Source organism: Cricetulus griseus, chromosome 2, assembly GCF_003668045.3.
Source record: "Cricetulus griseus strain 17A/GY chromosome 2, alternate assembly CriGri-PICRH-1.0, whole genome shotgun sequence".
In the NCBI taxonomy this organism is placed as follows: Eukaryota; Metazoa; Chordata; class Mammalia; order Rodentia; family Cricetidae; genus Cricetulus; species Cricetulus griseus.
This window is the reverse complement of record NC_048595.1, coordinates 218,610,019-218,675,930: the sequence shown is the minus strand read 5'-3', so window position 1 is coordinate 218,675,930 and position 65,912 is coordinate 218,610,019. Positions and strand designations below refer to the sequence as shown.

Sequence of the window (65,912 nt, the reverse complement as noted above, 5' to 3'; positions counted from 1 at the left end):
CTGAAACCTAACAGTGGATGCCAGTAGCTACAGGGTGATATGTACTTTTCAAAGTCTTCACCTAGCTTTGTAGGAGTGGTCATAGAGTGTAGGAATACACAGGAGGTCTAATATACAATAAATGTGTTTGTGTTGATTTATGGTGTGCAGTCATGACACTAACATTGTGGTTTGTGGTGGTAGGGTGTAATGTTCAAGAGAACCTAAAATCTAGCAGTGTATGTGGGGATCCAGTGATGTCAGGATGTAAAGTGGTGCCCAGTAACTGGCATTTTATTTGGGTACAGTGATGAGACAGAGTCCTGTATGGTCTAATAAGTAGCAGTTAAATGTGGGTGACATTAGGAATCCAGACCTAGGAATTCATGTAGTGGGTATGTGAGGGTTCGTTTAGCATAGTCTGTTGTCTAGCAGTCATCGTGTGGGAAAACTTGCATGGCCATATAATTGGAAGTGTATTGGAGGCTGTGTGTGTGTGTGTGTGTGTGTGTGTGTGTGTGTGTGTGTGTGTGTGTGTGTGTGTGTGTGTGTATGCTTGTGTATGTGTTGTGAGAGTAGATCATCAAGCTCAGACATCTGGCAGTATAAGTTGATGTCATGTGTATAGTGTCCCACAGTGCATTATACCTAGTTTTGGATGTCAGCAAAGGTGGATGCTAGGAGTGTTTTAACCAAGTAGTAAATGTGTGCACTTGACAGGAGGTGGGAGTGTCCTGATATCTTTCACCATATCTCCCTTGTCATTGTGATTACAGTGATGTCTAGTGGTGTCTAGATCCTAAAATTTTGTGTGGAGCAGCAGAAGGGAAGCTGGAAACCTAGTCCTAATACCAAAAGTTATGTGGTGTGGATGAAGGTGTACTTTCTGCACTTAAACTGACATTGTATTTAAGGTGGTAACAGAGGGAGGGGCATGCATAGCACATGAAAGTATCTAGGTGTTAGGCTCTGCTGTTCTTCCCACGAGACTGTACCATATAATAAAGCATATTATCGTATTCAGCTCCTCTCCATCCCACACAGAGGTATCAGCCCTCATCATGCCACACACCACACCTCTACCTCCACATGGTCACACAATATACAGTGCTATGCACCATGACCAGTTAAAATCCTTATGCTCCATAATACACTATGCAACATAGTCTGGACTGCTCATCCTTAGCCAACATAATGTGGAAGTAGTACACCTTTGCAGGACATGTCCTAAGTCCCATTTCCATCAACAAGACCTGACACCTAGAGGTGAATATGGGTGGCATCAATGGTGCGCATCAAGGCCTCACACCTACAATTGTAGAAGAGGGATAGTGAACTGTGTCCAGCATCCCCTCTTGTAAACTTGTACGTATGAGACCTTGATACACATACCATTGATGATAACTATATTCATTTCTAGTTATCAGGCCTGCTTGACACCCACTCTCTGGCTGCTACAGGCTCAGATACACTGAACCTGTTTCCATCACACATGCACTGCAAGGCTGTACTAGGGAATAGTCATGCTTGACCTATGAAATATCAGTGGGCACTCAGTATCAATGAGGTGCAGTCTGTGTCCAGTGGGACCTAAGAAGTGGCTCTGCAGGTGGAATGGGGTATGGTTTCTAATAGGATTTGAAACAGTTTATATGGAGGGCTTCATAGTTGGTGTCCAGCAAGGCCTGACATGGAGAAAATTACATGGGGCTGTTGGGGAGCTGCTTCTAATATCACCAAATGTATTTGGGGAGGTGATAGGGGACACCATAACAACAGGTGACAATTACTAGCAAGGATGTTTGAGTAGAGCAGCTGGAAAGGTACATGGGTCTGTAAGGTCTGGACTCCTGTTGGTGTGTGGTGTTGGGAAGGGCCATCCTGAACTGATATTTAGTAATGTATGTAGAGTTAAATATATATGAGTGTGTGTGAGGTAAAGGAAAGTATCAAGTAAGGCCTGAGTCCTAAATGTATGTGTGGTTTGTGGGCTGCAGGTGTCTATCTAGCAGTTAGGGGAAGGTGTAGTGTACAACAGAGGCTGGGTGGGAACTATCCATTGCAGGGGAGCAGGAGGGTGACATGTTCTGCATGGGTAGACATCCAGTACTGTGTGTGGAACAGGCATGGGGAGTGTGTAGCTGTAGTCTTTCTGGGCTCCAGGAGCAGCAGCATGGAGACTTACCAGCTCCAGCAAGTCCTATGTCTTTCCAATGCTCAATCTCCCTCTTATACTGGGCTGAGGTATTTGAGAGCCAAAAGCACAGAAGAAGATAGAGCTGGAAGTGGTCCCCGGTTCTGGACAGTGATCACTCTGCTTCTAGTCCATATCTTCATGCAGTAATCTTGAGCTTCAAATGGGTGTAAAACAGAGGGAAGCAGAGCCCATCAGCCTGTCTGCCTAGCATTCCATTCATGCTACCTACATAGAACCATCATCTTATTGTCTTCTGTGGTGTGACAATGTCCAAGCTTCCTCTAGATGTCGTAGGTTGTCATTTTCCCCAGCCATTCTCCAGCTTCCGTATTTTCTTGTCTCGTGGCATCAGAGCTCATGTGACCACAATTTATCTTCTCTGTTGTTTCTGGTCTTCCTCCATATGAAGCAGAACTTAACTCAGGTCTGTTCTGTAACTCTTACATGGACATTGCAGTGTTGGATCTGGAGTATGCTGTAATGAGATTGTATTCATTTTTCTAACAGGTTCCTTATTGTTTGATTTTGCAAACTTGTCCTGTCATCCTTTAGGATAGACCATTTTCTCTGCCTTGATTTCCTGGGTGCTTCTGACAAAAATCAGCTTACATGATTTAGGTTGGCCTGTTGCTGGGATTTGTTTCCATGTGTCCAGTCTCTGTTCTTCCCCTGTCAAACTTTTTGGATATCTGAGGATTTTCATGATGTTATAGAAGCAGAAGTGCAGAGTCTGCCATCTCTTCTTTGATTAGACCCAGTTGGTTTTTGCATTTGGTGCTTGGGAATCATATGGGCCTTTTTCTGAGTCTAACTGAAGAAAGATCTGTCACCTCAACAACACTGACTTCTGCTGAGAAACAGGATTCTGAGAGTTTATATTCCTTTGGATTCCTCAGACAATGTAAGTGTCTTGAATGACAATTAGTGTAAATTCTGTTAGAATTGCCCTTCAATACTTCAGTATTTGTTCTTTTGTACATAGTCTCTCTCCAACACCAGTGAGAAACAATACAAGTGGATGACATCAAGTATATCATCTCCATGTTACTGGTGGCCTGGGAAACAGTGTCCACGGACACAGTGCTTCTCTTGCATTCCAGTCTAGATGTCATGTAGGGATGTCCACTGGCTTCAAGATGCACTGCTGAGACATGTTTTTATCATTCGAGGTAGGTTTCCTGGGTCTTCTGTGAGGACAGAAAGGCATAAGTAACCTTTTTGCACTGATAAAATTGATGCAGCTTCACAGTGTGGTGGAGACTCCACATAACATATCCACTGGGAAACTTTCAGGAAAGGGGATCCAGTTGTCATCCCCACATCTTGAGAACTGGCCAGGGGTAGTCTGTGGCTGCATGCAGGAACAGAAGCCCTTGCATTGCTGTCCACAGTATGTCCTGTGTGAGAGCCTCAGGACCCCAGGAAATTACCTGATAGTTTTTCAGCACTGGCATCAGCACTGAGTGTGCATATTCTCTGGCCAGGAATCCCCTGGGTATGTGTTTCTGGATGTGGCTGAGGACCTACAAGAGATGGAATATTATAGACCAATGCAAAAGCTGGGTGAGATTTCCACTTTCCCCAAACAGAAGACCTGTGATCATGGCTGGTTTACTTTTATTGTAATTCAGGGACTAATGAGGCAGGTATAATAATGCCCATTGTCTTCCAATATGACATTCCGTAGGCCAATATCATTATGGTCTCTTCTGGGTTGTCTGATTTCAGGCAATAATTTCTCATGGTTGCCCTGGTGCTTTGCAGGAATCAGGCTCTAAGAGTCAAGCAGGAAATGTATTTTCCCAGCAACATGTCTAAACATAGGCACTCTGTGTCTTGCACCCCAACTCACGTCCTCTTGTCTAAATTAGACAATATACATACATGGTGAAAATGAGCCTCCACAAAAGATCCTGTCCAAAAGACCCTGTAAATATTAGGGGAGAAAAGATAGGCAATAAGAGATCTGGAGTTGACCTATGAGATCAGTGTGACCCACCCATACCAAATTTGTCTTCTTGGCAGTGTCAATAGGCCAGTGGGTGTAATTTAAGCAGTGTCCCAATCAATCACATTGTGTCCAAAAGAGCATCTCAAGGACTCATCTCTGTCCTCTGTGAAGAGGATACCTGTAGACAGTTTTGGGAAGATGTTTATGAATGTCCTGGTATAAGTAGCTGGTACTGATTGCACACCCCCTGCTCCATTCAGCAGACAGACAGTGAAGGAGGTAGGTGCTAGCAGTGCGGGACCTCAGCTGAGTTCTGTTCTCTCGGAAGAAAAGGATAAATGCAGGTGCATGCCTCTCATAGAAAAGACACACAGAGTTCCCGTCAGGCTCAAGGCAAATGTTATAAACAGAAATAAACATCACATCTCTTCATACTGAGATTTGCCTTCTTAATCACCAGCACCTGGGTCTAGAGTCAGTGATTTTCTTAGGTTTTGTGTCCTGGGTTTGACTAAGCAGGCAACTGCACCAAAGTTTTGTTTTCCTAGGGGCTGGCTTCAGCCAAGTCCATCAGGACAGAACCCAGCCTTAGTCATCAGCCAGTGATGGACAGCACCTTTACCCTCATAAGCAAGAAGCTCTGTAGCTCTGTGCTAGTTTTCCTTGCAGGGCTGTGTCCACCCTCCTGTTTGTGGTTCCTCACCCCAGGATAGAGTAAATAACCAGACATTTTCAGTGTGACTGTCCTACCATACAGGTGTAAGAAGATGTTCACCCTCTCTTCACAAACTTTTCCTTCATAATATTTAGGGGATAGAGGGTCATAGGGCAAAGATGCTCTGTTGCCACAAGTTATGCCAAGATCCCTCTCAATGCCCGGCTCTGTTGTGTCTCATTCTGATGTTGCCCCTCTGTGCCATGAACTCATTGACTGTTTTCCTTGGAATTGAAAAATGCAGGTTTTGGTAGTTTCCAGCTTATTTTTCAGTAGACCAGTGTCAATGAAAGACCAGATCACAGAATCCCCTCTCATACCACAGGCCTAGATTGGTGGTCACAGTGCTGCCTTTAGCCTAATGATGCCGAGAGATTAATCCTGACTTTCAGTACTTCTGAATGGACATTCTTCATTGTAGACAGCAGTGATCTGCCTGGAGTGTGTCTATAACATCACCAAACACATCTTTCATAGGAGGACACCCAAGCAGATAGCCTGGTGGAATACCCTAACTCTATGGTCAAAGGTTCTGTCTAGGTCTGACCTCCAAAGTTGAATCTAAATAAAAAGTAGGTCAAAGACATTGGAATAGTTCATGTGTCTATGCTGCTGAAAGACAAATGAGCAATACCCACCTTCCAAAGCGGAGCAATATCCCAGCTTTCCATCCACAGTGGTACCCATTGCTTTCCAGCTTGCTGTCACATTCCTGTTAAGAGAGAAATATGCTTCTTACAAATGTCCCACAGAAAGGGGCCCTTCACCAACAGCTTCATGCAGTGGGACTGTGACTTCTGTGATGTTTGGATGCAGGCAGGCTGCAAACAGGACAGGTTGGAAGGGAGCAAGAGGGAGGAGGAAGGTCACCTCTCCCCCAGTGTGACAAAACATCTCCCTTGGACCTGATCTTGAAGATAAAGAAAGACAAATGAGTATTGCTGTGGAAAATCCATGGAGACAGTCCCATCAGGACTTATAATTCAGGGGCATATTGGAGATGAATTTTGGTACAAGGTTTTACTCTGAGAAGAATGCTATGGAAGGCCTTGTTAACTGTGGCTTTCTATGGAGAATCCTGTGGTAATGGCTTACCTCCTCCTGTGCTGGACTTCTCTCCTGGGTACCTACTGCCATCTTGACTTCCTGTAGGGCTCCCACTTTGTCTCAGTCACACCAGGAAAATTCGTATAACATGTCTCAACCTTCATACTGACTTATCACTTCAGAAGATAGTGACATATGCAAGACACAGTATTAAGAACTTTGAAATATACAGTTCAGATTCTTGACTCTTATTTCCTTCTGGGCCATCCATTTTTAAGTGGTCCTCCCCTCACACACTTCACTAGCCTTTGGAGTTTTTCTTCCCCCAAAATATTTAATGCCCTCTTATCCATTCCTATTTTAACTAATTCTTGCTGCTACTGCAACGTCTGCTTCTCATCCTCTGTTTTCTACCTCCAGCTAAATCATTTGTGATGGTAGCATAGGATATTAGAAAATATACAGATTAAGAAACACAGGAGTGCATCTTGGCCTCCCCATGTAGCTGCGTGTGTGTTTCTGCAATGTTCCCCACTTCCATTGGTTCTACTTCCTCCTGAGAAAAATGGCTTCTCTTGGAGGCTGGCACACAGCAGCATAGTAGTCTCAGACAATTTTCAATTGTCTTCTTAGCCCTCTTCCAACCTCGGGATAGACGGCTGGCAGAGGCTGCCTTTACATCTTTAGGAGGAACATCTTCAATGCTGTTCTTAGTTGTAGCCGGAAGTGAAGATATCTGGATTTCATCCATATCTTCAGGAGAGACAACATCAAAGTTGTTTGTGGATGTTTCCTGAAGTGACGATCTCTGGATTTCAGGGTTGTCTTCAGGAGGGACATCGCCAAAGCTGTTTTGGGATGTTTCCTGAAGGGAAGATCTCTGTATTTCAGGCATGTCTTTAGTAGGGACATCATCAGTGCTATTCTTTGATGTTGCCTGAAGGGAAGATCTCTGTATTTCAGGCATGTCTTTAGTAGGGACATCATCAATGCTGTTCTTTGATGTTGCCTGAAGGGAAGATATCTGGTTTTCAGGTATACCTTCATGAGGGATATCTTCAAAGATGTTCCTTGATGTTTCCTGAAGGCAAGATCCCTGGATGTCAAGTATGTCTTCAGAAGGGACATCGTCAAAGCTGGCCTTGGATGTCGCCTGAAGAGAATCTCTCTGGATATCATATGTGCCAGTGGTGGTCACAATGTGAGGGACCTCCCTGTAACTCCCTGAACTCTGAGTGTATGAGCTATTGTTGGTGGTGTTCACTTCCTGAGATGCCTCGCTGGACAAATAGCTTGCAGAAGAAATGCTTTCAGAGGACAGGGAACTTGAGGATGAGCAATTGCAAATCATGCTATCCAGTGCCAAACATCTGCTCTTGATATAATTAATCTTATGGGCAAATTTGGGGCCTGGGGGTGGACGTTTGTTTCCCTTCTGCTGGTAGCAGAAGGTGGCAGGCATGCTCAGGCTTCTCATCCTCTTCTTCCTTGATCCCTTCTTATCATGCACCTGGTACTCCTCCAGCAAGGTGGGAAGAGCAAGCTCACTCAGTACCCTCCGAAAAGGAACACTAGTGAGAGCATCTGCTGGGGACATAGCATCGAGGGCCCGGAAGAACTTCGCAGCATATTTAGAGTGGTCGCGGGGTGACTTGTGGTTTAAAATTAGGTATTTGGCCATGATATTATTGAATTTTTTCTCACGTAGACAAGCACTTATGTCCTTGGGGTCATAACCCAGTTTCCACATAGCCACCATAATGCTGGGATTCGGGTAGTTACAGAGTACCTCTAAGTATGGAGTGGTTTTCCAAAATTCTTCCTTCTCCTTGAGCCACTGGTGCTGCCTAATGTCATATATCTTGGGCCTCTGCTCAGGCTTCACGGTGAACAACTGCACAATGATGTTTGCTACATTTTCTGAAAGTGTGTTAGGGAGGTGGTACTTGGGATCCAGCATTTCCTCCTTCATGTCTGAATAGGTATTGGCTTTGAATGGAAAGGACACCGTCACCATTGCATATAAAACCACTCCCATGCTCCAGATGTCAGCTGCCTTTGCATCGTATTCTTTGTCAGAGAACAACTCTGGAGCACAGTATTCAAGGGTGCCACAGAACCCTTTGGTACCCTGGCCAGAGGTGACTCGGGTGGCCAGGCCGAAGTTGCACAGCTTGATGTTACCTTTGTCATCAAGCAGGATATTGTCTAGCTTGATGTCTCTGTGCGCAATGTTATTCTTGTGGCAGTGCTGAACTGCACACACTAGCTGTGTAAAAATGTGCTGGGCCTGCTCCTCCTGCAGACGACCCATGCTCTCAATATGGCTCACCAGATCTCCTTGAGCAGCATGTTCCAACACCAAGTAGGTGTAGTCTTTGGTGTTGATGATATGGAACAGCTTGATAATATATGGGTGGTTCAATGTTTTAAAGATATCGATTTCGGTTTTTATACCGAAGTCATTCTCTGTTCCATTTTGCAGGACCTTGATGGCAACTTGCTCCTCTGTGTGACGTTGGTAGCCAAGCTTCACCTCAGCAAAGTTCCCTTTGCCAAGGGTCCTGAGGATGACATAGTGATCTGAAATTGACTCCTCTTCAGGAGGCACTGGCCTTCAGGTCCAGCTGCATTTTCACCTCCTCACTGGTCTCGTTCGTGAGTTTCTTCGTACTATCCATGACAACACCAACTGGGAAAACCAGATTAAAAACAAAGAGAAGTAGGTCTTGGGGAAAGTTTACAGCTTTCAGTTTCTACATAGAGAAGGGTAGAGATATGAGGCAAACTTACTATGAACTTCTGGGTCACTCACACAAAAAATATTAAGGTAAACTCCCCCCCAAAAATCTGGAAAACATACTGAAGATAAGAACTGAATCTAAGGAAATAGACAATATTGAACATTGCAGAGGCATAAAAGCTTGTTTATTGAAAAGGGAAAACAAAACAGACACAGCCTTACCAAAAGTGATTAAGTAGGAAGAAACACAGTTTAAATGTATACAAAAAGTATGGTGCTGTTAGAGCAAAATGGATGGAATGTGAAGAATCATTTGGATGTGTTTATTTGACAAAAAACAGGGTGCCCCATCTTGATATGGAGATGATATCTTATCTATTCTGCAAATATTTTTGAAGATGAATATGCATTAACCAATCTATGCAAACCAAATCTTTTCATAACCATTCTTTGGAATATATTTTTCTTCCTTGCTTTCTTCTAAGTTCTCAGTAACCTAAACAGTGGAAATCATATAACCATAAACACTTGAAATACTTTCTTAATGAAAGCATAGAGTAGATATAGTAACAGAAAATCAACATTCCTGAAAAAAAAATAACTGAATCAGAGTTAATAGAAAGAATCATGGTACACAATTTAACAGATGCTTTCCTTTGCTGAAATAAAAGCAATTTTCTAATAAAAAAGATTTCCATTAAAAAAATTCTAAGGTAATCCTTTAACAGCCATCAAATTTACCCATTTTTCCTGTTCCCAAATTGTATGTTTTACTCTGACATAATTTGGTGACTATGATGATATCATATTTGTCAACACAATAGTGAAAAGTGGTCTTGAAATAATGTGGAAAATCATTCTGTATTAGTTAATAGTCATTTTCTTTTATGAAAACTCAATTCATGAAACATTTCTCAAAATCCATGATATATATCTTTATTTAAACAATATTTACATTTACAACATAGTTTGAATTTTTATTCTTTCAATAGGTTTTACAATGACATACAACAAGAGTAAATACTGGTTCCACTGCCAGCTGCCCCATAGACTGTCCAGGCCTCCCAAGTAACTCCTGTGTTCAGGAGGCTTGGATTGGTCTTATGCAGACACCTATCCTTTTATTGCAATTTTTGCTGTAGTGATTAAGCTACAAAAAAGACTGATACCTGGCTTGTATTTGTATTGGGCCTTTTGCCTCTAATGCAGGGGGTACTTAGCAGAAGCTTAATCCTGCTATATGTGGACTTTCTGTGCAAGAGAAAATACCTGGCAGATACAGGCAGAGCAATGTATTCTGTGAGGGTGTCCGTTACAGAAGAGGAGACAGCTAGTAGGACTTGTATTTGTTTGCCAGAGGGGTGCTTTGGTTGAATGGAAGAATGTCCTGCAGTAAGGAACTGACACCTCATTCTGAATGAGTGTGTGTGTGTGAGTGTGTATGTGTTCGTGTGTAAGAGAGAGAGTGAGACAGAGAGACAGAGACAGAGAAAGAGAGACACACAGAGAGACAGACAGACAGAGGATTTTCATGTACATTTATACCTAGCAGGACCAGAGAATATGCTGTGTGTGTGTGTGTGTGTGTGTGTGTGTGTGTGTGTGTGTGTGTGTGTGTGTGTGTTTGAGCACTAACCTGCTTGTAGACACTTTGGTTGTTTGCTAGGGTTATCCCACATATCATGTCACCTCCCCTGTGTGTATGTGTATATGTGTGTCAGTGGCTATAAAGGAGGAGATTCTGAGCAGTACCTGACTCCAAACTCTGCATGGGGAATTTTGGCTTTACAGCTGGGGACATCATGAAGGACATGACACCTTGCCCTCTGTAATGGGATTTGGCTGTAAGGGAATGGGACATGTATCAGGACCTTGCAACATGATCTGGTGTGTAAGTATGGGGCGAGGGGGGCTTTGACTATTGTTGACAGGATACCTACTGGACCCGACACCCACCTTCTCTCTCTTACACTTAGGCTCTTCTGTTACTACCTCCTCTTGCTATCCCTATTCCTCCCACTTTCTCTCCCCTATGTTTGTGTGTATATAATTTGGCTATTCAGGATTTGGAAGTCAGCAGGTCCTGATATCTAGTTGTGTGCATGTGGATAGGCTTGGGCTGATACTTACCAAAGTGTGTGTGTGTGTGTGTGTGTGAGAGAGAGAGAGAGAGAGAGAGAGAGAGAGAGAGAGAGAGAGAGAGAGAGAGAGAGAGGAGGGAGGGTAAGAGACTTTGCATTTGAAGGGGAAAAGTCAGGACCTGACACACCGTATATGGTCCTACATTTTTCTGCAGAGACAGAGAAGACTTTGGTTGTTCTGTGCCTTTTGTGCAGGGACATCCTAGACAGAACATATCTCCTCATACTTCTCTTCCAGGATTGTGAAAATAGGTGGTTTGGGAAGGTCTGTTTTGTGTTTTCACAGTTTCTATTCTGTCCTGAGTCAGAGGGTCATCAGGCAATATCAGTGCACTATAACAAGATTGATGACTACTTTGAATGACATCGTAGAGCTTTTTATCTTTTTTGGTTTTTCGAGACAGGGTTTCTCTGTGTAGATTTGGAGCCTATCCTGGCACTCGCTCTGGAGACCAGGCTGGCCTCGAACTCACAGAGGTCCGCCCGAGTGCTGGGATTAAAGGCGTGCACCACTAACGCCCGGCCCATTGTAGAGCTTTAATCCAGTAGCTGATGGAAGAAGAAGCAGAGATTCACAGCCAAGCACTGAGCTGAAGTCCTGGAATCCAGTTGTATAAAGGGAGGAGTGATGAGCAAAGGGGGGAAGACTGTGATGGGGAAACCCACAGAAACAACAAGTTGGAGCTCACAGACCCAAGTATGACAGCAGGGGAATCATCATAGGACTGAACCAGGCCGCAGAACTTGGGTGTCAGATGGGGGCCTTGGGCAGTCTATGGGACTTCTGGCAGTGAAAGCAGAATTTATCCTAGTGCATGCAGGAATGGTCTTGGGTAGTCCATTCCCTATGGAGGGATACTCTCTCAACCTAGGTCCTGCCCCAAATGATGTGACAGACTTGATTATGCCCCAATCAAGATTCACCCACCCTGGGATGTGGATGGGGATTGGTGGTGTGCATGGGAAGATAAGAGGGAGAGAGCACTGGGATTGGTTTGTAAAACAATATTGTGTATAATAAGCAAAATATATTTTAAAATGTTTTCAATGATGAAATGCCAAGAGGAATAAAAGCCTGGCATGATATATTCATGTGTGCATTCTACCTGCCTTTTAAAAAATAATTGACACTAATCTCCAACTATTCAATAAAGGAAAGGAAAGAGAACTTTCTAATATCTTCTACAAAGCCTACAGGAGTCTTCTGCCAGGCATGGTGACATGAGCTTTTCATCCTTGATCCCACACTTTGGAAAAAAAAAAAACACTGACATCCATCCCTCATTTCCTCTGACTTCCCTAATGTCTGATGTGCACAGGTAAATAACTCAGAGCAAAATAAATAAACAGAAAAAGTACCCTGACTAAAAAATAAGCAGAGACCATAAAACCAACATTTTATGCACCTAACCATGACAATCCTTACTGAAATCACTTGAAATTTTCAGGAATTTGAAGAGAACATAAACTATGCCAAGTTCATACTCAAGAAGGGTTCATGACTGAAAAACACAAGGATAATTCCAATATAAAAATTGCCAAATAAAACATATTATTTGAAGGAACAGGACAATGGATGCACAGGCCTTGAATCCTAGAACTCTGTAGGCAGTGGTACGTGTAAGTTCTAGGCCAGATTGGTTTACAGTGAAAGTTCCATAAGAAAGGCTCCAAAGCTTACAGAGAAACTGTGTCTCAACAAACAAAACAAAAGAAAACAAACAAACAAACAAAAACAATAAAATAAAACCAACTGAAGTATATGAATACAATATAGGGATTAAAAACCCTTAGCCTAAAGAATGTAATTCAGTTATTTTCCAGAAAATAGTTGCAAATGAAGGTGACTTTGTTATCGGTGACAAGCCAGTCTCAGAATGTAAATTTTGAGTGAATGAGACTAAAGGTGGTGACAATGCCTTTAATCCCAGTATTGGAAGGCAGAGTTAGGCAGATCTCTGTGGGTTTAAGGACAGACTGGTCTAATGAGCAAATGTAAGGACAGGCTCCAAAGCTACACAAACAAACCTGGTTTCAAAACAAAACAAAACAAAAAAACAGAATAATTTTTAGGGAATATGAGGATAAGGTATAGAATAGCAGTCTCATTGGAATGATCCACAATATTCTGAGATGTGTCCTGGTTGTCTCAGCCACCACAGACTCTTTAGACAAAAGAAAGAGAGAACTGGGTGGTTTAGAATCTAGGCTCAGGTTGCTGATGAGTCAGCCAATAGGAACAATGTCCAGGGCACCAATCCACACTCCAAGGTGTTTTTGAAAAAGGAAGCGTTCTGGGTACCAAGAAAACCAAACTGGTCTGGAAGACAGCAGCCAATGAGCCTGTACCTGGTGTTGCTTGAGTTGAACAGAAACTCTCCTTCCAATTTGCGGCTTCAAACACTGTCTGTGCGCACTGCCACTGGCACTGGTGTCAGCAAAGTGAACGCTCTGCCTTCACTCCCAAGACTGGCACCAACTGTCTCTTGACCACCCAGCTCGTGCTGTGTGTGCTGTGTGTGCATCCTGATCTGTAACCTGATTGGTGACAGGTGCACAACTGAGCCAATCAGATTGAGATGCCAATCGAGACTCTCTCATTGGTCAGGTTGAAGTCACGTGACTTGTGTCTGCTCTAAAGTGATCTGGCAGGTGCCTGCCCACCTGGACTTCATTTGGGGATCTTGTGAAAGCAGGCATGGAGCTGAAGGCTTTGCTGTCTCTGTTCCTTTTAAGCACAGCCCAGCCATGAAGCATCCCTCTACACTTCTTCCCTTCCAGGGTCTCATATATGTGGTGAAAATAGACTTGGTTTCTGAAGGTCTGATTGGTGTTTGGACTGTTTCTAATCTATTCTGAGTGATACAGTCATTAGGAAATATCTGTTCAGTGGTGACTTGTGATCACCCATACATGGAACATCAACAGGACCTAAGAAATCTGTCTTCAAAGTATTAATAGTCAAGAACAAAAAGCCAGGATCTCATTTCTCAAGACCCTCAAGTGCATGCTGAACTTTCCCTCAGAACTCCCCTCTCTATCTTAACACTGGTTCTTAGGTCTGTGTTAAAACCTTTATTTTGTAAAGTCAAAAAGTAAATCATTAGCTAGTAATGGCTTATTATGTCTACACTTGTCATCAATACCCTGAAATTAATATAAAACATAATATAAAACATAACCATTATTTTCTTCATCAACTTTCCCTTTCCTTGTACTGCTTTTGTGATGGGTGATTCTCATTCAAAAATTTCTATTTCTCAGTTGTAGCAACTTCCAAAATTTATTTTATTTTATATTTTCTTATGCTTTAGGGGAACATTCAATCATTTGGTGAACTAGTCCTCAAAATCCTGGATGCAGTTTTTACTTTTCCCCAGTATTCCTGTTTAAACTGCAACAAGTTCTTTAAAGATAGTTTGGTTTGGTTTTATGTGTGTGTTTTATGAAAACTTCACACATAAATACTGCATCTCATCTCTCCTGCCAACTTCCTTCCATCCTGTGTCTCAGCTTATCCCATGTAACCCTGAATCATGTATCCTTTAATGAATTAATGCATGTATCTGTGTGGTTTTTGCTCATACATAGACCCATGTATTTCTAACCTAGTGAGTATATTTAGCTTGGTTCTTTTGTATAGATGTGCAGAGCAGACCACTGGGGACTGAACAACCTAAGGGGGAGCTTGTCTCTGGAGGAGACTGATTCTTCCTTTCTCCACAGGTATTGATTAGCTGTATCACTTCTGGTGGTATTGCATGTGCAATTGACCCTGTCTGCATTTGCATGTGTACTGCTGTTGTCATATTTGTCTTGCATTTGTAACTGCATTACTGAGGAGATGAGCTAACCTGTTCCATAAAAGACACAATTGCATATTCATCAGTCAGCTTTAGCATGGCATAATCACTTCTTGGCATTTTGACCAATTGTGGGTCTCTGTAATAATCTGGTATTTAAAGGAAGGTGCTTTGGTGAGGGCCAGCCACAGTACTCATTGGTGGGTACAAGGATGTACATTTGGAATACGGTTAGTTATTATATTGGTTTAAGAAAATGGGAATAGAGGCAGGGTTGGTGGTGGCACACACCTTTAATCCCAGCATTCAGGAGGCAGAGAAGATGGACCTCTGTGAGTTTGAGTCCAACCTGGTGTAAAAGAGCTATTTCCAGGGGAACTTCCAAAGCCACAGATAAGCCCTGCCTAGAAACACGCCCCCCAAAAGAAATGAAAAGAAAGAAAATGTATGTAGTAGTTTTCTTCTACTCTCTAGTCTATGACCTCTCCAGCCAAGGGTAGTCTAGGTTACAATACCTAACATGTATTTCCTTAGGCAGATATTTAGTGAGAAAAGGAGCTTCTAATTTAATATGGGGTTTTAATATTTTGCAGATATATGCTCAGCAGATCTACCATTGAAGATGAATGGATACTTCTTTACACTTCTCACTCGATAAAACAATAATGGGATACCATTCTGGGCACATGGGACAGTTCAAAGCAACAACAAAACCAACAGCCAGAGCTGGTTGCTGAGCATACAAGTAGCCATGTGTTCAATTCTGAGGAACCCATGAAACAGGGTTAGTGGCATATGCCTGTAATCCCAGCTTGTCAGGAGCCAGCTCTGGTCAGATATAAAAAGTCCTTCTTTACAGAGGCTGTCGGACACCTGCCCTGGCTTGAGAGCAATTAACATTCATTCCTCTCCCCATTTCCTCTTTCTCTATTTCCTTCTTTCTCTTTAAAAACCCCTTATTATCAATAAAATTTAGACCTTGACAAGGACACTGCTTGGTCTGGCTTCTTCTTTCTCCCCCATTATTTTCAGGCCTGGTCCACCTCTGACCCAAGAATTGCTAGAGCCCCACTGGGCGGGGCACCAGCTCTCATGGGGGTTAGAAAGAACACATGTTTAAGGCCATCCTCAGGTACATAGAGAGTTTGGGGTAAGCCTGTGCTACCCAAATGAATGTAATTATTCAAATATGTAATATCACAGAGGTTGACTGGGTCAGATGGGTATGAATACCCTTCTCTGAGCTGTGAAAGCATGGCCATGACACAGCTCCTACCTTTCATGGCTATGATACCAGCTTAGATTTCACAATATCTAGGAGTGGGAATAGCTGGATAGTGGTCCATTAAGTGAGTTTTTCATGTGGTGATTGCTGGTTTCAGCATGCAGAGTCCTTATACCTGAAGCATGCACGATGCAGCCATGCCACCTTTGCCAGCTGTCAGTGAGGGGTGATCACCTGCAAAAATGGATCCAGGGACACAAATGTGTCCTGGAGAAGAGCAATCCTGATGCAGGGCGAGAGCCAGAGGATTAGAGAGGCACCACAACCTAGAAAGGTTCCCTAAGCAGAAGGCACAGGCCCAGGAGAGGACTGGCAGTGAGTGACAGGCAGGTGGGAGAAGGCACAGGCCCAAGAAAGTGTTGACACAGAGTGGGTACTGAGAACAAACTATGGGGCAGAAAAGGAGAGGAGTTGGGAACAGGAACAGGGTCAGGTTGTCCAAGATGGTGTATAGGGGGAAGTCAGGATATCAATAGTGATTGCTGTGTGTATATTTAGAACCTTGTATTTAATGCCTCCTCAATAAGTTTGTATACTAGACTAATGAACATTATTAAACAATGGTTATTTTTTAGAAATTAATGCTTAAAATTACTGAAACAGGAATGATCATCACTGACAATCTTGTTCTTACTGAGAATGATATAGAATGTATCATTGGCATCCATGACTGAGAATCAGTTTTAATTTTGTATTTGTGACTGGACATGCACTTGTATGCACTTAATTCCCTGTACCAACATCAAAGCAAAGTTTGGCAATTATTGGGACTGATGCTCTGTATCTGATGAGGAGCCTAAATCAGTAGCTACCATTTGATGAAGATGCTTAACATTCTTGCATTAGTAGTTATGAGCTCATGAAACTGCTCACAGGAAACTGTTACATGCTCCCAGGGATCATCTATGGCAATAAGTCCCCATCCCTATTCACTGTATTCCTCCAATGTGGTAATCCTCTTAGTTTCCTGGATTCCTTCTAACACGATGAGGTCCCAGCATTTTAATTTTCTTTTCTTTATTTCCCATTATGTGCATATGAATATTCTTTTATATGTTTTTACATTGTGATTACAGATTCCCCCACCCACCTCCACCCAGTCTACTCCTCCACTACTTTTCTTCAGAAAATGTAGGTCCCCCATGGATATCAACCAGCTCTGGTATACTAAGTGACATTAAAACTAGGCACCTGCTATCCTCCTAAGGCTGGACAAGGTAAGCTGGTAGGAGGAAAGGGTCTCCAAAATCAGGCAACAGAGTCTCACAACAAAACCAAGCTATACAATTATAACATGTGCAGAGTTCTTAGGTCAGTCCCATGCATGCTCCTTTATTGTCAGTTCAGTTTCTGTGAGCTACTATGAACCCAGATTAGTTGATTTCAGTGGTTTTCTTTAATTGTCCTTTACTGCACTGGCTTGTACAATCCTTCCTCTCCCTGTTGTGCAGGATTCCCCAAGCTCAGCCTAATGTCTGGCTGTGGGTCTCTGCATCTGTTTCCATCAGTTGCTGGATATAGACCCTGTGATGGCTATTGGTCTAGGCACTAATGTATGAGCATAGCATAGTATCATTAGGAATCAATTCATTGCCCTTTTCTGCCAGTTGTGTTTGGTTCTATCCTAGGTCTCTGATCTATCCAGCCTCTGTGTCCTTTCCCTCCAGGCAGTATCAGGGGTAGGCTACATTTCATGGTGCAGATCTCAAGCTGGACCAGTCTTTGGTTGGCCACTCCCACATTTTCTGCACTGCCTCTCTCATCACATCTTTACATTTACAGACTGTGTATCACAAATTATCTTAATCAATGAACATTCTCCTGAAATCCAAATATTCTCCAATCTCATCTCCTCATCCATTAGTTTATGAATTCCCACTTAAATGAACTTTTAGTCAATCACTGCTTCCTATACCCATGGTGCCCAGTATGTTAAAGAGAAGTGCCATGAGCTTCTCTAAGTTAACTCAGCTATGCAGATGAATTTGATACTCACCAATTATTGCATCAAAGGCTGAACTGACAGTCCCTCTGGGGCAGTTTTCTAGTCACATCATTTTTGTGCTTTCATATCAGTATGAAAATGACCAGATATCCCTGTTTATGTCAGTTTTACAGTAGAAAATGAGTTTTTATCACAGAGCACAGGAATACCCCCAGCCCTCTAAGACTTTTCCCTGTCCTTCAAGTCTTCATTGACCCCACACTCACTGTCTTTCTGAAAATACAGATCCATGGAAGAGTACAAATACAACCTACATATTTGTGCCATCTATAATGGGCCTTTCCACAATATAGAATTGTTGCTGACTGCATCAAAATATGAAGTTTGCCCCGGTGAGCTGTGGCTTAGTTGGTTACAAGTACCAGCTATTCTTCCTGAGAACCAGGTTAAAATCCCAGCACTCTTACACAATTGTCTATAACTCCAGTCAGTGAATCTGCTGTGCTCTGCTATCCTGTGAGTAAGTACAGACACATGTGCTACAGCTACCTACAAGCAGTCCATAAACACCATAGTCAAAACTCATAGTCAAAACACCACTACACAAGATAAATCAATTAATAGGTTTCTTAAAGGGGTTTTTCAGAGTTGAGGGATGTATGTATATCATTGACAGAGAGAAAAACTAACCCATGAATAGGCATGTACTTATCCGAAGTGAACACTGGTATTCCATATTGGAAGTAACAATCCAGAAATTCTTTCTTTTCAATTTAAGATAATTACAATTTCCTGTGCACTGTCAGTAATTGTATTATTCATGTAACTGGTATTTTCATCTATTTCACTCCAATCAATCTGTTTAGTAAATTTCTCTAACTAAAGTCTTCCTAAATATTTATCTAATTGGGGCACGTAACACTAGGGTTTTCAAAAAGTAAAATTACTTTCCCTGAGGCATCATGAGTTTATTGTATCATGTTTGAGTTAAAAAAATATATTGTCATTATTTTGAATACTTGGTATTAAATTTTGTTTTCAATGACTCTTAACAGTGAACCATTATTATGGGATTGGTAATTGGGGAGGCACAATGTTGTGCTATAACTTTTCATGTTCCTTCTGTCTTTGTAATTGAGCGAGGTTGCCTGAATTTAGTTTGTTGGTTAATTCTCATCAACACACTTGATTTCGGTGTTTTGCTTGTACTTTGAGTTTGTGGCTTGACTGTTCTTGGCTTAGGTGTGTGATGCATGAAGCTAAGTTCTAGAGAGACATAGAGCTGTCTTGAAGATGGAATGGGATAGCAGAGGAGATGCTGAATGAGAGGTTGAGGAAGTAGGATGACATGGTTGAGACTTTCGATTGCTGATAGACAGCATTTCAAAAATCAACCTACATGTTATGATAAAAGTCCACCACTGAAGTAAATCAGCATAGGATTTCAACCAGGAGCCTAGGCAGTAAACATGGAGGAGAGCAGCTTATTAGCTTGTTCTTCCTGGATCACTAACTTCACTTTCTTTTACAACTTGGTCTCAGGACCAACTTCAAGGGAAGGATGTGGGATGGAATCCCACATCAGTCATTAATCAAGAAAAGGGAACTTACAACTTGTCCCCAGCTGCAAATTCACAAGCCTAGTTTCAGATGTTTAGCACATTGGCCATCTTTGTTGTGAACCATCTTTCTAGGTAAATAGACAGATGAGGAAAAGATTATATTGATTGAGGATACAGATCCAGAAAGTCAGATGCTGCAAGTGCTTTACTTCTTCTAATTTTGGTGCCCAATCTTCAGATGTGAGTATAAAACATGAAGGAACTGTCAGGGAAAGCTTGTCTAGCAGGACTTGACAGGCATCCTTTTTAAAAATTAATTCCATTTAAATTAAAGACCATCTTATTTTACATCCCAGTTTTCTTTCCCTCCTGTCCTCTCATTCCCCCCACTATCTGTCCATCCCGTAACCCATCCACTCTTCAGGAAGATCTTTGTTGATCCCATGAGAGATCAACAAAGTCTGTCACATCATTCAGAGTCGGTCCTAGGACGTACTACCCTACTACATGTATGTAGGCTGAGAGAGTATCCCAACGCCCCAAATCTTTGAGCTCTCCAAAGCCCCTTCATGCACTATGGATAAATATTTGGTTCCACTGCCAGAGGCCCCATATACTGCCCAAGATCTCCAACTGACACCCACATTCAGGGGGACTGGTTTGGTCTTCTATAAACCACATCATCTGATCTGACACACTTCTTCCATTACCATCCTCTCAGGTTGATCCTCAGCTATGGGACACCCAAAACCCCTCTATAGCCAAAGATCATACCCCTCTCATCATTTGACTACAAAACCTCTCCACATATATAACCAAGGCTCAATACCCACTTTCACTCTAAAGTCTCAGAGGACTTAAACCTCTCATCTCTGAAACCCTAGGAAAGAATCTTCTGAGCACCACTTCTTCCCCTTTTTAACACCCCATACTTGCAGGAAAAAAAAACCAATAACAATGGAGTCTACTGCTTGGTTCAGGATCTCCAACTTGTCAACTCAGAAGTAGTTTCCCTTCATCCTGTAGTACCCAATCCGTAAACTCTCCTCTCCATCATCCTTTCAAAAACTTCTCATTTACCTTCTTTTCTATTCCTCTGGACCCCCAGTCACAGAATATCTTTGTCTTTGCTTGGACTGACCCCCCCCACACACACATACATTTCTGACCAACTCACTTGAACAGTCCTATTTCCAAAGAAAGTAACAGGGCTGATGAGACAGTTAGAGCTGTGACTCTCAGGGTCCTAGGTCCCCATCACATGCCACAAGGCACTCTCATTTTACAACCCATGCCTCCATAACCATCTCCAGATACTCAACAAGTTTTGTCCTTTCTGCACCAGATCTTTCCCCCTCATAGTCATGCTTTGTCCCACTTTCTTAAAGCCTACTTGCATCCTACCTCTGAGGATCTTGCCCATCTAAAGACTATCACTGTTTCTTGTAAAATTTGTCAATTCTAATCCTACCTCTGAGCATCAGAGTCTCCCTTTCCCCACTCATCAAGCAGGGGTTCCCTCCCTGGATCAGACTCCACTCAACTTCTCACACATGCCCACTTACACCTTGGTTGGTGTTCCTTTTCCCTAAATTATGGGTGGTACCTGGTAAAAGCCCATGTCAATTTCCATCACTGAATTTATAGCAAAATAGCATGGCAAACAATAATCTAGGTCATACCCCTTCTGACAGCCCTGGGCATAACTGCATTTATATCACTAGAGCAGCAGGACTGACTTCCTACCCAAATATATACCATAGGCTTTCTGTGCAATTCATCCCAGATTTCCAACAGGTAGTTCAAACTATCCTCACCCTTCAATCTATTCAGAATGCTGTTTCTATGTTAACCATCAGGTATAGTAAAAGATAAGATTCAACAACTTAAAAGACCTTGAAAAACATAAGAAACAGCTTTGATGCCTCTGGCCATTGGATCATTGATAGTCCAATTTGGAACTAGTTGGTCCCTTTCTTAACCCCTCTTTAATCTCTTTTCTTAATCCTAAAAGTGGCACCCTGCCTTATAAACATCTTGTCTCCATTACTTCAACAAAAAGTTCAAGGATTTCTAATCAGACATTCAACCAGTTGCTGCTGCAGGATTACCAGTCCATAGCTAAGGAACCAGAGGTCTGCAACACCTGGATGTATCCAGATGAAGAAAATAAAGATTGCCCCATGAAACTCCATATCCCTGTTCAACAGGAAGTAGTCTAATGATAATTCTGCCCCATTTCCAAGTCCCAGTTGTTTTATTAATAAACAAAAAGGGAGAATGTAGGAATAGAAGGATCAGCCAAAGAAACACACCCTGAGCCGAGCCAAAGAAACATATTTTGGCCCTGCGACCACACCCAAATAAATGCACCCTGACCTTGAAACTTGGCTCAAAGAAACACACTTTATCCCTAGAATCAGAACCAATGAAAGAAATAGCCCTGGCCCTAAAATTACACCCAAAAGACTAAAAAGGACCAGTGAAAGAAACATACTTTTGCCCTGAAACTAGAGCGAAACCTGAATCCAAACCTGTGCAGAAAACTAACCAATTTCTGAGCAGGAGATCTAGCCAGTCTGAGCTGAGGGATTGAAATCTCACCAATCCCCACTCCGGAAAACTCCCTGGAAAAATCGCTGCCCCTATGAAGCCCTATATAAAACCTATGCCAGTTCAGTTTGTGGTTGCCTCTCTGTCAGAGGGCAGCCACTCTCCTGGATTTTTCCCTCCCAATAAATCTCTTGAATGATGGTTGCCTTAGACCTTCCTTCACCATAATGGAGGTGAGAAGAGAAGTAACTTTTCCCAGAAGTCAGAGAAGAGCTGAGCTAGCCAAGGGAGCCAAGCAAGGCTGTACCACTTTTGCCAGGGAAACCTTTCCCTAGCCAAGAGGAGTTGTTACACTCAGCCAAGTGGAGTTGTTACACTCCTGGAGGACCTGAGCTCAAACGTTAACAGCTTCACCTGGGAAGCCCTTTACTGCACAAGCAAAGCTATTACACTGGGGAAGACTTTCCCTGGATCAGGGGTGTAAGCTGCTACACTTACTGTGACCTGTGATATTCTTTGGACTGTGATTGTGATTGTCAGAATAATTTTCCATCCTAGCTGTAACACTCAGTATTCCATAGCTCCTGAGTGCCACAATCCCTGTCTATCCAATCTGAGCCACTGCAATGCTTACAAGATTTCCTTCTTATATCACATGTTGGAAAAAGAGTACTGACCTCCACCCACGAGTTTTCCTCTGACTTGCCAAAATGTGTGCTATGGCACAGACAGATAAATAACACAGAGCAAAATAAATAGAACAAAATAACCCTAAAATGTAAAGATGACAGAGATTATAAACCAATAGTTTATGCACCTAAATATGACAGTCATAATTGGAATCATTTGAAATTTTCAGCAAGTTCAAAAGAACATAAACAAGGTCATGTTCATGATCAAGATGAATTCATGACTGAAGAACAGAAGGTAAATTCTAATATAAAAATTGGCAAATAAAACATATGCAGAGAAGGGCTTTAGTAGTGGGGACACACACCATTAATCCCAGTACTCAGTCAGTAGAGGCAGTTGGATCTCTGTGAGTTAGAGGCCAGACTGGTCTACAGAGCAAGTTCCACAGGAAAGACTCCACAGCTCACAGAAAAATCCTGTCTCAAAAACAAAACAAAACAAAACAAAACAAAACCTCAAAAACCCCCAAAATGAAACCAAAACCAAAAAAGGAACGAAAACAAAGAAACAAAGCCAAAAAACCCAAAAGACAAAACACACAAACAAACAAAAAATATGAAGAAGTTTCAGGGTAAAAAACCCATAGCTCCAAGAATGTAATTCAGTTATTTTCCAGAAAACAGTTGCAAAGGAAGATGATTTTGTTACATGTGACATGTCAGTATCAAAATGTATACTTCGAGGGAACCTGACTGGCCATGGTGATGAATGCCTTTAATCCGAGTACTTGGAAGGCAGAGGCAGGCAGGTCTCCATGGATTTGAGGACAGCGTGGTGCACAAAGTGAATGTCAGGACAAGCTCCAAAGCTACACAAAGAAACCCGGTCTCAAAAACCAAAAAGAAAAAAAAAAAAACATTCAGGGAACATAAGATAGGTCACTGAGGTCAAGGAATAGAACTGCAGTCTCCCTGGGATGGTCCACAATGTTCTGAGAAGGGGCCGTGGTGTCTCAGCCACCACAGACTCTTTAGATAAACAAGTGATCCACAGAGAACTGGGTGGTTTAGTATCCAGGCTCCGGTTCCTGAGGAGTCAGCCAGTAGGAACAATGGCTAGTAGCCCAATCCACACTCCAAAGTGTTTTTGACAAAGAGAGAATTCTGGGTCCCATGAAAACAAAATAGCCTTGGAAAACAGCAGCCAATGAGGCTGTACCTGTTGTTGCTTTGGTTGATGAGAAAATCCTCTTCCAATCTGCGGGTTCAAGCACTTACTGTGCACACTGCCACTGGAACTGGTGTCAGCCAAGTGAACTCTCTGCCTTCACTCCCACGACTGGCACCAACTGTCTCTTGACTGCTCAACTCGTGTTATGTGTCCATCCTGATCTGTAACCTGATTGGTGACAGGTACAGAACCGAGCCTATCAGATTGAGATAACTATCGAGACTCTCTCATTGGTCAGGTTGAAGTCATGTGACTCGTGTCAGCTCTTTAGTGATGTGGCAAATGTCTGCCCACCTGGACTGCAGATGGGGGTCCACTGAGAGCAGGCTTAGAGCAGATGGCTTTGCTTGCTCGGTGCATTTTGTGCACAGCCCAGTCAGTATGTATCTCCCCAAACTTCTTCCCTTTCAGGATCCCATTTAAGTCGTGAAAATAGACTTGGTTTCTGATGGTCTGATTGGTGCTTAGACTGATTCTAGTCTGTCTAGAGTGAAACACTCATCAGGCAATGTCTGTGCACTGGTGACTTGTGATCACCCAGAACTGGAACATCAACAGGACCTCAGAAATTTCTGCCTTCAAAGTACTAATAGAAACAAAAAGGCAGTCTCTCATGTCTCAAGACCCTCAAGTGCATACTGACCTTTCCCTTAGAGCCCAGTCTCTATCTTAATGGCAGTGCTTAGGTCTGTGTTATAACCTTTACGCTGTAAACTAAAAAAATACATCATTAGCTAGTCAATGCTTATCATACTTACACTGGTCATCAATACCCTGAAATTAACAAAAATACAAATCATAAACAAACCAAACCTTTATTTTCCTCATCAACTTTCCACTTGCTTGCACTGCTTTTGTGACGGGTCATTCTAATTCAAAAATTTCTATTTTCAGTTGTATCAACTTGCAAAATTTATTTTATTTGTATGTTTTCTTTATGAAAACACTGTCAATGACTTGGAGGACTAGTTCCCAAATTCCTGGGTGCAGTTTTCACATTCCCCAGGATTCCTGTGCAAACTGCAGCTAGTTCTTTGAAGATCTATTGCTTTTCCTGTGTTTTTTAAAAAATTCACACATGGAGACCACATCTAAATCTCTCCTGCCAACTTCCCTCCGTCTTGTGCCTCAGCTTGTCCATTGTAACCCCCCCACACACATATGACTTCTTTAATGAGTTACATGCATGTATATGTATGGTTTGTTCATATATATATATTATGTATGTATGTATGTATGTATGTATGTATGTATGTATGTATGTATGCATGCATGCATTTCTAATTCACTGAATATGTTAGATTTGCCCATCTGTACTTCTGTCAAACATGGACCACTGAGGACTGTACAAATTGGGAGAAACTGATTTTCTTTTTCTCTCATCAGATGTTGACCACCTGTAACTCTACTTGTATGGCTGTCCCACGTGGAATTGTACCACATATTTGTATTAGCTGATTTTGTCATGTTTGTCTTGTGTATGCAGACACATTATTGAGAGTTGCAGCTTACCTGTCCCACAAATGACACAATTGTAGATTCATGAGTCTGTATTTAGCACAGCATGGTCACTTCTCTGTATTTTGATGAGTTGTCAGTCCTTACAATAGTCTCATATTTAAAAAATAATCTTCTTTGAGTTAGGTCAATTGCTATACCTGTCTGTGGGCACAAGGATATGTGTTTTGGATATATAGTTACATATTAAATTGGTTTAAGAAAATGGAAGCATTAGATCTTTTCCACTCTCTGGTTCATGCCTTTTCTGGCCAAGGTTAGCTATCTAGGTTTACAATATCAGACATGTATTCCCTTAGACAGGTGATGGTTTGCCCAAGATAAAAGTGCCACTAATGCAACATTGCAGTTATCTTGTATGTCTATTCATTGTTCATGAAGAGAAAAAACGTGGTTCCTGAAGAGACTGTATTGCAAAACTGGAGAGGAGCCCACTGTGGTGAGTTGAGCATGCCCTGTGGCCATAGTACCTGAGCATGTATTCGATTCCTAGAATCTGTTTGGATACAGGAGCGCATGTATGAGATATTTCTTTCAATCTTTCCATTTTATTATGCCGTGTTACTGATAACCAAATGTCTAGCTGTTTTCGTAAACTGTAAATGTCCTAAATTACCAACTAAACTGTGCTAAGAATATGTTGTCATTCAACCACTATTCTAATGCATAGTTAAGTAGCACAAATGTGCTCCCACTTTTTGTAAAATTGTGATTATCTTATAAAAATAGCCTTTTAGTGTTTTAGATTATTTCTATTATTCCTTTTAATGCTCACAAGCTTTATATTGAATAGAAAATATGCTATTTATTTCTATATTTAGGAAGCTGTGAGACCTACTTACTCTATCTTCCCTCTCTCTTTGTACTATCAGTTGCTTTAAAAATAATAAAAAATAAAAGTATTAATTAAAAATAAAACAAGACCCCAGAGCATTAAAACAAAAAGTGAACAAATGAAAAAAGCAAACAAACAAAAAACCCACGTTACTCCTCTACATGCCCTGACTCTCCATCCCTTCTTCATTGGTCTTAGTGACAATGGGAGATTCTGCATATCATGAGGCATACCCTTTTTCCCAAAACAATTTTACTTTCAAATGATCATTGTGTAATGTGTTTTTGATCAGCTTCAAGGCCTCTGGCTTCTGGTACACTCTCAATACTGGACCCTCAACAATACACTCACGTGTATCCTGCTGTTACAATGAGTCATGGAGGTGCAGCAATTGACCTAAAGAAACAGTCTCTTCACTTGCTCTAGCAGATCATAGTTGGGGGTAGATGTTGGAAAGTGTCAACTCAAAGCCTTGAATGTGTTTTGGGATGGTAGCTGAGTTGGTCATTCAGGCCCCCAGGAACCACCACCTCCTATCAGGTGAGGGGCAGAGCCAGCTCTCCCACTCCTATAATGAAGGGTTGGGCCAGATTTCCAAGTCTGGGGCAGGGCAGTTCTAAGACACCCAGGCCCAAGATGCTGCTGGTAGGCATGTCTGTGTCTGTGATCCTGCTGCAGCTGGCATCTGTGTTGATGTCCATTTCTTGTGTTACCCAGGGGGCCATACAAACCATATGCTGAACCATATGTTGAAATTTGAGGGTTCTGCGAGTTGGCCCTGCCCCTCACTGACCAGGGAGAGCTATGATCTCTTCACTGGAGAGCTGATCCCTTCCCTTGCCAACCCTGGCCTAGGTGACTCCCAGTGACCCTGGCACAGGACAGATACCCCCACTCCTCATACCAGTTGCTTTTGGCAAATGCAAAACTTTACATTATCACCTCTTACATTTAGAGTTTAGAGGCCATTCTTGAGTTTTGATTTTCCAGCTAATACTGACTGTCACATATATCTTGTCATATGAAAGGTAGTAAGCCTGCATTGCTTTTCCTTACCATTTTGTTTCTTCTGTCTACCCTTTTTTGATCAGTTGTCATCACCTCATAGAAGTCATAACAGTCATTTATTTTTTATTTGTGGTATTGAGTGTTGAATTCAGAACTTTGTGGAAGGTAGTCAAGCACTCTATAAATGAGCTACAGGGTGGATTGTCCATTTTCCTTTTTTAAATATGCTTAGAATCTTATGTTTTAAACTTGTTCTTTAAAATACACACAAACATATATGGGTCTCATTGATAAAATGTGTATGGGAAGTATGCAGTAACAGTAAGAACTTCTTGGAAGTATCTGGTAACACTTCTCTCGGCTACCCCAGATGGTTAAGATTTCTGTGTTAATATTTTTTCCAGTTTGGGGAATAAATATTCTGATAAAAGCAACACAATGAGTCACTCATACAATTAATACACATTTCTTATAATTTGGGAGTGGGAAGTCCATGATGAAGATTGCTGGTCATTTTCTAGTTTGAATTTGCTCATCTTTCACCATGTTCACATGGAAGAAAGTGTGAGAGATGGTGGTGGGGTTAATTTTCACTAGGAGAAAAAACTTATTCAACCCTATGACCTTAATACCTCCTACAGGCACTGTCTTCTGACTGTATAACAAAGCATAAATTGTGCTGGGTAAACAAATGGTCTATATAATTGTGCACATATGTCTGTACTTCTGTTCATTTACAAAGAAGACTGAGGGAAGAGCCTCACTGAATAGTGAAACCATTACAGTTATTGATTTGGAAAAGTGTGTCTTATTACATGAGATATATTCTATCTGTGATAAATAATTTGTCTTCTGAGAACTATATTCTCAGTAATTAAAACTCAGGGGAAGCATTGGATGAAGGTGGGAACAAATTGTTACTGTTGTAGCCACTTTATATTTACATCCTGAGACACTTATATTCATACTCATGGACTTGGGGATATGTAATAAGAATAAGATTGGTATTATATTGTGGGAAATTACTTACACCGAAAACCCAGAGTAGTCTCTGCAACCTTTCGAGACCCTACCAGAACCCTGAAAAGAGGATGAGAGCCTCCTTCCCAGGTCCTTTATCCCATCCCTTCTGCATTTGGGCATGGTCAACACTACACTTACTTGGGATTACTACCTTCAGTATTGGCTACGTAGGGTTCTAAAAGAAGTTAAAGCAGAACTTACTGTTTTCAATGGCAAATAACACACATCTGGTAAGAAAGACTGGCTTTACTTTGCCTAAGAGATCCAACTATTTTAAAACAGTGGAAATATTGACAGGTTCTTAATCCCTCAGTTATTTCAATCTATAAATATAAGCAATTTATTAAAATAAAAACATTTAACTGGAAATAAAGGCATGTTTTTATTGATTTTTTTTGAAAATTTGATTTTGGTAAGTGAAATCTATCTAGAAAATTGTCCAATTACTTTAGATTTTCGAATTTTGTGGAGCATAGGTTTTCAAAGTATGACCTGAGGATTCTCTAGATTTTCCCAATGTCAGTTGTTATATCCCCCTTTTCATTTCTGATTTAGTTAATTATCATGCTGTCTCTTTCTGCCTTTTGGTTAATTTGCATAGAGGTTTGTCTATCTTGTTGATATTCTCGAAGAACCAATTCTGTTTCATTGATTCTTTGTAATGTTTTCCTAATTTCTACTTTGTTGATTTCAGCCCTCAGTTTGATTATTTCCTGGCATCTACTTTGGTGGTGAGTTTACTCCTTTTTGTTCTAGAGCGTTCAGTTGTTCTGTCAATTCTCTAGTGTGACTATTCTCCAATTTCTTCATGTGGGCACTTAGTGATATGAACTTTGCTTTTAGCACTGCTTTCAAAGTATCCCATAAGTTTGGGTATGATGTACCCTCATTCTCATTAAAGTCTAGGAAGAGTCTAATTTCTTCTTTTATTTTTTCCTCAACCCAGAAATGGTGCAATTGTTCATAATTCAATTTCCATGAGTTTATAGGTTTTCTGAAATTTGTGTTGTTGTTGAATTCTAATTTTAAAGCATGGTGGTCTGATAAGATACATGCAGTTATTTTAATTTTTTTTGTACCTGTTGAGGTTTGCTATGTTGCTAAGTATGTGGTTAATTTTAGAGAAGGTTCCATGTGGCACTGAGAAGAAGGAATATTTTGTTTTTGGATGAAATGTTATATAGATTTCTGTTAATCCCAATTGTGTCATAACTTCTGTTAGATCCTTTGTTTCTTTGTTAAGTTTCTGTCTGGTGGTCCTGTCTAGTGGTGAGACTGGGGTGATGAAATCTCCTACCATAAGTGTGTGAAGTTTTATGTGTGGTTTTTAGCTTTAGTAATGTTTCTTTTACAAATGTGGGTGCTTTTTATTTGGAGCATAGATGTTCAGGATTGAGACTTCCTCTTGATGGACTTTTCCTTTGATGAGTATGAAATGCACTTCTTCATCTCTTTTGATTGATTGTAGTTTGAAGTCCAATTTGTTAGATATTAGGATTGCTACACCAGCTTGTATTTTGTGTCCATTTGATTGGAAAATCTTTTCCCAACCCTTTACTTTGAGGTAATATCTGTCTTTGAAGTTAGGGTATGTTTCTTGTATAGAAAAGAAGGGTGGATTTTGTCTGTGTATTCCGTCTGTTAGCCTGATCTTTTTTATAGGCAGGTTAAGATCACTGACATTGAGGGATATTAATGTCCATTGATTTTTTTGTTCTTGTTTGTTTTGGATTTATTATTGGTGGTGTTATTGTGTGGAATTTCCCCTTATTTTTGGTGTTTGGTAAAGTGAGATTATTTATTGCCTATGTTTTTTTTTGAGTGTAGTTATCTTAGTTGGGTTGGAGTTTTCCTTCCAATACTTCATTTAGGGCTGGATTTGTGGATATGTATTGTTTAAATCTGGTTTTGTCATGGAATATCTTGTTTTCTCCATCTATAATGATTGAAAGTTTTGCTGGGGACAGTAGTCTGGCTTGGCATTCATGTTCCCTTAGAGTTTGTAGGACATCTATCTGGGACCTTCTTGCTTTCAAAGTTTCCATTGAGAAGTCTGGAGTAATTCTGATAAGTCTGCCTTTATATGTTACTTGGACTTTTTCCTTTGCTGCTCTTAGTATTTTTTCTTTATTCTGTAAATTTGGTGTTTTGATTATTATGTGGCTAGGGGAGTTCTTTTTGTGTTCCAGTCTATTTGTTGTTCTGTAAGCTTCTTGCACTTTCATAGGCATATACTTCTTTAGGTTGGGGGAGTTTTCTTCTATGATTTTGTTGAATATGTTTTCAGTAACTTTGAGCTGTATTTCTTCACCTTCTTCTATACCTATTGTTCTTTGGTTTGGCCTTTTCATGGTGTCCCATATTTCCTGAATATTTTGTGTTAAGAATTTGTTGGCTTTGAGATTTTCTTTGGTCTATGACTGTATATCCTCTAGCGAGTCTTCAACAACTGAGATTCCCTCTTCCATCTCTTGTATTCTATTGGTTATACTCACATCTGTAGTTTCTGATCATTTATTCAGCCTTTTTGTTTCCTTCATTCCCTAATTCTGTGTTTTCTTTATTGTTTCTATTTCAGCTTTCATGCCTTGAACTGTTTTGATTGCTTCCTTCACTTGTTTACTGTTTTTTTCTTGGCTTTCTTTAGATTCATTTTGAGAATTATTTATTTCTTGAATTTTTGTCCCTTTTTCTATTTCTTTAAGAGATTTTTCTCATTTCCTCTTTAAGGGTCTCTATCTTCTTCATAAATTAGACTTTTAGGTTCATCTCTTCTTCCTCTGTGTTGTGCTTTTCATATCTTGCTAGTGTGGAGTCCCTAGGTTCTGGTGGTGTCATATTGGTCTTTCTGTTGTTGAGTGTGTTCTTATTCTGTCATCTTCCCATCTTTTCTTCCAGTGGATGCAGGTGGGGGTCTCTCTATCGCTTCTTGTCATGCAGTGGTGTACTTTGGCCAAGACTTCAGTGTCTAAAGCTATGGATGGTCTGGCCTCTGCTGGTATTCTCCTCACTCAACAGAGGTTAGGGCAAAGGGAGAAGCAAGAGTGAGTTGTTTCCGGACTCAGGGAGGTCATCCTTCTCTGGGCAGGTCCACTCTATGCCCGGAGCAGGCCCAGAAAGATCCAAGGAAGGAGTGATTGTGAGAGTCTGTATGTGCAGAGGGTATACTCAGCATAGGTCAGGGTAGAGGGGGTACTCATAATTTCCATCTTTAATAAACTCTATAACATGTATATTAAGCCACTTAGGAGGAGCTCCATGTTTATGAATTAATAATTTGTACACTAATTTGTTCAGTTGAAATCTGTGCTTCAGTGGTATTCTGCTGTGTCAGAGGACTGTAATATACAAAATGACTCCATTCTTCCTTCGTCTTGTGTCTAGACTTTGGGTAGTGCTACGAAAATGAAAATGTCCTTTTTACAAATCTTCCAAGAAGAATGAGCATAGAGGAAAAAAGGTTAAGTTACCTGTGTTGAAATACTATAATGAAAATGAATGAATAGAAGTGGAAAACTTAGTTGCCTCTGTCAAGTGTCCTTCTGATCAATGTGGTGCTGCAGTTTTCATGGCTAGGCAAATTGAGAGACATTACCATGACAAGTGTTGTCTGACTTGCTGCTTCAACAAACCAGAAGATAAGTAGTTGGGTATGAGTTAATAAAAAGACAAGAAATGGGTGGGGGAGGTAGAATTGTTAATTATAACTATAAATGGTATATATTTAGAAGAATTGGTTGTACTGCATATATAGTATAAATACATGCAAATGATTAAAATGGATATTTTATTCTCTATATTTTTGTTTTCTGTGCTTTGAATCAACCGTGTCCTGTGATATGATTCTTCGTATTTCCTGTTACAAAGCTTCGTTTCTTAACAGAAATATTTATATAAATTGAATCAGTTAATATTACATAATGTGATAGATTATTTTAGAAACATGTGATACATGTTTAATTTGCAATAAAATTTAATGACTATTTCTGAGTTTCCAAATTAAGCTGTAAAATAGTAATAATGCAGTTTTATTATTGGGTTATTATGATCTTATTATGGGAATTTTTTATTTGCCTATTATTTGAATTGATACTTTGTTTAGGAGAAATTATTGATTAATATCTGGGGCTTGCACTAAATGTACTCATAAAGGTTTTAAAGATGTATTTGCTTTTAACTTGATTGTATTGCTAACTTTCATTTTATAGACCAACACCTTAAATAATAACAGTGAGAAAATGTCCTGGATCAATGACAATGGCCCAGGATCTTTCTTAGAGTCTGTTTTCAATTCCTTAGCTGGATTCTATGTTCCTAATTTTGTTTTTACTGTAACTTTTGATCTTTCTGTATCTTCATGGTATTTAGAAAACACATATATCTTCAACCTGCATATGTGTGCATGCACGTACTTATTATTTACTGATATGCATGCCAATGCTACTAATTCTTCCTGTAGAACTTTGTATTTTTGAGCTATTGATTATCCGCAGGGAATGCAAGCCAATAACACAAATATGAAAAAAAAGTAAGGTGGAATATGTGGGAAAGTTAGAAAGGATAAAAAAAAGTAGTAAATTATTATAGTGTAATCTCCTTAAATAACAAACATAATTTTGAAATCTATAGTGGTTTTTGTAGGTCATCCCCCAGAGTTCATGACCTCACTACCCCTAAAGAGTTGGCTAGATCTCAGGGTGGCTGAGAAGCCATGAAGTCTCAACAAAATAAATAAGACCTACACAAGGACACCTCTTATAGACAGGCTAGCATGGATATCTCACAGGGTCACAGCCCTAGGTAAAGAATTATAGGTGACTAAGGAATGTGAAGAGCAGGACAAAAGTCTTCCTCAGGGATGTGACCAAGGACACATTATCCACACAATGTTATGTGAACTCAAATCAGAACAATACACATATGTACACAAACACAAGCACACATACACACATTCTTTTGCTTTATGGAAATGTACATTGTTGCTAATTTTTTTGTTACAGCAAGCAATTCTGGGCACATTGTCCCATGTGTAAATGCATGGGATTGCTTCTCTATGGAAAAATTGCTGGCTCTTATAGTATATATATTGTCAAATTTCTAGATATTGTCAAATTACCCTTCAAATTTGTTGCATCCATTTAAATTCCCACTAGTGGTTTATAAAAAATGTATTTGCTACATATCCTTGTCAAAATATGTTTCTGTCAGACTTAAATGCTGCCAGTCCCTGAGTGTGAAGTGATTTCTGACTGTAGTTTAAATTTTCTGTCCGCTTATTACTGATGACATTAAACATTTTCACACAGAAAGCACAGTTCTCTTTCTGTTACTGTTTTGTTCATTTGACTGTACTGATTTTTATCTCCCCTCACTTCATCTCTCCTTATTCTCCTCCATCACTTTCTCCTTCTCTTGCTCTCTCTATTTGTTATTATTACTGGAGCAGAATGGAATGAAGACCTTGAGCCAGAATGGAAGCCAACTATCTCACCAAGTAAGCCAATTGCAATTCACCTGGCACTTATCTTATTACAATATCAGAGCTTTCTTAAAGAAAGTACTATTCCTATTCTTGAATACAAGTGTTAATAACCCAATGATGTCAATAACGCTTGCTTTCCTTTTTGTTTTCATATATATATATATATATATATATATATATGTATATATATGTATATATTATTTTTGGAAATAGACTTTTTATTATTATTAGAAACAAACTTCTTTTACATGTCAATCCCAGTTTCCCTCCCCTCCTCCCCTGCCCCCATCCAGTATCCCAACCCCTTACTGCTCTCCGTGGAGGGTAAGGTCTTCCATGGGGGATCAACAAAGTCTGTCATATCATTTGGAGCAGGCCTAGACCCTCCCTCATGTGTCTAGGCTGAGAGACTATCCCTCTATGTGGAGAGGGCTCCCAAAGTTCATTTGTGTATTAGGGATAAATACTGATCCACTACAAGAGGCCCCATAGATTGCCCAGACCTCCAAACTGACATCCTCACTCAGGGGATCTAGGAACAGCCCTATGCTGGTTTCCCAGCTATCAATCTGGGGTCCATGAGCAACTCTTTGTTCAGCTCTGTGGATTGTTTCAGTCTGGCCTTGACCCTTTGCTCATGACTCCTCCCTTTCTGCAACCAGATTCCAGAGTTCAGCTCAGTGTTTAATTGTGGGTGTCTGCCTCTTCTTCCCTCAGCTACTGGATGAATGCTCTAGGATGGAATATAAGGTAGTCATCAATCTCATTATCAGAGAAGGGCATTTAAGGTAGCCTCTCAAATCTGTAGATAGATCTCTGGACATTTCCCTAGTGCCAGAATTCTCTTTAAACCTAGAATGGCTCCCTGTATTGCTGTATCTCTTTATTTGTTCTCCTTAATTCTTCCCTCTCCATCATGAATTGTCATTAATGTGTTTGATTTTAGCCATTCTGACAGGAGTAAGATGGTATCTCAGAGTTGTTTTGATTTGCATTTCCCTTAAGGCTAGGGATGTTGATCCATTTCTTAAGTGTCTATCAGCCATTTTAGACTCCTTTATTGAGAATTCTCTAGTTAGTTCTGTACCCCACTTTTTAATTGGGTTATTTGGTGTTTTAGAGACTAGCTTCTTGAGTTCTTTGTAAATTTTGGAGATCAGCCCTCTGTCAGATGTGGTATTGGTTAATATCTTTTCCCATTCTGGGGGCTGCACCTTTGACTTGTTGATTGTGTCCTTTGCCTTACAGAAGCTTCTCAGTTTCAGTAGGTTCCATTTATTAATTGTTGATCTCAGTGTCTGTGCTACTGGTATTATGTTGAGGAAGCTGTCTCCTGTACCAATTTCCTTCAAAGGTATTTCCCACTTTCTCTTCTAATTGGTTCAGTGTGGCTGGATTTATATTGAGTTCTTTGATCCAGTTGGACTTAGTTTTTGTGCATAGTGATAGATACGGATCTATCCACAGTCTTCTACATGCCAACATCCAGTTATGCCAGCACCATTTGTTGAAGATGCTTTCTTTTTTCCATTGTATAGTTTTAGCTTCCTTGTCAAAAATCAGTTGTTCATAGGTTTTGGGGTTAATATCAGAGTCTTCAATTTGATTCCATTGGTCTACCTGTCTATTTTTGTGCCAATACCAAGCTGTTTTCAGGGTGGTAGCTGTATAATAGACCTTGAAGTCAAGGCTGGTGATGCTAGTGGATTTTCTATCCCACCGCTCCCTCTTTGATAAAAGTTTTAAGTTGGTTCTTATCTGTTTTGACTACTTTGACAATTAAATATTAAATAAAATTGCTGGTTGTTTTATGTGAACCATCCCATGATAGGTTTTAAATTTATAGTGAAAAACTTTATTGGTTGTCACATTACAATGTTTGCATTTGATTTACCATTAGATTAAATTGTCTAGGCCCCACATGTTTACATTTGTTTGAGTAAAGATTCAGTTTGATTTCTTATCTTCTTAAATTCAGCAATATTTCTTACTATAATGTTAAGTGGCATCTTTCTTTGAGACTGAGGTAAATGATGCTTGGGAGTTTTCTGTTTATTTCTACATTTAATTCCTGCATACAATTTCAGATTTCTTTCATTTTTACATCTAAATCAATGTATATTTGTTTATTTCCATCAGTACCTTATGTGGTTAACTGCTTATTTATCCATTGTGTTCATAGATTTTTTTTCCTTCTATCTCATACTTATCCTTAAGAATTCAATTTTTCACTGAAAGACATGCTTAAGTTTGCCTGGAATTTGACTATTACTTATAATAAGGTCTGTTTTCTACTGTTTTATATTAATACTGTGGTCATCTATAAGATTATATGTTTTCATTTTTTTGTTATTATTACAGCTTGAATGTTCTGTTTACCCACTACCAAAAATCCCTTTCTAAAGCCTGTTATAAATCCAGGTATTGCTCCTGTTTTACTGATTGTGGCTAAGATCTCCTTGACATCTTTTGTATTTTATAGTTTTAGTACCATATGTTACAGGTATGACTTTCTGTTTCATTCTCTAGCCTTACTTCCTCCTTCAGTGAAGTTGCTTTAATGTTTGCAATTCCATTACAAACTTGAAGCTATTTGTATTTTGTCTAAACTTATCTTGGAATACCTGGTGCCCTTAAATCCATGACCCATTCTTGCTCCGCAAGCCCCATTCCGGGAGGGCCTCTGCTTGAGGAGCTGAAAGCCCAGGAAAGGCCCCACAGCCCAGAAGCCTCATGACCCAAGAGGGCATAGGCTACTGCTATGCTTTAAGTTTCCGCCTTGCTACAACATGCCCGTTCATGAAAACCCACAGGCTTGCGCCCTGACCCACCACATGCGAACTTCCATCGAAATCACTCCAGGTCCCAAATCTGTACAGCAGCTCTCCAGCCCACCACACTGGTTCAGCCACGAGCCTGTGCCCAGCTGAATCTGTCAAGCTTGGTCTCCACCCGATACTGTTCGAAGGTTTTCCCATACCTAGTAGACACACCGCCAATCTGTTCTTAAGACGCTCTGTAAGGGTTTACAGGAAATTTCAGGTCCAACTCAAAAAACTGCTACTGAACACCTGAGCCACCTGCTGGTCAAAAGTGGTTACTTCATCTGGAGTGGAAGCAGCCTGATTCATCTACCTGCAAATATCCTGGCACATCTGAAGTAGAAGCTGACTGGTAAATATGGCCAAATATTTATCATTTGCCTCAATTGGTAAGGCATTTTTGCTTCATATGTAAATTCAATGTTCGAGGAAGATGTTGATCTGTCAATAATTGGCCTATATGCCTTGCTAGCTGTTAGCGTGTTAATGCACACATTTTCACTAGCCAGAGACTTCAGGAGCAGATATAAAGTTAATTTCACCACATGCCTACAGGGCATGCAAGCTTTACATAATGAGGTTTTGGAGACCAGACTGGCCAATGATATGTTTATGCAGCATGTAGAAGAGAAACTAGATGATAGGCTCTGTTCTATGTCTTATACAATACAGGCAGAGCCGTCAGAGGACCATGATGAACTAAAGAAAATATGTAGTTGACTGGATACACAGATAGGCTCTCGGTCCTGTAATCTGGATACTAAGATGCAAGATATCCAGGTTAGCGTTAAAAAACAATTTGATAATGCCATTAAATCAATGGCTGAAAAATACAAGGGGGTAGATAATAGAGTTGAATCTAAGTTTAAATGTTTCCAAGAGGATTTACAGAACAGAGCTGACAAATTAGAGTGGTCCATCAAGTCCATTGCTGAGACAAATCATGACCTTGAATCTAAACTTCAATTCCTGGATGACAGTTTCCATGCCACCGAAAACCTAGCTAGAGACGAACATATTAAACACCTAGAAAACCATATAGAAGAGCAGTCACAGCAATTTACGGATTCACTATCATGCCTAGAAAGTTTTATGATTAAGGAGATTGAAACTTTTTTGTGAGGATATCATTCTAGACTCAAGGATCATTAGGATGATGTGGAGAAAGAATCACTCCAATCTGAGGCACCTACTCCACTCAGGTATCTCAATCATTCTCAATTCGTTATGAGTACACCATTTGTCTACCCAGCAACATTGGTAGAAAAACCACCAACTAAAAAACACTCCCAGGGTCAGGTGGCTTATGTATGGCAACCTATACATCTGAAGGATCTTAATCATATCAAAGAATCAGTTTTCCCATATGGTCTTCATAGCCCATATGTAAAACAGCTATTACACTCTTGGGCAACCTTTAACAGGGTGATGCCCACAGATTGGGTAGGACTGGTGTCAGCTGTATTTGAGAATTCTTGTCAAATTGAAAGGAAGGCATTAATAAGGAATGAGGGAACGTGTCTTGAGCATCAAGCCATTAAAGACTATTTTGATGCTCCCTTAGACAAGATTCTGGGTGAGGGTATGTATGATGACCCACAGGATCAGGCTGAATATGACAACCTTATGCTGTCCCTATGCAAGAAAGCCACACTAAATGCCTGGGATAAGGTTTGTGAGCCAGGGGAACGACTGGAAGCTTATACCAGAATAGAACAGGTACTAACAGAACTTTTCCAGGACTTCTTAGACCAGTTGACCAGAGCAGTAGACTTACAAGTAACAGATCCAGCAGTAAATCATTTGATTGTATATACAATAGCTTATGACAATGCAAATCCAATATACAAAGAATACTTTTGCCTTTACAGATCAGATCAGCTCTGCTTGAACAATGGGTTTTGCCTACAGTCCACATGGATTATAATATGCAAGATGCTGGAGTCTGGACAGGAGAAGCTATCCCAAGAGGTTTCAAAAGGCAGCAGGAGATTAAGAGTTCCAGAGGTGATGGTGGAAGGGCTTGGGAAGAGAAACCCCTTACAGGGAGCAATATACATACCAAGAGGCCAGAGTTCATCACTACTATATACCAGAACATTGTGTAGGGAGAGCCCACTCCAGGAGACTATGAAGACATGAGGAATCTAGATGTTTCACCTGTAGTAGAATAGGGGCATGTAAGGAGAAATTGTAATTCTAATGATCCCTCACACAAAAGATGACAGTGACTGATGACACTGCTATAGATGGTAGTTTGGCTAGCAATGAAGAATCAGCTTAGACTGGACAAGATGAAAAGTACATATTTTGGCAGATCTCCATCAAAGATAGAAGACCTCATTTAAAGGTAAAAATCAGTAATAAAATTATCAACAGTATAATAGACATAGGCGCTTATGTCACTATTATGACTCAAAAGTTCTGGCCACGGCAGTGAAGGAAATGTACATTTTTTGGTAATTGGAACTCGATCTAGAGTCTAGAGTTCAACAGAGTTTTCCCTTGGTGGTCTGCATTGGAGCAAAGTACAGAAAGGGAGGCTAAAACCTTACATGGCAAACATAGCCATAAACCTCTGGGCTCGTGATCTCTTACATCAATGGAAAACTCAAATTAACATCCCTTCAGTGTCAGATACAAATCATGTACCATCGCTGGATAGTAGAAAAGACCTGGTAAAATGCTATTGGAAATGGTTACCAACCATCCAGGCTGTACAGAAACTAAATACAAATGATAGAACTTCAGAGGAGCCAAAGGCCCCATCACTAAAATGGCTTACAGATGAACCTGTCTGGGTAGTACAATGTCTTTTGACCTCTGAGAAGGTAGAGGCTCTAGAAAAATTAGTACAGAAACAGCTAGAGGCTAGATGCATAGAGGTCTCTACCAGCCCTTGGAATTCTCCTGTATTAGTAATCAAAAAGGAGTTAGGTAACTGGAGAATGCTGACAGACCTGAGAGCCATAAATAAGGTAATTCAGCCTATGGGCTCTCTACAGCCTGGAATGCAATTGCCTTCCTTAATACCTAAAGAATGGACAATCATAGTAATTAACCGGAAAGACTATTTTTCACTATACCATTACAAGAAAGTGATAGAGAGAAATTTGCATTTACTGTACCAACTCTTAATAACTCACAGCCAGTTCAAAAATATCAATGGAAGGTATTATCTCAAGGGATGCTAAATAGTCCTACTTTGTGTCAACAATTTGTAAAACAACCTTTGGAAATAATTCATAAAAAAATTTCACAATCCCTCATTTATCATTACATAGATGATATTCTTTTATCAGATTCCCACAAGGAAACTTTGGAAAGTACGTTTGACATGGTGAAGGAATTTCTGTCTAGATGGGGGTTACAGATTGCCCTGGAAAAGATACAAAGAAGAGATTCTATTAACTACCTAGTTTATAAGATAGATTTACAAAAAATTGGGCCACAGAAGGTACAAATTAGAAGGGATAATTATCAAACACTTAATAGTCTTCAGAAGCTCCTAGGAGAAATTTCTCAATTACAGATGATTATTGGGGTAGAAGGACATGACTTAAAGCATTTAAAAATGTCTCTTAAAGGTGCTAGGTAAGGCAGTTATGGTTATACCTGCACAAATAAAAACTGGCAATGCTCCGGCATTTGTCTCCACAAAAATGGGACAGCTTTTCAAATATTACAACATAAAACATGTCACCAACAAACCACACAATCCTACAGGACAAGCAGTGGTTTACAGATCTAATAGAACACTTAAGGAAATGCTCCAAAGACAGGCTGGTAAGTCAAAACCCCACAAACATAGGTTGCATAATTATTTATTGACACTAAACTTTCTTTTCTTTTCTTTTATTATTTCAAATTAGAAACAAGCTTGCTTCAGATGTCAATCCTTCTCCCTCTCCCTCCCCTCCCCCGCAACTCCCACCTGCCCCTAGCCATCCCCCCTTCATTCCCCAGGCAGGGTAAGGCTCTCAAAAGGGGCTACCCAAAGTCTACCAAATCATCCTGGGCCAGGCCTAGGCCCTTCCCCATGTGTCTTGACCTTCTCCAGGTCAAGAGAGCATCCCTTCAAAAGGGATGGGCTCTCAAAATCCCTTCTTTTTTTTCAGACCTTACAGTGCATTACCCCTGTACAAATGGAAAAAAATTAAGTTCAACATTTCTAGAGCAATATGGCTGTTAATTTTTGTACAATGCCAACTCAACATGGTAAACTGCTATACATTTTTCCAAAGTTGACAGCACAGCTAAAGTTTCCAAAAATTCAATATATATATATATTATATATATATATATATATATGCAGTATGTTATAAATCAATAGCAGCAACATCTATTCCAGTTTCTGCAGTCATTTGAGCAAAATTTTAGAGACATCTAGCACTCTCCATTTAAAAAAAAAAAGTAAAAACAAAATCCCAGAAAAACAGCACAGTTCTGTTACTCTTGTGGTACCTGGCACAATTTTTTTTTTAAATTATCTTCTCAATCATCATCTGGAAGGAAACCATTCTGAGCAACATCATTAAAAACAGCTCTGATAAAGCATGGTCACTACTGTGTATCATAAAGCAGGTCCACATATGAGTGGGTACATATCATGTTTGTCTTTTTGTGATTGGGTTACCTCACTCAGAATGGTTTCTTGGAGTTCCATCCATTTTCCTGCAAATTTCAAGATTCCATTGCTTTTTCTGCTGAGTAGTACTCCATTGTGTAAATGTACCATATTTTCTGTATCCATTCTTCGGTTGAGGGGCATCTAGACTGCTTCCAGTTTCTGGCTGTTACAAATAATGCTGCTATGAACATGGTGGAACAGATGTCCTTGTTATATGAATGTGCTTCTTTGGGGTATATGCCTAGGAGTGGAATTGGTGGATCTTGTGGTAGACTCATTCCCATTTTCTTGAGGAGTCGCCATACTGATTTCCAAAGTGGCTGTACAAGTTGGCACTCCCACCAGCAGTGGAGGAGTGTTCCTCTTTCTCCACATCCTCTCCAGCATAAACTGTCATTGGTATTTTTGGTTTTAGACATTCTGACAGGAGTAAGATGGTATCTCAGACTTGTTTTGATTTGCATTTCCCTGATGGATTAGGATGTTGAACACTTTCTTATGTGTCTTTCAGTCACTTTAGATTCCTCTATTGAGAATTGTGTATTTAGTTCTATACCCCATTTTTTAATTGGATTGTTTATTTTCGAGAATAGCTTCTTGAGTTCTTTGTATATTTTGGAGATCATCCGTCTGTCAGATGTGGGGTTGGTGAATATCTTTTCCCAGTCTGTGGGCTGTCGTTTTGTCTTGCTGACTATGTCCTTTGCCTTACAGAAGTTTCTCAGTTTCAGGAGGTCCCATTTATCAATTGCTGATCTCAGTGTCTATGCTACTGGTGTTATGTTCAGGAAGCGGTCTCCTGTACCGATAATTTAAGGGTATTTCCCACTTTATCTTCTAGTAGGTTCAGTGTGGCTGGGATTATGTTGAGGTCTTTGATGCATTTTGAATTGTTTTGTGCAGGACGAAAGGTTTAGGTCTATCTGTAGTCTTCTACATGTTTGCATCCAGTTATGAGAGCACAATTTGTTGAAGATGTTTTCTTTGTTCCAGTGTATATAGTTGGATTGTTTGTCAAAAATCAGGTGTTCGTAAGTGTGTGGGTTAATTTCAGGGTTTTCAACTCTATTCCATTGGTCTACCTCTCTATTTTTGTCCTAAGACCAAGCTGTTTTCAGGACTATAGCTATGTAATAGATCTTACAGTTAGGGATGGTGATGCCTCCAGAAGTTCCTCTATTGTACAGGGTTGTTTTGGCTATTCTGGGTCATTCATTTTTCCATATAAAGTTGAGAATTGTTCTTTCAAGGTCAGTGAAAAAATGTGTAGGGATTTTGATGGGGATTGCATTGAATATGTAGATTGCTGTTGGCCAGATTGCCATTTTTACTATGTTGATCCTGTCTATCCAAGAGCATGGGAGATCTTTCCATTTTCAGGTATCTTCTTTAATTTCTTTCATTAGAGACTCAAAATTTTTATGGTACAGGTCTTTCCTTTTTTTGATTAGTGTTACTCCAAGGTATTTTATGATGTTTGTGTCAATTGTAAAGTATGATGCTTCTCTGATTTCTTTCTCCACCAATGTGTCATCCGTATATAGTAGGACTACAGATTTTTTGAGTTAATCTTGTATCCTGCCACTTTGCTGAAGGTGTTTATCAGCTGTAGGAGTTCCCTGGTTGAGTTTTTTTGGGTCACGTATGTAGACTATCATATCATATGCAAATAGTGAGAGTTTGACTTCTTCCTTTCCGATTTGTATTCCCCTGATCTCCTTTTGTTGTCTTATTGCTCTGATAGAACTTCAAGGAACAATATTGAAGAGGTATGGAGAGAGTGGACAGCCTTGGCTTGTACCTGATTTTAGAGGAATTGAATTGAGTTTCTCTCCATTTAATTTGATGTTGGCTGTTGGCTGTTGGCTTGCTGTATATTGTTTTTATTATGTTGAGGTATGTTCCTGTTATCCCTAATTTCTCCATGATCTTTATCATGAAGGGACGTTGGATTTTGTCAAAGGCTTTTTCGGCATCTAGTGAAATGATCATGTGATTTTTTTCCTCAGTCTGTTTATATGGTGGATTATATTGATGGATTTTCGTATGTTGAACCATCCTTGCATCCCTTGGATGAAGCCTACTTGATCATAGAGTATGATTTCTCTGATGTGTTCTTGGATTCGATTTGCCAATATTTTATTGAGAACTTTTGTATCAATGTTCATGATGGATATTGGTATGTAGTTCTCTTTCTTAGTTGTCTTTGTTTGGCTTGGGTATTAAGGTTATTGTGTCCTCATAAAAAGAGTTTGGTAATGACTCTTGTACTTCTATTGTGTGGAATACTTTGAGGAGAATTGGCATCTGTCCCTGAGCCTTTTTGTTTGGGAGACTTCTAATGACTGCTTCAATTTCATTAGAGGTTATAGGTCTATGTAAGTTGCTTATCTGTTCTTGATTTAATTTTGGAAAGTGAAATGTGTCCAGAAAATTGTCCATTTCCTTTAGATTTTCAAATTTTGAGGAATATGGGTTTTCAAAGTATGACCTGATGATTCTCTGGATTTCCTCTGTGTCTGTTGTTATCACCCCCTTTTCATTCCTGATTTTATTAATTTGCATGTTCACTCTTTGATGTTTGGTATGTTTGGATAAAGGTTTGTCTATCTTGTTGATTTTCTCGAAGAACCAACTTTTTATTATATTGATTCTTTGTATTGTTTTCTTAGTTTACATTTTATTGATTTTAGCACTCAATTTGATTATTTCCTGGTGTATGCTCCTCTGGGGTGTATTGGCTTCTTTGTTTTCTAAAGCTTTCAGTTGTGCTGTTAATTCTCTAGTGTGATTATTCTCCTGTTTCTTCATGTGGGCATTTAGTGCTAGGAACGTTCCTCTTAGCACTGCTTTCAGAGCATCCCACACTTTTCCATATTTTGTGTCCACATTCTCATTGAATTCTAGGAAATCTTTAATTTCATTTTTATTACTTCCTGGACCTATGGATTGTGCAATTGGGTGTTACTTAATTTCCATGAGTTTGTAGGTTTTCTGTAGTTCTTGTTGAAGTTGAATTCTAATTTTAAATTGTGATGGTCTGATAAGACACAATGGGTTATTTCAATTATTTGTACTTGTTGAGGTTTGCTATGTTCCAAATTATGTGGCAGATTTTAGGGAAGGTTCCATGTGGTGCTTTAGAAGAAGGTAAATTGTTTTGTATTTTGGTGGAATCTTCTATAGATATCTGTTAAGTCCAATTGCGCCATAACTTCTATTAGTTCTTTTGTTTCTTTGTTAAGTTTCTGTCTGGTGTTCCTGTCCAGTGGTGAAAGTGTGGTATTGAAATCTCCCACTACAAGTGTGTGTGTGTGTGTGTGTGTGTGTGTGTGTGTGTGTGTGTGTGTGATTTTATGTGTGATTTGAGTTTTAGTAAAGTTTCTTTTACAAACATGGATGTCTTTGTATTTGGAGCATAAATGTTCAGAATTGAGACTTCATCTTGATGGATTTCTCTTGTGATGAGAAGGAAATGACCTTCTTCATCTCTTTTGACTGATTTTAATTTAAAGTCCAATTTATTGGATATTAGGATTGCTACCCCAGCTTGTTTCTTGGGTCCATTTGATTGGAAGATCTTTCCCCAACCTTTAATTCTTAGGTACCATCTGTCTTTGAGGTTGAGGTGAGTTTCTTGTATGCAGCAGAAGGAAGGATTCTGTCTTCTTATCCCTTCTGCTAATCTGTGTCTTTTTATAGCGGAGTTAAGTCCATTAATGTTGATGGATATTAATGACTATTGATTATTGTTCATTCTTGTTTGTTTTTGATTTGGTGATGGTGGCAAGATTATATATGGGATTCTATCCCTTTTTTCTTTTGACTGTTGGTAAGTTGGGATTATCTATTGCCTATGTTTTTCTGATTGTAATTAACTTCCCTGGGTTGCAGTTTACCTTCCAGTACTTTCTGTAGGGCTGGATTGGTGGATATGTATTGTTTGAATCTTGTTTTTTCATGGAATATCTGTTTTCTCCATCTATAATGACTGAAAGCTTTGATGGGTATCAAAGGACCTTCTGGTTTTCAGAGTTTCCAAGCAGCAATGATGAACCGACACTAAACTTTCTTAATGCCAAAGAAAAGGACAAATGGCTACAGAACAATACTGGGTGACAGAAAAAATTGCTTAACTGAATCAATCAGTATACTTCAAAGATGTACTAACCTCAGTATGCAAGCCTGAACATGTGTTACATTGCGGTAGGAGTTTTGCATTTGTTTCCGCAGGAGAAGAAAAACTTTGGATACCATCAAATTATTCAAAATTCGAGTTGAAACAATACAAATCTCTCTACAAGGACAACTGACAGGTATTTACTGAGGTATATCTCATAAACTAAATAGAAACCTCCCAAAGGAAAGGGAAGTCTTTTGTTTCTGTCTTCACAGGAATACTCATCTCCAGAAGTTCAAGAAACTACATGGGTAGATGCTTAAGAAGAGAAGGTAGCTATAACCATCAAATAAAAGGAACATGACATATGGTAAACTTTATAGTTGTCTGTCAAATAACTATATTTCTCTTTATTTTTCTATCTTTCCTCCTCTAAAATCCAAGCACATTGTTTAACTAAACTTTAGAGTTTCTGTATTGTATCAAGAAGCCAATTGATGTAATACAAAATGAGAGAAGAACTTCCTTCAAGGTGTACACTGTCTCATAATCATTATTGGATTGAATTTTCCAGCATGCCTACATATACAAGCAAACATTTCTCTGCTAACACTTATGTTTGTTCCCACACAGCCAATGAAGTCCTGCCTGACAGCAATTACTGGATACTCCGGAAAGAAATTGGACCATTGCTCCTTGACTGCACTGGATCCAACTTAATCCATTTCAACTGACACTCTGACCAGAGCATTGAGTACTGACTCCAATCAAGTTGAGGATTTCAACCCAGATCTTCAATCAAGCAAATCCCATATAACATGGACTGGATGTAATTCATTAGAGGCTTTCAACATATTAATTTTTTTCTTCCCACAGGACCCCAAGAGGCTACCATTGTCCCATTTCAGGAGGTAGTACCTTGGATGATGCTATGTTCCTGTCCACTATTATTGTCTATTAGGGTAGTTTAACCCTAATTAGGGATAACTTACTATTGTTTAGGGTTGGGTTTGGAAGGAGATGTTCAGGTGTGGACACCTCTTTCAGATGCCATTAAGGCTTAGCTGAAATAGACATAGTTAAGATGAGCAATAGCAGAATGTTTTATCTTCTTGTAATTCACCTTTTTTAAATTCTTTTTTTTAAGGTTTCTTTTTAATTTTTTTTATTTCAAATTAGGAACAAGCTTGCCTCACATGTCAATCCCTTCTCCCTCCCCTTTCCCCAACCACCCCCCACGCCCCCACCTGCCCCCTACCCCATCCACCCTCCACTCGACAGGTAGGCTACGGCTCTCTACAGGCCCTGCAAAGTCCACCACATCATCCTGGCGCAGGCCTAGACCATCCCTCATGTGTCCAGGCCAAGAGTTCATTCCTTCATGTGGGATGGGTCTCAAAGTCCCTTCTTACACCAGGGAAAAATATTAATCCACTACCAGGGGCTCCCTAGAGTGTGGAGGCCTCCTCATTGACATCCATGTTCAGGGGTCTGATTCAGTCCTGTGCTGGCCTCCCAGAGAGCTGTCTGGGATCCATTTGCTCCCCCTTGTTCATGCCAGCTGATTCTGTGGGTTTCAACTGACTAGTAGCAACAACTTTGATCTTCATTCCTCCCTATCTGCAACTAGGTTCCACAGCTCAATTCAGTGTATATCTGTGGAGTTTTGCCTCTACTTCCATCAGTCACTGGATGAGGGCTCTATGATACTATAAAAAGTAGTCATATGTCTCATTATAGGGGAATGGAATTTAGGTCATCCTCTCCACCATTGCCTAGATTGTCAGTTCATGTCATCCTTGTAGATCACTCAGATTCTCCTTAGTGCCTGATCTTTCCTTGTGATGTGGTATCTCTAATCCTGCTCTCCTCTATTCTTCCCCCAACTCAACATTTCTGGTCCTCCATTTCTTCCTCTCCTCTCCTCTTCTTCTCCTCTCATTCTGGCAGCTCCCTGTCCCCTACCCTCATGCTCCCAATTATCTCATGAGATGCTGCCCCTTCCCATTCTCTGGGTTCCATGCATTTTTCTCTTAGTGTCCTTCCCTAGTTTCTTTGGTGAAGAGGATTGTAGGCCGGCAATCCTTTGCTTTATGTCTAAAATTCAAATATGAGTGAGTACATACCATGTTTGTTGTTTTGTGACTGGGTTACCTCACTCAGGATGGTTTCTTCTAGTTCCATCCATTTGGCTGTGAATTTCAAGATTTCATTGCTTTTTTCCTGCTGAGTAGTACTCCATTGTATATATGTACCACATTTTCTCTATCCATTCTTCAGTTGAGGGGCATCTAGGTTGTTTCTAGGTTCTGGCTATTACAAACAATGATGCTATGAACATAGTTGAACATATATCCTTGTTGTATGAATGTGCATTATTTGGGTATGTGAGCAAGAGAGGAATTGGTGGATCTTGAGGTAGACTGATTCCCATTTTTCTGAGCAACTGCCATACTGATTTCCAAAGTGGTCTTACAAGTTCGCACTCCCACAAGCAATGGAGGAGTGTTCCTTTTTCTCTACATCCTCTCCAGCATAGATTGTCAATGGTGTTATTGATTTTAGCCATTCTGGCCAGTGTAAGAGGGTATCTCAGAGTTGTTTTGAGTTGCATCCCTCTGATGGCCAATGATTTTGAGTACTTTCTTAAGTGTCTTTCTGATGGGGAATGTCTTGTGTATGTATGTTCATCCTATTGATTATTGAATAAAGTACTGTTTGGCCAATGAGACAGCAAGTTAGGCAGGACTAGGAGTCAAAGAGGATTCTGGGAAATGTAGTTGAGAAATGGTGATCCAGACAGGAAGTAATATAGCAAGGAGACCCATATTTAAGCCAGGAGAAACAGGAAGTGTCCCTTTCCCCCTCCACTCTTCTTCCAGCAGCACAATGTGATCCAAAGTGAAGGAGAGACACCAATGGAAGGTGTCTGATAAGATAAGTATTATGAAATATATAGATTTATGATAATGAAGACTGAGCCAACAGATGAGAATCCTAGTCATTGGCCAAGGAGCATTTGTACCTAATACAAGTTTCTGTGTATTAAATTGGGCCCTAACTCGGGCGGGCAGCTGGATGAAAATAACCACTTGGCATTGTGGCTCGGTGGCTTTTGGCGGAAAGATTTATTGTAATATCTTTCAGCCATTTCAGATTTGTCTGTTGAGAATTCTCTATTTAGTTCTGCACCCCACTATTTAATTTCCTTGTTTGTTGTTTTGGTGGCTAGCTTCTTGATTTCCTTGTATATTTTGGAAATCGGCCCTCTGTCAGATTTGAGCTGGTGAAGAGATTTTCCCATTCTGTTGGCTGCTGTTTTGTATTACTGACTGTGTCCTTTGCCTTACAGAAGCTTCTCAGTTTCAGGAGGTCCCATTTATTAATTTCAGATCTCAATGTCTGTGCTACTGGTGTAATGTTCAGGAAGCAGTCTTCTGTGCCAATTCTTTCAAGGGTATATCCCACTTTCTCTTCTAGAAGATGCAGTTTGGCTGGATTTATGTTGAGGTCTTTCATCCTTTTGCACTTAAGTTTTGTGCATGGTGACAGATATCGACCTATCTGCAATCTTCTGCATGTCTGAATCCAGTTGTGCCAGCACCACTTGTTGAAGATGCTATCTTTTTTCCGTTGTATAGATTTAGCATCTTTGTCAAAAATAAGTTGTTCACAGGTATGCGGGTTAATATCAGGGTTTTCAATTTGATTCCATTGGTATACCTGTGTATTTTTGTGCCAATATCAAGTTGTTTTCAAAACTATGGCTCTATAATAGAGCTTAAAGTCTGGGATGCTGATGCCTCCAGAAGATCCTTTATTGAACAGAGTTCTTCTGGCTATCCTGGTTCTTTTGTTTTTCCATATGAAGTTGAGGATTGTTCTTTCAAGGTCTGTGAAAAACTGTGTTGGAATTTTCATGGGGATTGCATTGACTATGTAGATTTTTTTGGCAACATTGCCATTTTTACTATGTTGATCCCTCTTATCCAAGAGTTTAGGGGATCTTTCCATTTTGTGGTATCTTCTTTAATTTCTTTCTTTAAGGACTCAAAGTTCTGACTGCACAGTTAATTCACTATTTGATTAGCATTACTGCAATGTATTTCATGCTGTTTGTGGATAATGAGAAGGGTGATGTTTCTCTGATTTCTTTCTCATTGCATTTATCATTTGTATATTGTACGGCTACTGATTTTTTGAGTTAATTTTGTATCCTGCTACATTTCTGAAGGTGTTTATCAGCTGTAGGAGTTCCCTCATAGAGTTTTTCAGGTCACTTATGTAGACAATCATATCATCTGCAAATAGTAAAAGTTTGACTTCTTCCATTCCAATTTGTTCTTGTCTTATTGCTCTATCTAGAACTTCAATTACAATGTTGAAGAGATATGGAGAGACTGGACAACCTTGGCTTGTTCCTGATTTTAGAGGAATTTCTTTGAGTTTCTCTCCATTTGGTTTGATGTTGGTTGTTGGTTTACTATATATTGCCTTTTATCATGTTTAGATATGTTCTTGTTATTCCAGTTCTCTCCAAGATCTTTATCATGAAGGTATGTTGGATATTAAGGCTCTTTCAGCATCTAGTGAAATGATCATGTCGTTTATTTTCTTTTTTAGTTTGTTTATGTGTTGGATTCCATTGATGGAATTTCATATGTTGAACCATCCTTGCATTCCTGGGATGAAGCCTACTTGATCATAGTGTATGATATTTCTGATGTGTTCTTAGATTTGATTCGCTAATATTTTGTTGAATATTTTTGCAACAATGTTCAAGAGGGATGTTGGTCTTTTTTTGTTGTATCTTTCTGTGGCTTGGGCATCAATGTGATTATAGCCTCTTACAAAGAGTTTGGCAATGTCCCTTCTGCTTCTATTGTGTGGAACAATTTGAGGAGTTCTAGTATTAGCTCTTGTTTAATTTCTGGTAGAATTGTACAGTGAAGCCATCTGGCCTTGGGCTTTTTTGCTTGGGAAGCTTTTGATGATTGCTTCTATTTCATTAGTGTTTATAGATCAATTTAAACTACTTATCTGTTCTTAGTTTAATTTTCTTAAGTGATATCTATCTGGAAAATTGTTCATTTCCTTTAGATTTTCAAATTTTGTGGAGCACAGGTTTTTAAGTATGTTCTGATGATTCTATGGATTTCCTTGGTGTCTGTTACTGTATCCCCCAGTTTGCTTCTGATTTTGTTAATTAGCATGCTCTCTCTCTGCCTTTTGGTTAGTTTGGATAGAGTTTTGTCTATCTTATTGATCTTCTCAAATAACCAAATCTTTGTTTCATTGACTGTTTGTATTGTTTTCCTAGTTTCTACTTTATTAATTTCTGCTCTCTGTTTTATTATTTCCTGGCATCTACTCCTCAGTGGTGAGTTTCCTTGTTTTGTTTTAAAGCTTTCAGGTGTTCTGTCAATTCTCTAGTGTGACTATTATCCAGTTTCTTCATGTGGGCACTTAATGGTATGAACTTTCTTCTTAGCACTGCTTTCAGTGTGTCCCATAAGTTTAGGTATGTTGTGTCTACATTATCATTAAATTCTAGGAAGTCTTTCATTTGTTTTTTTGTTTCTTCCTCAACCCAGGAATGGTGCAATTGGTTGTTATTCAATTTCCATGAGTTTGTAGGTTTTCTGCAATTTGTATTGCTGTTGAATTCTAATCTTTAATCATGGTGGTCTGATAAGATACAGGGGGTCATTTCAATTTTTTGTTCCTGTTGAGGTTTGCTATGTTGCCAACTATATGGTCAATTTTAGAGGAGGTGCCATGTGGTGCTAAGAAGAATGTATTTGCTTTTGTGTTTGGATGGAATGTCCTATAGATGTCTGTTAATTCCAATTGAGTCTTAACTTCTGTCAGATCCTTTGTTTCTTTGTTAAGTTTCTGTCTGGTGCTCTGTCTAGTGGTGAAAAGGGGCTATTGAAGTCTCCTTCTTTATGTGTGTTTGTGCTTTGAGCTTTAGTAATGTTTCTTTTACAAATGTGGGTGCCTTCATTTTGGGGGAATATATGTCTAGGATTGAGACTTCATCCTGATGGACTTTTCCTGTGATGAGTATGAAATGCCCTTCTTCATCTCTTTTGATTGATTTTAGTTTAATGTCTAATTTGTTAGATATTAGGATTGATACTCACCTTGTTTCTTGGATCCATTTGATTGGAAAATCTTTTCCCTATCCTTTACTCTTAGGTAACATCTGTCTCTGGAGTTGAGATGTGTTTCTTGTAAACAGAAGGATGCATTCTGTCTTTGTATCCGTTCTGTTAACCTGTATCTTTTTATAGGCAGGTTAAGACCATTGACATTGAGGGACACTAATGTCCATTGATTGTTGGTTCTTGTTTGTTTTGGATTTGTTGGTGGTGGTGTCATTGTGTGTGGATTTCTCCCACCTCTTTCTTTTCTTGTTTGGTAAATGTGGATTATCTATTAACTATGTTTTTGTGAGTGTAGTTATCTTTCTTGGGTTGGAGTTTTCCCCCTAGGACATTCTGTAGGGCTGGATTTGTGGATATGTATTGTTTAAATCTGGTTTTGTCATGGAATATCTTGTTTTCTCCATCTGTAATGATTGAAAGCTTTGCTGGGTACAGCAGATTGGGTTGGCATCCATGTTCCCTTATTGTTTGTAAGACATCTATCCAGGACCTCTGGCTTTCAAAGTTACCATTGAGAAGTCAGGTGTGATTCTGATAGGTCTGCCTTTATATATTACTTGACCTTTTTCTTTTGCTACTCTTAATGTTTTCTCTTTATTCTGTAAATTGGGTGTTTTGATTATTATGTGTCTAGGGGCATTCTTTTTGTGGTCCAGTCTGTTTGGTGTTCTGTAAGCTTCTTGTACTTTCTTAGCCGTATCCTTCTGTAGGTTGGGGAAGTTTTCTTCTATGATTTTGTTGAATATGTTTTCAGTATATTTGAGCTGTATTTCTTTACCTTCTTCAATGTTATTCTTAGATTCGGCCTTTTTACGGTATCCCATATTTCATGGACATTTTGTGTTAGAGATTTGTTGGCCTTGAGATTTTCCTTAGTTAATGACTGCATATCCTCTATTGAGTCTTTAATAACTGGGGTTCTCTCTTCCATCACTTGTATTCTATTGATTATCCTCACATCCTTAGATTCTGATAATTTATCCAGCATTTGTATTTCCAGCATCCCCTCATTCTATGTTTTCTTTATTGTTTCTATTTCAGCTTTCATACCTTGAACTGTTTCGAGTGCTTCTTTAACTTGTTTCCATGTTTTTTCTTTTGATTCTTTAAGAGAATTACTTATTTCCTGAATTTGTTTGTTTTTTTTCTTTCTATTTCTTTAAGAGATTTTATTATTTCCTCTTTAAGGGTCTTGAACATCTTCTTGAAGTAGATTTTTAAGTCTGTCTCTCTTCTACCTCTGTGTTGTGCTTTTGAGATCTTGCTGGTGTGGAGTCCCTAGATGCTGGTGGTGCCATAATGGTCTTTCTGTTGAGTGTGTTCTTATTCTGCCTCTTCCCATCTCTTCTTCCAGTGGGTGCAGGTGGGGTCTCTCTATCTCCTCTTGTACCTGGTGGTGTGTGGGGGTCAAGAATTCAATGTCTGCATCTCTGGATTATCTTGCCTCTCCTGGTAATCTCGTCACTCAGGAGAGCTTGGGGCAGCAAAGGGGAGAAGGACAGTGAGGTATTGCAAACTCAAGGAGGTCCTTCTTGTATGGACTGGACCATTGTCTGCAGCCAAAGGCCCAGAGAGATCCTAGGGTGATGGGGACCTTGGGAAGGAGTAGGGATCAGGAGATGTCAGGGAGGCAGAGCAGGAAGGAACCTTGTAATTCACATTTATGAATGTTAATTTTGGATATTTAAAACTGTTAAGTTTTAATCCTCTTTTAGACTAAAAGGAGAATTTTAGGGAGACACCATTTTAACTGCGCCTTCTAAGGGCTGGCTACAGGTGTGCCTGATCATGCCTGTTAGGGCATGGTCAATGTGAGGTCATGATGATAAATGATGGGTTATCAAGGAGCGGCAAGGCACATGGGCACCCCCTTCTCTCTGGCCTTACTGCCTTGCTCCCCCAGCACACACTGGCTTGCATTTGGCTGGTGTTTCTCTGAATAAAGCTATCTTAAACATATGGACCATGAATCATCGCCTCTCATAATAAGAATGTCTGCAGGATAATGCATTTATATTATTGTGACAAACGTATGTTTCACTTAAAAAGTTTAAGTCTAGAAATTATTCCATGTATAAAACATGCATAAACTCTAATGTGGTAAAGGTATTTAAGGTTATAAAAAAATACAGCCAGAGAGATGCAATTAGCAGATCTCCAATACATAGAAGAGAAAGCATGCATCTTGTAAATTCTTTAGGAAGACAAGACTTTTAGAGGGATATTAAACACACCAGAAACATAATGACATTTCACCTTCATTTCTTAGGAGAATATAGAAGCACATTATTGTGTGTTTTCAAAGAAAGAAATATTATTAAACTGTCTATGGTATAGCATTTGTTTAGATTCTCAAACATGACCATCAACCTCAAATATGACAAAGAAAGCAGGATACCTCAGTAGATAAAGAGTAGTCATTTTGTAACAGAGAAATTGGAGCTGATAAAAAAATCTCTCCTCTCAATTCTTTCATATCTGTTATGTACTTCTCATAAGTTTCTCCAAAGCTCTTTATCTATAATGTTCATATAAACTATAAGGAAAATACTTATGTATATTTGAATGACTTACTAACCAAATGGTACCTGTTTTTTTTTATTTCTGAATGTACCTTGGTGGTAATATTTGGAGACATTTTGTGATTTCACATTCCTCTTGTGGCACTATGCTGATATACACAAGTACAGAAGAAGTTACCACACCAGGATATGCCAACACCCAAGATGGAAGAGATAATCGTATTCTTAACAGGCTATACTGAGGAATTTTTTTCTACTGTATAATTCATTTTATTATTTTTTCAATATAAGTCTTCCATAAATGTAAATTTCAAAAATCTAACTGAAGAGCATATACTTGGAGATAGAATGATTTGACTTAAAATATATACATTTGATATGAAAATTTTTGATAACTGGTGTCATAATGTTTTGTATAACTTTAAAGATATGCCAAAACTTTATTTTAAAACCAACTTAATTCTGCAATACTTTGAAATATTATGTTGAATTATCATAAGTGAATTCATGAGATTTTAAGTGTTTGTATTAGATATGTAATAGTATTTTTGTAAAGAGAATAATATTGAGTGTGCAATTTCAATTTTATAGTCAAATTATGGAACTCAGTATAATTAATGACAAAGGTTTGCAGTATAATGATGTAAAAAAAACTAAACCATCTCCCTTTATAGCTGACTCTTGTTGCAAATATCAAAAGATATTATTTAAATGTTCTATTATTTAATGAATGTAAATCATACAACAAGTTAAGACTTTATTTATCTGTATAGGTTTGAATCTGTGTGTATGCCCTTGTGTGTGCAGTTCCAGATGAGGTCAGAAGAGGGTGATGAATTCCTTGAACTGGGGTTACAGGCATTTGTGAGATAAGAGATAGGCATGCCGCTGAACTAAACTGTGGCCTCTTCCACTGCATCAGGAACTATTAACAATTGTAGTCTCTCTAGCGCCTGAATATAAGTCTTAGTCTAGCTGTGTGAGGTTCATAATAGGAATTTGGAGAGAAACAAAAAAAAGAACATGTCAAGTGAAAATTTGATGCTGTCTCTAAAGAGGTATGATAGAATCATATAACCTATGTACACCTCTCATTAACTCTTCTGCAGTCTTATTTTTTGTTTATTTGACATCACCATTTAACACTAGTAGGGAGTTTAATAAGTCGAATGTGTTAAACTGAGAGTAAAACTCTCTATACATTTCAAGTTTTGGTAGTTTTAAGTGTTTTTATTTCTTTTTTTTAAGGAAAGAAATTCAGTGAGCATTTTAAAATCTAACAATTACTTTTTTCTAATATTTACCTGAACAGTAATATTTTAAGGATTTCTTTTATTTTTAAGTGTGTGTATGTGTGTGTGTGTGTGTGTGTGTGTGTGTGTGTGTGTGTGTGTGTGTGTGCCTGTGTGTGTAGGTGCCTATTCAAAGCCAGACAAAGTTTTTGGATCCCTTGGAGCTGAAGTTCATGGGAATTTTCAGTCACTTGTTATGAGTAGTCTGTGAGAACAGTATGTATTTAAAACTTCTGGTTTTTATAAGGGTATGCTTTTTGATTTTGAGTGAAGGACTATTTACTGATGGTTCTCTGAAGAAATGGAACTGATTGAATTAATTAGCAAGCCTTCCACTCTATGATCCTGGTAGTCCAGCAATGGATGTCTACATACAGAAAGGCCAAGAATCTACAAACTGGTTGGTTCAGAAGTCTCAGTATGTTGCTGGATCCCAAAGGACTGCTAGAGAGCTACTGGTATTTGTTCTGTGTTGGAATTCTGAAGAAATATTTTCTCATACCAGTAAAGGAAGGACGTAATAACAGGATAGATCAGCTTGACAGATATGAGGGTAAGAAGGCAAAAAGCAAACATTTTCTTCTTCTATGTCACTTTATGTGCACAGGCAACATGATGTGTGACCCAGATGTAGGTGGCTCTTTCCACTTCAAATAATCCAGACAAGAAAATCCTTCATTGGCATGTCCAGCTCCTTGGGTTATAGTTAATTTCAAATGTAGTCTCCTAACAACTAAGATCAGACATCACAAGGAGGTAATAATCTCCACAGATACTTATGTTACATAAAGAGGTGTGCATACTTTCTAAACTAAGGTTTTTCTGGAACATTCTTGACTTGATTTTGTCTATTTGATCACCAGAAACTTACGGTATATAGTCACTAAGATTTCTCCAATGACCTTGTCTAGTTACAACAAAAAAAATTCTCTACCTTAGCACATAAAATATGTTTATTCATAAGTGTGTAAATATACATAGATACATATATTTGCTTTTATATTTAACTCCATAGTAATTCAAGCAGAATATACATTTATTTTATCACACTTTATACTCTTAACCTGAACATCCCTAGAGTCTATTTTATATTTTCTCTATTATTTTACTCTAAATCTTTAGCGGCACCTTTATGGCATATCACTTATGTTCTAAATTTTCACTTCTTAATACTACTGCCAATATTTTTCACAACTTGGGGCTCCAGCATATATTTTTAAGTTTAAGATTGAGGTTAAAATTAGTTAAGTGTGATAAGATTTTCAGTCACTGACTTCTGTGGAACAGGAAACATTTAAATACTTCAAAAGGATGGTGTGTTGTAAGTTATTGAGATTTAGAAAAGAAATCCTCAGGATACTTGTCTTACTTCCCATGAGGTCATTCAGTGACACCTAAGCCAGTGTGGTGCTCATTTACAGCTAATCTGACTTAACACATGACTGGAATCTTGTGGGAAATTTGTCCAGCCATACAACACCATTCTTGACATGTTGTCTTTCCAGTATAAGATTGAGGTATCTGCTTATATGTCACCATATCCCACCAGTGAAGCTAATTAATTAGCCAGAATTGCAGCAAACGAAAGTGATTTTGGGGGTTGATCATTTGGTATTGGATAATCAATTTGTGTGTTCTTCCCTGGAGAAGACTCTCCTACTGTCATCATTTGTTAGTTGCCTATAGTTCTATGTGCAAGGCTGAGGCTTCCTTGCGTTCTTCTAATCCACGTTGACATGTCTTCTATTGCTGTCCTTGTTCAGCTCTTGTTTAAGCAGTCACAGTGTTGAGGTTTTCTTTATAGACACAGTTTCTTTCATTATTAGGAGACATGCTCTCCTAGCAAACTTCCCGATCCTTTGTGTCATGTGTTCTTTTTGTCAGCCCTCACCGCTACAAAACTACCTGGGCTTTAGGTACAGGAAGATTTTGTACATGTAGATATTGGGACTGAACTCCACAACTCTGCCTTGTGATTGCTTATGATTTTGGGTAATGGTTTCTATTTTGTGGGAGAATATATATATATATATATATATATATATATATATATATATATCCAACAACCAATGAAAAAAAGAGGACATAAATTTGAAAGTGAAAAGGAAGGATATGTGGGAGGAATTAGAGGGAAGATGGGAAGGGAGAAGTCATGTAATTATAATACAAAAAAAGTACATATACTAAATCATTCACAGAGACTTCCAAAAAAAAGAGTTATTTTTTCATGTATGTTTTACTTAGTTCAGTAGAACAGCAGCATAGAATTTGAAGCCATCTCCACTACATTAGCATAGCAAAGTTGTTTTTTTAAAGGTACCTATTCTATAGATGGATACTGGTGAACACAGATTTGAGAACTCATCAAAGCTTGGGGAATCAATTTTTCTTATACCTGTAATTGTGCAATGTAAAAGGGAAAGAGTCCAGCTACTTCATCAGCATCACCCACCCTCCTTTTAAGATTCTGTTTGTATCCCTGTTTAAATCATATGCTTTTAAACTTGAAAATGTGATGCTGTGGATGTGCATTTCACACGTTTATTTTTATTCTGACATTCTGAACATTCTTCTACAGAAAGATTGGGAATTGATCTTAAAGAATTCTTAAAAATAGGTTCATCCAAAATAAACATATGTGGCAAAAGCTGAGGACTACAAAATTTCCACTTGGCAATATTTTATTTTCAGCCTCAACTACTGCTTCTTACTCCATTTGATTTCTGGTGCTAAATATAGAACTGTGGCCTTGTTCATATGAGGGTGATATACTGGCACTGAGCCATCATCCCCTAGACTAAATGGTACTCAATTTCAAACATCCAAACTGGCAATAAATTAAGCTGAAACCCAGGCTTGTTATGCAAACTCTTTGGGCATAAATTCTTTCAGTTTATACATGTTGCAGTTTTTCAAATATACTTTTTTATACTTATTTATTCAATTGTATAAGCCACAAGCCAAAAGGACTGGTAACATTGTAATGACACATAATGCATTTTTCTTAAAATAAAATATCGTCTATATTATTATCTTATTATTCACAAAAATGCATTATAGCAAACTCCAGAATTTAGCATATGTCTTATTTCATAGATTTTGCTATCAAGAGACCTGTTGCAACTCTGATAGTTCCTTCTTGGTAAAGATTCCCCACAAGGCTTTAATAAAGATTTGAGTTTTCACAGTGATATCTGGTGGATGGGGACAGAATTCACTTGTAAACTCTCTAGGGTAGTTGATCAGATTCATGCCTCAATGACAGAATAAAGGCTTAATTCTTTGGTGGCTGTTGATGGATGTTGCTTTCATTTCCTTGCCATCTGAGCCTCTGCATAGGATGCTTCAAAGCACAGCAGCTGCCTTCAGCAATATCAGTGAGAGTAGATCCAAGAATAAAAGCCAAATGTGTTTTAATCAAATATCACAAGTGTCATAAAATCACTCTTGTCATATTCTCTCCATTAGAGGCAGGTCAGCTTAGTCTAGCCTAAACTCAAAGAACAATTTATATTCACAAACACTCAGAGGTAAGGATTTACTGGGAGTCATCCAAGAAGTCAGAGATATAACACACACACACACACACACACACACACACACACACACACACACACACAATTATCCTACCCTCCAGTTATGACATAATTACTCGTTTCAGCTGCCACCATGATCTATTTCCTCATTCTTCATAGTTCATCAGGAAATAATAGAAAATAATCATCTAAATCTATTAACTATGCTGCTGTTATCTGAAGTTTTGTGTTCTGTGGCAAAATTATTTTAGGTGTATAACTTTTGTATTTGTTGCATTTGTTTAACTCAGTGAAGCTGTCATACTTTGCCTATCGAAAATACCTGATGGTTTAATAAAGAGTTGAACAGCCAATATCAAGGCAAGAACAAGTATAGGTGGGGCTGGCAGGCAGGGAGTATAAATAGAAGGGGAAATGAGAAAAAGGGAGAGCAAGAGAACAAGGAGAGGAGAACAGGAGCCAGCCACCCAGCCACCCAGCAAGCAGCAGAGTAAGATGGAAAGTAAGCCATGAAGAAGAAAGATAAAAGCCCAGAGAGAAAAGGCAGAAGGGTTAGAAACAAGCCAAACTAAGGCCAGGCATTCATAACTAAGAATAAGCCTCCATGTGTTATTTACTTAGGAGCTGGGTGGCGGGCTTCCCACAAAAGCCAAAAGAGCTAAACAATGACGACAGTTTTCCTTCAAATTCATGTGATGGTCCTAAAACTTAATAGGACTGAAACTAGACAATCACCATCCAGAAAATTTTGTTCAATGAGGCAAACCAGTTAGATACTAACCCAATCAATGTATTTGCAACAAAAGTTCACAAAGATCTTTCTCTTTTCTAATCCATTTCCTGTCCTTGCTGCATTATTTGCCACCATGATCCCTGTGTCATCTGAATACACAGCTAGCAGGTTGTCATTGTAAGCCATGAAGAGAGTCACTATCAAAATTTGAATTGGTTGGGTAATTAATTCTGGGCTTACAAGTTAAACACTTTAAGAGAATAGGTTGGTTATTTAATCTAGATAATGGTATTTTGTCAAGATAGCCAGTACTAACTACAATACTTAGCTCAAGTGGCTTCAGTTATTTTGTTCTGCTTTTCCAGAAGTATATGGGTATCTTATACTGCAGCCTGTCCTTTGCCAGGGGACATTTACTTGTCTGTCTCCTGTTCTCTTTGTGACCTGACTGGTGGTGTCCTAAAGTCTTCTCCAGGAGTGGGCTGTATTTGCATGCCAAGAGGGAATTTTTGCATTCTGAAGTTGCTGTTTAACTACTCAGGCTTAGATTTATATTTCTGAAAAGTCTTTTGTGATGAACTGTGGTGGCCTTCTTCATGGAATACATTAATGAAAACCCTAGTACTTGGGAATACTAGAGCACTGTCTTCAGTTCCAGTCCTTGGGAATACTAGACCCATGTCTGTGCTTCCAATAATCTCTTTTCTTGCTTTATCTCTCTGTTGATTATTACCTAATGCCAGGGTAGTCCAGACATTTGTAATTTATGACCTTTGGTAAAAGATGAACTTATATCGATTTCCAAGTGATTCTTTATAAAATACTCAGATACCCTTTAAAAACATGAGAAAGGTCTTGTATCCTCTGTTTTTTTGTTTGTTTGTTTGTTTGTTTTTGCAGGAAAGATATGCATTCAAGCTAATTTGATTTACATTGGAGACTTGCATTACAGCTCATGGATGAAAGTAATAATATAAAGTAAGTGGATTTTAAGGAGCACCCCCAAGATTTACCCTATTATTATTTATATTTGAGTGCAGATGTCGGTAAAATTAAGTTTAACACAGATATAGCAAAATGACAAATGGAGGCTTAAAAATTAACTAGATACTTTTAAAAATTCACATAGATTTTATTCAAACACTGAAGTATAGGTATATGATATGAAAGATCTCCCAGTTAAGGGTTGGGTGGATGGGACATTAGGGAGCTTCTGGACAACTATATTAGAAATTCAACAGTTATAATTAAATCTTAGAATTTGTTCAAAGAGAAAAGGACTGATGGAATGAAATTATCTTGTTGGCACCTTGCCCTGGTCCCTTGCAGCATATGAGCCGTGAGAAAAAAGCTCACTGGGTCCCTTTGATGATGATGAACACAAAGTTTACTCTGGGTAGTCAATAGAGCAGAGGGGTCTAAGAAGTGGTGATTAGTACTGGTCAGGCCCTCAAACTACATTTGATGTTGGGGAGGGCTACTGGACAACTGCTCTAGGGCCTCTATGCTACACGATACACCTTCGCTCTCAAACTTTTCCATTTCGTCCTTGATGTCAGTCAGTCTTGATTTAGGCAGGGATGGCGGCTTCCTTACATCACTCTCAGAAACCCTTCAGTGGGAAAAGCTTTCAGGAACAGAGTCATGAGGAAGAACATCACGGAAAATGAATCCATGGCTGTAACACGGATTTTGCCTTTACCCTGCAGAATCTTAGCTTGAATTGCTTGCTCCAGTGATTTCCACCTTAGATCAGCTCATCATGCATATTCCTGTGCTTCTATGGATCTCTATGGATCTCTGCATAATCCTCTTCTACTGGGCAGATGTGAGTACTTGGAGGTGTTTGTTTTTGTTTTCTTTTAGGTTTTTCGAGACAGAGTTTCTCTTTGTCTTTGGGGGCTGTCATCGAACTAGCTATGGTAGATCAGACTGGCCACAAACTCACAGAGATCCCCCTGCCTCTGCCTCCCAAGTGCTGGGATTAAAGGCATGCACCACCACCGCTGGGTAAGTAGTTGAAGTTTTGAGATCAGAGGTAGTGGTGCTGTATTGCCTGATGTTCCCAGTAAAGTGGTTTAATAGAGGAGTTTCTCTTGGGTTTACAAATTAGAGCATTATTAAGACTAATAAAACACATACAAGCATTGATACAAGCAATTCTGGGACTTTACAATGCAAATTATGCTTATTCATGTTTATGTCTCTAGTGGCCCACAGGTCAATACTTTAACCCATAAACAATTGCTGATTGGCTGTCATTCAAAAATAATATGACAATTTATTTCAGTTGTTCATATTTCATAGTGTCCTATTACCTTGAATATTTTAATGAAATATTATTTAATATTGAAAAATACTCCTTAAAATTAACTAGGTAGCCTTATCACAAAATTAATTATTTTAGTACTGACACAACTTTTACAACTATACATATCTTATAATCTGAGTTTTCATTTGTATTACTTGTGTTTCACAATTTCCTAATGAATTTAATATATTTGTGAAATATTTTAATGATTGGAAAGTTTTCTTGTCAACATGACTCTTGATGGACTTATTAAGATCCTGGCAAGGCTGCATTCTATTCTGACACACTTAAGGAATAAGTATTTCATCCATTGTGCTGATTTTAAGCCTTGGTAATCTTAATGGCATGTCTGAATCACCTTGTGTGCAGTTTAATGCAACATCAAATAAAGGACATAATGAGTAGAAATATATCTGAGGGTGCAAATAAGCCTTGAAATTATCATTCCTTTTTATGACATTTGGTAATTCAAATCTAGTTCAATTAAACTTCTTTGAGATAGAAGTTTATGATAATAAAGCTGATTATCCAAAAACAGTCCAATTTTTAGAAGCTGTATTACAATTAAACTCAGATGCATAAAGGATATTAGATCACATCACCTAGAAATGGATTCTGCCTTTGTAGTGACTGTCGGGTGACCCTCTGCATCTTTATTATTTTAAAAATATTTCTAAATTGTATGATAAATCACTTAGCTTGACAATTTTAAGACATGTGTATTACAAAGAAATTTAAAGGAAATAAATGTTACCAAGAGATTTAGTTAAGACCATAACTTTTTTCAGCTTTCTTTATTTGTATATATCTACAACTTGTTCTTAAATCAGCATTTGATGCATATGGAAAGAAAGTCACCGTTAGGTATTTTTTTTCTAATTGTATTTGTATTAATATGGGCTGTGTCCCCTACTGTTACACATAAAATTACTGTGTATTTTAAGATGACTCAAGGGAAGGATTACTTGCAAAGTACAATTTGAAGAGATGATTCCATTCTTCCTGTCCCAAAGATAAAGCTGCCAGAATAAAGAGGTGAAAACAAAATCCTTAGGTTCAAGTTGTCTATGTTTTATTGATATAAAAATACTTTGGAATGTTGTATTTTATAGTAGCATTTGAAGAAAAACAAATTAACTGAATATAAGTTTTAAGGATAATTCTTAATATTAACACATTAGCAAATCCCTCAGATTAGCACATTTTTCAGATGTGATGCCTGGATTCTTCTAAAGACTGAACAGGAGCAATAGCAGTGAACAAACTGAACAGTGCACGAGAGTACAAGGAAAAGCATGTGCAAGTATATTGTCTACATCTGGAGACATTTACACAGCTGGATTCAAACATCCAGTTTTCTTTCTTATCTAGTATGCATGATGCAATTTTTGAATACTCCAATCAAGATTAGCGGAGTCCTTAGTTAACTGGAGGATCAATGCCCATCCTAAATGAGAACAGGTACATCTGTAAACATTTACCCATGCTTAGCAACATAACCAAACAAAATGCAAATTCAAATCTGATTCTCTAGACTTGGGGATTTGAAGACTATCTTGTGAAATTGGAGAAAAGCAATAGTTAATAATAGATGAGTAGGTGATTAAAGTTGAATTACAATAATAGATCAGTAAATGGTGATAAACTGATAAATACAATAATATGAGACTATGGGATATTTTTAACTTGATAGCCTTAAATGACAGGAATTTCTGAGTATTTGCCTAGGACATGATGAATCAGAGCAATTCAGTCTACATGAAATATACATTTATGGATACATGAAATGTGTATACATTTGGAGATATTGATAAGTTATTTCAATAGTGGAAGAGCCAGAGACAGTGAGTCATTGTTCTATATGTGCCTCCAAAATTCTAACAACCTTTATACCACTTTAAATATCATAATTGTTTGTGAGAATTTATTTTATTTTTCAAACAATCTTATTTTACATACCAATCCAAGTTCCCTCTCCTCCCATCATCACATTCACCCCAATATCTCCTCACTTCACCCCTACCTACTCCTCAGAGAGGGTGAGACATTCCATTGGTAATTATGAAAGTCTGTTACATCATTTGGGGCAGGACCGACTCCATCCCAACCGTATCTAGACTGAGCAAGGTATCCCTCCAAAAAAGCCATTTCATGCACTAGGGATAATTACTGGTTCAACTGCCAGAAGCTTCATAAACTTCTCAAGCCCCCACATTCATGGGGACCTAGTTCAATCTTATGCAGGTTCCTCAGCTGTCAGTCTGGAGTCTGTGAGCTCCCATTTGCTCAGGTCAACTGTTCCTGTGGATTTCCCCAATATGGTCTTTGACCCCTTTGCTCAGATTATTGCTGCTCCCTCTATACAACTGGATTCCAGGATTTGGCCCAGTGCTTAGCTTCTGATCTCTGCATCTGCCAAGGTTCTATGATGGTAATTGAGGTAGTCATCAATATGATTATAGGAGAAGGGAAGTTAAGGTACCCTCTCCACTAATGCTTAGATCCTTTGCTTGGGTCATTCTTTTGGATTCCTGGGAATTCACAATTCCTAGTGCTAGGTTTCTTATTAACCACATAATGGCTCCCTATATCCAGGTATCTCCTTCCTCTCCCTATCTGACTTTCCCCCAAATCCACTCTCAGGATCCCTCATGTTCTCCTTCCTTCTTCCCTTATTTTACCACTCTCCTACTACCCTCCCCTTCCCCAAATGCTCCCAATTTACTCAGGGATCTTGCCTATTTCCCATTCTTGGTGCTCAGGGTGGGGGGTTCATGTATGTCTCTCTTATAGTCCTCCTTGTTTCCTGGGTTCTCTGTGTTAGGACTGTCAGTTCATTATCCTTTACTTTATGTCTAATATCTACTTATGAATGGGTATGTAACCCTGAATGCATTGGAATAGGAGACCACTTCCTGAATATAATACTTGTAGCACAGACTCTGAGATCAACAATTAATAAACAGGACCTCTGGAAACTGAGAAGCTTCTGTAATGCAGAGGACACAGTTAATAAGACAAAACGGCAGCCCACAGAATGGGAAACAATCTTCACTAACCCCACACCTGACAGAGGGCTGATCTCCAAAATATACAAAGAACTTAAGAAAGTAGTCACCAAAATACTAAATAATCCAATTTTAAAAATAGGGTGCAGATCTAAATAGAGATTTCTCAAGAGAGGAATCTTGAATGGCCAAAAGGCACTTAAGGAATTGCTCAACATAAGACAAATCAAAAAACTATGAGATACCACCTTACATTGTCAGAATGGCTCAGATCACTAATGAAAGCTTATTTTGGAGAGAATTGGAATAAGGCCAACACTCCTCCATTTCCAATAGAAGTACAAACTTGTACAGCCACTTTGGAAATCACTATGACAATTTCTCAGAAAATTTGGAATCAATATTCCTCAAGACCCAGCAATACCAATCTTAGGCATATACCTGAAGGATAAACACCCATACAACAAGGACATTTGTTCAACTACGATAATAGCAGCACTATTTGTAATATCCAGAACCTGGAAGCACCCTAGATGTCCCTCAATATGGTACATATAAACAATGGAGTACTACTCAGAAGTACAAAACAATGACATCTTGAAATCTGCAGGCAAATAAATTGAACTAGAAGAAATCATCCTGAGTGAGGTAACCCAGGCACAGAAAGACAACATGGTATCTTTTGTGAATTTTTATAATATTATGAGGCATGATAAGCATCCTGGTTTGAGAATTTGACTGACACAATTGTAAAAAACACATAACTACCTACTTCCTAAATTCTGAAATTGAGTAAGGTTGAAAATATGATTTTGTACATTATGACTTCTTAAAAGGTATGTAAGATTATTGCTATCATCAGCTGTTCACAAAGCCATTAAGTTTAGAAGTAGCCTTAGAAAACATGTAGACCTACAGATGTGTACTTGCTTTATAGCAATGAAAACTAACATACAAGGAAAGTCATTCGGTTTGCCCAACTTCACACAGCCAAGCCATGTCAAAACATATTTTTAAAAACCAGTGATACTAAGTAAAACAAAAATAAACTTACAGTTTTATCTGTAGTAGCTTGATAAAGTAGTTGCTGATGACACATGATAGTCAGAAACTTTATT

At 39.0% G+C, this 65,912-nt stretch overlaps 1 protein-coding gene across 1 annotated transcript; it reads right to left on the bottom strand.

Moving 5' to 3' along the window:
- Positions 1 to 6,355: 6,355 nt before the first annotated feature.
- LOC113834545 (sperm motility kinase X-like) lies at positions 6,356 to 14,696 on the bottom strand. Its single transcript, XM_027404386.1, has 3 exons — positions 14,628 to 14,696; positions 9,061 to 9,128; positions 6,356 to 8,453 (listed from the first exon to the last, which is right to left on the bottom strand). The coding sequence occupies exons 1-3, from the start codon at positions 14,694 to 14,696 to the stop codon at positions 6,356 to 6,358; spliced, it is 2,235 nt and encodes a 744-aa protein (XP_027260187.1).
- Between the last annotated feature and the right edge of the window lie 51,216 nt (positions 14,697 to 65,912).

What these genes read in the sequence shown, in the direction of transcription:
- LOC113834545 (XM_027404386.1), bottom strand. Translation starts at nt 14,696, where the DNA reads ATGCCAAGAAGTGATTATGCCATGCTAAAGCTGACTGATGAATATGCA. An exon ending in TTGTGTCTTTTATGGAACAG is followed by an intron (nt 9,129 to 14,627) that starts GTTAGCTCATCT and finishes TCCACTGTTTAG; the next exon opens with GTTACTGAGAACTTAGAAGA. An exon ending in AATGGTTATGAAAAGATTTG is followed by an intron (nt 8,454 to 9,060) that starts GTTTGCATAGAT and finishes TGTCATCCTCAG; the next exon opens with GACCCTTGGCAAAGGGAACT.